The following is a 72,089-nucleotide window of genomic DNA, read 5'->3' on the forward strand; positions in this document are numbered from 1 at the left end:
ATCTAATGATGGGTCATGATCTTAAGGCTTGAAGTGAAGTATCTTTATGTTCTTTTTGATCATTTATCTGAAATAACTGACACATGTTGTAGTCTGTAAATATGATGATCTGGGTATAAATGAAGTCTGAAATTGTTGTAAAGTTTAAATCATCATTTACAGATCTGTACGTGGGTTCTCCTTGAGAAAAGAGCATATGCACACAGGATCGACACATTGAAGTAGCGTATACCTCATAAAATATGTTTTAGCTACTTCTGTTTGCTGTTGCAGTGTTCTGAGTTCTAGTTACTGTGCTCTGGTTACAACATTCTGAAAAGTGATTGTTTGATTCAGTTTTGATTGGTGCAAAGGAGATTGGTTGATGCAGATATATTTGATGTTTGATTGATGTTATTGATGGATCCAATCTGAAAATTTATGAAACATGGTCCCTAGAAGAAAAGAGAAGGTTGTAGCCTTCTGTAGGCTAGCACCTACATACTAGTACACATATCAACTAGTACAAGAGCTAGGGGGTTATATCTCCCTTCCAGGAGAAGCTGGAGAATTAGAGAAGGTTGTAGCCTTTTGTAGGTAGAAGCCTACGTACTGGTATAAGACTACACCAGTACAAAAATTGTAAAAAGAAGGTTCTAATTTAAAAAGAAGATAGAGACGATTGCAGCAGGTGGTTTTCACCCACATTGGGTTTCCACCTTATATCTTGTGTTCTTGTGTGTGATTGTCTATTTTTTTTTACTACACCTAGTTACTGTTTATATGGTTCTGATGCACTAATTAAAGATCAACATATGATGAATTAACTGAATCATAAGTTTGCAGGATATATGCTAGTTGCCTTAAACACAATTGCGTATGCACGCGAGTTCCATTAACTGAAGTAGCGTATATGAATCTGATTATGGAAATGAAAAATTATTGACTTTCTAATACTGATTCTGCTGCCCCCCCCCCCCCTCAGTATTATTTCCAACAATTGGTATTACAGCAGGTCCTTCAGAAGAAGCTTGATCGCTTGAAGGAAGATCTATCATCATGAGTAACTACAAAAGAGATGGATCCATTAGACCACCTGTCTTTGATGGGAGCAACTTCGTTTATTGGAAGGTAAGAACCACAGCCTATCTTCAATCGCTTGGAACAAATGTCTGGGAAATCGTGGAAGAAGGATATACATTTCCATCAACAATTCCTACAGATACGGAAGGTAAAAATCAATATGAAACCAATGCCAAGGCTGTCAATACATTATTGGGGAGTCTGTCACAATCATAATTTGTCAAAGTTATGCAGTTGAAAACTGCCAAAGAAATATGGGACAAGACCGTTCTAAGCTATGAAGGAGACAATCAGGTAAAACATGCAAAACTGCAAACTCTCAGAATTCAATATGAAACTCTCAAAATGCATAATGATGAAAGTATAGCTAGTTACTTCTTATGTATAGATGAGATTGTTAATTGCATGAAGAAATTGGGTGAAGAGATAAAAGAAGTTACTTTAGTTGAAAAGGTTTTAAGATACGTGTCTACTAAGTTTGAATCAAAAGTATCTGACATAGAAGAAAAGCATGATCTTCAGACTATTACTATGACACAGTTGTATAGAATCTTAACTGTTTTCGAAATGAGAAAAGGAGGTCCATCAGATATGAGAGAAGCCGCATTCAAAGCTTCAGGAAGAGAAGAACTCAATGAACCAGGACATATTTCAGAAGGAGAGGAAGAAGAAAACTTTGTCAAGAACCTTCAACGGGGTTCCAGAAGATTTAGAGGTAAACTACCCTTCAAATTTTTTGCTTGTGGAAGAGTCGGTCATTATGCTACCAAATGTCCTCATAGAGATAAGCTTGATAAAGGTAAGGAATCAGGAAAATGGAATAGAAAACAAAGTGTAAGTAAGAAGAGCTACTATATGCATGAAGATGGTGATGGTTTATCAAATAGTGATGAAAATGAAAATAGTAATGACTATATACTTTTGATGGCTTTTGAAGATGATGATTTCCTGGATGATTTAGATGAAGATGACCTTTATGAAGAAATATCTAAACTCAAAATCTGTTTAGAAGAAAAGAATATGATTATAGATACTCTGACATTCCACCTTGCTGAAAGAAAAAAACACAATGAAAAACTAGAATGTGAAGTTGTGGATCTAAGAAAGGATATTGAGAAAACAAGAGCTCTCCATCTTAGATTTGCTAAAGGATCAGAAACCTTAAATGAAATTATCAAAGTGCGATGTTCTCCTCTGATAAAGACAAGTCTTGAATATATTGAAGAAGCATCCCAAGCATAGAAGTCGTCAACCTCCACTAAAAGCTATCTTGATGCAGCAAAGAGTAGTGAACAATTTGACAATCAATAGCAAAGGCATAAAGTAGATCACCAAGTAAATCAAGCTCAATTTACTTCAAGGATGAACAGAAGCTACAAACAACCTCAGGTAAATCATACTCAATCTGTTTCAAGAATGAATATCAATAGCAACTACAATCACCAAGTCAGTAGATTCAATAATCGTAGGAACTTCTTTAATGGCCAATGTTTTTCATGTCATAAAATTAGACACAAAGCTGCTCAATGTGTTGCTTACAAGACCATCATGACTAGAGAAGCATGAAATCAAAGGAATGTCATGGGGGTCATGAAATGGACCTACAATAACTTTTATCTTCTTGAAAATGAAATAGAATGCTCTATTTGCAACAACTTCGGTCATGAAGAATCTGAATGTAGGAGTAAATTTCAGCAAACATCTCAGAAGAAGCAAACTTCATTAAATCCCAAAATATGGAGAAAGAAAGAACTGCAAATAAAAATATGTGGTGTAGCCTTGTATACATAAGGACAAGAAAATCAGTGGTACATTGACAGTGGATGCTCGAAACACATGACAGGTGATAAAGAAAAACTTCACTCATATAATGCCTTAGAAAAGGAAAATAAGGTCTCTTTTGGAAATGACACTCTTGTTGTCATAAAAGGCAAAGGTTATGTTCTCTTAAAGAAAAAGTTAAAGTTGGGAATGTTATGTATGTTGATGGTCTAAAGCATAACCTGTTGAGTGTCAGTCAAATGTGTGATCAAGGAAATGAAGTAGTATTTCGATCAAATGGATGTGTTGTTAGTGAGCTTGATACAAGAGAAACTGTGACGAAAGGTATAAGAACTCCAAACAACTTATACATACTCAAGGGATGACAACAACAGTGCTATCTAAGCAAAAATGATGAACACTGGCAATGGCACAGAATATTGGGGCATCTAAGCTTCTCTCAAATAAGAAAAGCATCCAGATTCCAGGTTGTTCGTGATCTTCCTAATATCAGCATCCCAGAAAATACAATATGAAAATCATGTCAATTTGGTAAGAAAACCAGAGCGCACTTCCCTGAAAAGGAAGGATCAGCTAGTAAGCCTCTTGAACTTGTTCATACTGATTTATGTGGACCATCAAGGAAAAAGTCACCTCGTGGAGAGGAATACTTTATATTGTTCATTGATGATTTTTCCAGAATGTGTTGGATAGGGCTTCTAAAGCATAAAGATGAAGCATTTGAAAAATTCAAAGCCTTGGTTGAAAATGAATCAGATCACAAAATCAAATGCCTCAGATCTGAGTGAGGAGGGGAATTTACCTCGGATGAATTCTTTGACTTTTGTGAAGAACATGGAAATAAAAGGCAATTCTCCACTGCAAGGAATCCTCAGCAAAATGGAGTGGTAAAAAGGATGAATAGAACTATTCAACAAATGGCTCATGTTATGCTAGAAGAGTCTGGAACTCCTACAACCTTCTGGGGTGAAGCTGCATTTGATGCCATCACCATTCTCAACCAAGCAAATGTTTGGGTAAACAACACCCAAACTCCACATGAACTTTGGTATGGTAAGACTCCTACTGTAAAATACTTGAAAGTTTTTGGAAGCAAATGTTACATTAAAAGGATTGATTAAAAACTTGGCAAGTTTGAACCTAGAGCAGATGAAGGCATTCTCCTTGGTTACTCTTCCCGAAGTAAAGGATATAAGTGTTATAATAAAATACTTGGGAAAATTATTGAAAGTATTGATGTTGTGGTTAATGAAGCATGCAAAAACTCAAAGCAGGTAAAAACCGAAGATTGTGGAGAAGATGAGGATTATCCTCCCACATCAAATCAAACTAGTTCTGAAGAAGAAACCAATGAAGCACCAAAAGAACAGATAATGGCAGAAGAAAAGACTCCATCCAGGTATGTTCAGAAAAATCATCCAGAGACTCAAATTTTGTGACAGAAAGAGGCGGGTGTGTAGACAAGAAGAACTATTATAGAAGCTTCAAGATATCTAGCATTGCTTTCCTCCATTAAACCTCAAAATGTAAATGAAGCATGCAAAGATGAATGTTGGGTCAAGGCCATGAATGAAGAACTTGAGCAAATTGAAAATAATAATACTTGGGAATTAGTTCCTATACCTCATGATAAGAATATCATAGGAACCAAATGGATATTCAAAAACAAGTTGATTGAAAATGGAGAAGTTTTTAGAAACAAGGCCAGACTTGTTTGTAAAGGATATGCTCAACAAGAAGGTATAGATTTTGAAGAAACTTTTGCACCTGTTTCTAGACTTGAAGCCACAAGAATGTTCCTTTCTCTTTCTAGTTTTCAGAAATTCAATGTATACCAAATGGATGTAAAATATGCCTTTCTTAATGGAGACTTAGAAGAAGAAGTATATATTGAGAAACTAGACGGATTCATTCTTGGAAATGATGCAAAACTTGTATGCAAACTTAGAAAGGCTCTCTATGGTCTAAAACAAGCTCCAAGGGCCTGGTACTACCATCTTGACAAATACCTCCATCAACAAGGTTTTTCAAAAGGATCAGCTTATAGCAATATATATACAAAGATTGAAAATAATAAATTGCTAATACTTGTTGTGTATGTTGATGATATCATTTTTGGTAGCAATGAAGAAGCCATGAGTCAGAATTTTTCTTCGGTAATGCAACAAGAATTTGAAATGTCCCTGCTTGGTGAGCTTACATATTTTCTTGGTCTACAAGTTCAACAAAATAAAGATGGTATTTTTCTGTCACAAACCAAATATCTCAAGAAGATCTTGAAAAAATATGGCATGGAAGATTCGAAACTAGTATGTACCCTAATGATAACATGATGCAGTCTCAGCTCAAATGATGAATAAGCAGCAGTACATCAACCAACCTACAGATCCATGATTGGTAGTCTGCTTTATCTAACATTTACCCGACCAGACATCATGCATGCAGTGGGAATAGTTGGAAGATTCCAAAAAAATCCAAAGGAATCACACCTTCATGCAGTCAAAAGGATTTTCAAATATCTTCATGGAACACAGAATTTTGGTTTATGGTATCCTAGAGATACATATCTTACACTTCATGCATATACAGATGTAGATTGGGCAGGAAGCGTTGATGACAAAAGAAGCACTACTGGTGGTGCATTCTATATGGGTTCCAGATTAGTGTCTTGGTTCAACAAGAAAGAAAGTTCAATTGCATTATCTACAGTTGAATTAGAATATGTGGCTATTGCAACTTGTTGCACACAACTCCTTTGGATGATGCAAACATTGTAAGACATTCAGATCACATGTACTCCACCCATATCCATTCTATGTGATAATACAAGTGCCATCAGTATTTCAAAGAATCCATTCATGCATTCCAAGACCAATCTACCCATCAAATACCATTTTCTACGTGAACAAGTGCTTGAACAAAAGGTAAAATTGGAGTATGTTCCCTCCAAAGAACAGGTTGCTGATATATTCACAAAACCACTGCCCATAGAGACATTTGAATATCTCAGACAGAATCTGGGAGTAGTTGATGCATCATCCTGCTGTTAAAACTTATCTGTTTCAGAGAAAAGTGGTTATACGAGATTTTCATGAAGCGTAGCCGCATACATACGCAGGTTTCTGTAGATACAGTTGCATATATGTTGGTTTGAAGAAAAGCAATGGGCTAGACTCAGGATAAAAGGAGTCTGATATGGGTCTGACAGTGATCATTTGGCGCAGGCTCAAGGGGAGCATATACTTCTAATAATGCATTGTTGGCATTATCTTAGAAGATCTTGGTACAAATTCACAGTTTTTTTTATTCAGGTGGAACAGGTTCAGGGGGAGATCATGGTTGCTGGTCTGGATGTTGATTAAAAAATGTTGCTGATGATAGTTGCTGATGACTATCATGGTCTTGTTTCAGATATTTGGTCTCTATGTCATATATTTTTTTTTTAATGTCAAGGTCATGAAACGCCTTATTTTTTTACCCCACTATGCATGGGATGGATGATGTAATGTTCTTGTTTTGACATGTATAGACAATTGGTATATCCCCACTTGGTTGGGTGGATGAGTCAAACTTGGTGTATCCCCACTTGGTTGGGAGATGGATGTATGTATGAGTCATTGGTGATAGGAAGGTCATTTATGATGTATGTATAGAGTCATGTTCTTCTTTTAGAACATATTTTTGCAGATATTCAGGGGGAACATGGAGCTCAATCAGCACACTTTAGCATATCAAAGAAATCTGCATGAACTCAAAGGGAGCATAACCCTTTTCCCTTGATGAAAAAGGGGGAGAGTGACTTGGGGTTGCCATCAAGTCCAAAGGGGGAGATTGTTGGCATTATGACATAGATTTGGCACTATGACACAGGTGTTGTCCTTGAAGGCAACTCACTCTGATGACAGATCATAGTTCAGACTCACAGAGTGAAGAAAAAAGGTATACGTAGGTTCCCTATTGACCAAGATGTGTGTACACACAGGTTAGCAGACCAAAAGGATCGTATAATGTACACATGCTCTTTCACAGAAGGAAAGGCACGTACATGATGAAAAACTAAGTTTTGCTCCATGGTATTTGGTCCATGGTATTTTGATCCATGGTATTGGTCCAAGGTATCCGGTCTAGAGTGTTGACCCCAGGTATTTGGTCCAAGGTATTGGTCCTAAGTGGTTTTGGTCCATGTTATTGAGTAAGGCCTAAGACTATAAAAGGAGGAGAAGTTCATTAGGCAAAGGCACGCAAGTATTGAATATCTGATGAACAACAAGATCTAGCATATAGGTTATTGGGTTATGGTGCATAGCTGGATCTAAACCAAGGATGAACCTTAGCGCTTGAAGAAGCATAAGATCTAATGATGGGTCATGATCTTAAGGCTTGAAGTGAAGTATATTTATGTGGTTTTTGATCATTTATCTGAATAAATGGTGCTTTTTGTAGTATGTAAATATGATGATATGGGTATAACTGAAGTCTGAAATTGTTGTAAAGTTTAAATCATCATTTACGGATCTATATGCAGGTTTGCCTTGAGAAAAGAGCATATGCACACAGGTTCGACACATTGAAGTAGTGTATACCTCATAAAATATGTTTTAGCTACTTCTATTTGTTGTTGCAGTGTTATGAGTTCTGGTCACTGTGCTCTGGTTATTGTATTCTGGTTACTGTATTCTGGTTATAACATTCTGAAAAGTGATTGATTGATTCAATTATGATTGATGCAAAGGAGATTGGTTGATGCAGATATATTTGATGTTTTATTGATGTTATTGATGGATCCAGTCTGAAAATTTATGAAACGTGGTCCCTAGAAGAAAAGAGAAGGTTGTAGCCTTTTGTAGGCTAGCACCTACGTACTAGTACACATATCAGCTAGTACAAGAGCTAGGGGGTTGTAGCTCCCTTCCAAGAGAAGCTGGAGAATGAGAGAAGGTTGTAGCCTTCTACAAGTAGAAGCCTGTGTACTGGTATAAGACTGCACCAGGACAAAAATTGTAAAAAGAAGTTCATAATTTAAAAAGAAGATAGAGACGATTGCAGCAGGTGGTTTTCACCCACATTGAGTTTCCACCTTATATCTTGTGTTCTTGTGTGTGATTGTCTGTTCTGTTTTCACTACACCTGGTTACTATTTATATGGTTCTAATGCACTGATTAGATATCAACATATGATTAATTAATTGAAACATAAGTCTGTAGGATATACGCTAGTTTCCTTAAACACAGTTGCGTATACACGCGAGTTCCATTAACTGAAGTAGCGTATATGAATCTAATTATGGAAATGAAAAATTATTAACTTGCTAATATTTATTCACCCCCACCCCCCCCCCCCCCCTCTTAGTATTATTTCCAACACCAAGTTGTGCCAATACCACTCCTAAAGATATGCATGAAGCATCCACATGAACATGAAATTCCTTCTTATAATATGGGAATACCATTATAGGATTAGTTACCATATTGTCTTTTAATGTGTCGGGACTCTTTTGACATTCTCCATTCCATAGGAATGTTACATCTTTCTTCAACAGTTTTCCCATAGGCATAGTGATGTAGGTTTTAACCCCATACATAAATTACTTGCATACAAATGCTAAAAATAGAAAATAAACAATGACAAGAACATAAAACATAAAACAAATATACATAGAGGTTTTCCCCTGGATCCCAAAATCGGGACTACTAGATTGATTTTTCATTATATTCCTTTCAATGTTACAATACATATATATACATGCCGAAGCATCCATAAACTCCAATCCATTAACCCTGGATTAGAACATAACCATAGTTCCCTTAACAAAATCTACAAAAATACCATGGAAAGAAAACCATTGTGCCCAAAACCATGTGTGACAACTATGCACAAAACCATAGGTAGGTTCTCCCACCTAATATAGGGTCCAAATTGTTTTTCTTGTGGGGCTAGTTGTGGAAAGAATATAAAACACATCCAACATTCTCCCACTTGTTGTTTTATTTCCACAAGGGGCCACAGGAGAGCTTATTCATTCATCCAACCATGCAACACCCATTGTTTCTCTACACCAAGATAACTTCTCAGTGCTCACTGACTTTTTCAATGCATCTGCATTATTATTCAAAGTGTCCACCTTTTCCAGCAACACATTGTTGTCCTCAACCATATCCCTTACAAAGTGATACTGAACATCAATATGCTTCTTCTTTGAATAATAAGTAGGTTTCTTTGCCAAGAAAATTGAACTTTGGCTGTCACAGCCTATCCTTATAGCTCCCTGTACTAACTTCATACTTGAACATAATCTCTCCAACCAAACGACTTCCTTGCTTTCATGAGTGGCTACCATGTATTCTTCCTCTGTAGTTGAAAGTGCCACTACAAACTGTCTCTTGCTCATCCAAATGACTTCACCTCCAAATAGGTTAAACACATACCCACTTGTAGATCTTCTCTGATCCATATCTCCAGCCCAATCTGCATCAACAAAGCCATGGATGTCCAAAAAGTTGTCCAATCCTGGTCTTCCTTGGTAGCTCAGACCAAAATCACTAGTGCCATGAAAATATCTTAAAACCTGCTTCACTGTTGTCCAATGCTCCTTCCTTTGTTTTGACATAAAACTACTCAATTCTCTCACTACATGTGCAATGTCTAGTCTAGCACAAACCATTGCATACATCAGGATACTTACTACACTTGCATATGGAACACGAGACATGTCCTTTTCCTCTTCTTGTGTCTTGGGACACTATTCAGCAGATAACTTTACACTGACAAGGATAGGAACCTTCATTGGTTTACTATCCTGAATATTAAACCTTTACAATTTTGTCTCGACATACTTCCTCTAGTTTAACCAGATCTTCCTTTTTTCCCAATATCATTTAATTTCCATGCCCAAAATATAGTTTGCAGCACCAAGATCTTTCATGTCGAATTTGGAGGATAATTGGGTCTTTAATTCCTGGATAATTTCATTGTTATTTCCAACCACCAACATATCATCCACATACAAGACCAAATAAATAACATGGTCACCAATTAATTTAAAATACACACAATGATCTACTTTGCTTCTGGTGAAAACAAGTCCCTGAATATATGTATCAAATTTCTGATACCACATCCTTGGTGATTATTTTAACCCATAAAAATAATTTTTCAACCTACATACCAGTTCTTTATTTCCCTTCACCACAAAGCCTTCAAGTTACTTCATGTAAATCTCTTCTTCCAAATCCCCGTGAAGAAATGTTCTCTTCACATCCATCTATTCTTCCTCAAAATCAAAATCAGCAACAACAGATAAAGGTAATCTAATAGAATATACCTTCGTAATAGTAGAAAACATATCACCAAAATCAATTCCCGACACTTGAGAATAACCTTTTGCTACCAACCAAGATTTGTATTTCTCCACCTTTCCTTCTGCATTCATCTTCTTCTTAAACACCCATTTGATGTCAATGGGTTTCCTTCTAGCTGACAACTCCACCAGATCCCAAGCCCCATTTTTGTGCAAAGATGCCATTTCATCAACCATGGCCTCTTTCCATAGTTTTCAATCCTCTGAATCTATTTCTTCCATGACAATTCTGTTATCATCATTAGTAATAGACAAAGAAAAAATTGAACAAAAAGTAGTTGGAATATACCTTTCTATATGCTTTATTTTATGAACTAGTCTTCTCATAACTAGATTTTGTGGCTCTTCATCTTCTGATTTCTCTTCTTCTGTAGAGACCGATTCATCCTCCTTTAGCTCAACCTCTATCTTCTCAGGTTCCTTTGGTAGGAATTCATGTTTAATAACATCTTTCACCTCTCTAAACACCACATCATGGTTGTACACAACCTTCCTTGTTTCTGGGTTCCAAATCTTATAACCTTTAGAACCATCCTTATACCCAATAAATATGCACCTTTAAGATTTACTATCCAACTTGGTTCTTTTATACTTTGTAACATGTACATATGCATCACATCCAAATACCCTCGTATGTGAAAGAGAGGGTTTCTTACGAGTCCATGCCTCTTAAGGAGTCTTATTCTCCAATGGTGATGAAGGTGATATGTTGACTAGGTAACATGCAGTCTCCACTGCCTCTACCCAAAATTCATCTCCTAACCCGACACCATTGAGCAAGCTTCTTACCCTTTCCATCGACGTTCTGTTCATTCTTTCTACAACTCCATTTTGCTAAGGTGTGCATGGAGTAGTCTTTTTCCGTGCTATACCTCACTTCTTACAAAACTCTTCAAATTACTTCTTGCAAAAATATCCATCATTATCTATCCTCAACACCTTTATCTTCTTCTCTGTCTGGTTGCCCATCAGAGCCTTAAATTCTTTAAACTTGTCAAAGGATTCATATTTCTTCTTGAGGAAATATATCCATGTATTCCTTCAGAAGTCATCTAGAAATGATACATAGCACACAAAATTACCCATTGATGGAAATGACATAGGTCCAAACACATCATTGTGCATAAGCTCTAATATTCGTATCGCCCTCTTAGCACCAGAGGGGAAACTCACCCAATTCTGCTTCTCATATACACAATTTTCAAAGAAATCAAATCCAAAGAGAAATTAAACATAAATTCTACAATACCATTACCATGAAGTATTCGAAGGCCATTCTCTCCAATAATTCCAAGCCTTTGGTGCCATAACATGGTCTTTTCTCAAGAGACCACTATATTTTCTGCTCCACTTTCAAGAACCATAAATTTGTTGCACCCATCAATAACAGTGCTACCCTAAATCTTGTACAAAGTTCCAATCCAAACCCCCCGCATCAATACCAATGCTCCCCGAACCATCTTGTAAGTATCTTTCTCAAAAACTATTTTTACAACTACATCATCTAGCTTGATTACAGAAATCAGATTTCTAGCCAATGCAGGAATATGTAGAACACCCAGAAGTTTTAAAATCCTTCCACCTTGTAACTTCAACTTGAATTTTCTGTGACCAATGATTCTATCCTTCCTATCATCCCCTAATAAGACATCACCACCATCATATTTATCATACTCGTAGAACCACACCCTGTGGGGAATGAAGTGAAATAATGCACCTGAGTCAATCAACCATGCCTCATGATTTGCATGTGTACTTGAAGAAGAAGTCAAGTACACATCCCCACCTTCATCTGAGGTGGTTTTTTCCTTTGCAGAAGGAGCATAATTAGATCCCTTTCTGTTATAGACATTTTTGGGCACTGCAACCCCAATCAAACATGTCCATAAACCAAGGGCTCCTAAGTCCCTAAAAGTGTTGTTTCATGCCCTAAAGGAACAAGGTCAGCGGATTACATCATCTCCCAGAAGTTCTCCACAAGAAACTGCTCAGAACTGGTCAAAACTAGACCATACAAGTTGCTCAGTGCTAAGGGTGCGATGCATCCCACCTGCCCAGTGAAAAGGGTTCGATGCATACTGAAAAGCCCTTCTATAGGGTGCGATGGGCGAGAGTGGACAAATGGCAGAGACAGTTTGTGAGGTGGATGATCATGGAATCTTCCAGAAACTTCTCATGTGACACTTGCCTCTCTGAATTCGCCCAGGGATGAGTAAGAGATCATCAATCTCCAAGTGGAATCAAGAACTATCAGAGAGAGGACACTAATCAAAATCCCAGAAGCTGACTCACCCCCCTGCAATCATCTATATATGGATCCCTCATCCTAGAGATCCAGAGGCTGAAATTTTGTATCTTGTAAGGAAGTGTTGTTGGTTTCTTGTTGGAATATCATAGCGTTTGGTGATCTAAGCTTTTCATGAGGTGAAATAAGGCTTTCATGCTGGAGGATGATGCTGGGTCAGAACAATTGGTTGTAATCCTCTTTGCTATTCTTGATTATTAATAAAGCTATTCAAGTTTTCCTCTACATTCTTGTATGTTTGATGATATATGCATTTGTGTGGTCAATATATATCTGGTCCTATATTATTTATGATTGTAGATCTCTGTTCTTCGATAGTATTATGCTACTTTGATTCCACAGGTGATCTTTGAAGCTGGGTAAACGAAGGAGAAGTGGCAAGGATATGTCAGAAGGGAGAGGAACCGAGCAAGGAACCAAGCGCAAGACTGAGGTTGGTGTCCTTCATTCCACTCTTATCTACTTCTCATAAAGGAAAACGAAAGTAGTTTTAGTTTGTTTGTTTCTAAGATAGCTACCAGTCTTAATGGGACTAGCAGCTCCGAGTGGACACTAGATTTCCCGATAACAAAATGGCGACTCCACTGGGGAACATTTAGATTGTTTGTTTGTCTATATTTGTTTGTTTTATAAACTTACAGACTGAGCCTGAATTCAAGCCAGCTAGCCTTCAAACTGCATTTGCTATGCAAGTGCAAAGTAGATCAATGCTGCTTCAGTCTATCTCCGGGTTTTGTTTATAAACTGAACAATCGATTTGCAAACTTTCTAATTGCCCTAGTGGTGGCTCTAGTAACCTCATTAGATCAGCCCCTGTGATTTCTATTTACTGTACATCACTTGCCCGGCCTAAATCCCTGAACTGAGCTGCAAACTGTGACCCGAAACCCAGTTGAAGTCTCGTCCCTGGACCATCGCACCTTTTACTCTTGGGAATCTGGATGCATCGCACTTCCCGTGTGCAGTAGGTGCACTGCATCGCACTTTCCCTGTGTTACAGGTGCGCTGATCAGACAAGACCTCTTCTGCTCTCAGATTTTGGTTTCTGTGTTCACTCTCTTCAGCTCTATTCAGGAGTTTTGTTGTCTATGATCAGTATACCACTGTCGAAACCCCCTTCCTTTCCATCTTTCCACCTCCATTGTGCAAATAACTGTGAATGTTTTTATGTATTTTCTGCCATTTTCAATTCTCTTTTACAAAGAAGTAGCATAATCAAACTGTCGTCTTTTGATTTGAAAGTGTCGCAAGTGTTGTTTTTAGTCAAAGAAAAGAATTCTATTGTTCTTGATGGTCGATTATACAGTTACTCTTGTATTTGATTTTAATTAGTAGTTTTTCAAGTGTCGAAAACAGTTTTCAATTCAAAATAGTAGTGTCGTCATTATCTTCCTTTCGTTTTTGAAGAGAAATTTGCTAGTACTGTCGCTTTGAAAAGATAATTTAGATTCGTACTTAGCATTCTTCTTGTCATTCACACAGTAAGAAAGCTGAAAACAAATACATGCATGTGCATTTTCATTTAGACTGCTTGTTGGTTTGATTTAGGACAGTGCATCTAGTGTGTGCTCTCTGCTCTATGTTGAAAGAATATCATCTCTCTTTCTTTAGTAGCTAGGATTTTCATTGCAAAAAGAAGATTAAACGATTGTTTATCATCTTAGATTGCATTTTAGGAATTGTACATCTGCATCACGCGGTGAACCTGAAAGGAAAATTTCTTAAGAAAGATCAACTGTAAAATAAATTTAATGAACCTAAAAACACTTTGGAACCTAACGCACAACATCTAGAAGTCTAGGCTAGAGACATATTCCGGCGTCGTAATGCCTGGTAATTGTCGCTTTCATTGTTGGTTGGGTGATTCCTCCTCTTTGAGATAACAAGTGCCAGTATGGACTTGTGCTCCCATGTACCGTCGAGTATATATTGGGATACCACAATAGGCTATATCCTTTATCCATAGGAAGCCGTGTCTGCTGCCCTATCGATCGCAATGCACTGAACACAGCATTCGGGAAGATTGACTGCCACACCGTAAAAAGTATTCTGCAGTTTTGGATTGGTTTGGTAATCCCTCTGTCTAGATTTCCAGAGTAGTCTATTTCATTCCTTTTCTGACTCCTTAAAGGAAAAGGTCCATCTTAGCACTTGTCACTTCAGGCTCATTAAAAATCGAAGGTGACTAGAGTCATCTTTTGTTTTTTTTCTCGACTCTTAAAAATTGAAAAAACAAGTTGTGTCAAAGCATCTAAAATTCATTTAATTCAAAAACATTTTCCCATTTATTTTTAGTTGATCAAGTAATCCGCAATCGTGGAAGAAAGTCAATTGAAACCCCATCGTTCGCGAAGACTTACGAGTCAACCGTCTTTGTCCCCAGAATCAAAACTATTCCGGACAAAGCGAACTTGTTTAACCAGCTCAAAGTCCCCTGGTCGGGTTGGAACAAGTGTTCTGACACCCTCGGAGACTCCGGTTACTCCAAACATTTCTAGTACCCCTGCCTTTACAGAAGAAGTTCCGCAGCCACAAGAGGATAGTAGAACTGATCCTAGTGTGAGGGTAAACACTTCTATACTTGAACCGGCTCCATCCATAGCTAATTCGGAAGGTGTTGTTCCCCAAACATCAGTCGCTGCAGAATCTATACCTTCTTCGGCACCAGAAATATTTTACGGACCTGACGATCTACCTCTTCCACCCGGTTTGATTGCTATAGAAGAGATTGTGGAGGATCCACCATCTAGTACTCCATCGCAATTTGGAGTAGGGGTCACTCTATATCCTTCTTCATCAGAAATTATTCTACCATTATTGGAATTTCCTGTAGAATCGCTAGGAAACCTTTTGGATAGACTAGATATGTCTGAACAACCGTCGACATCTAGAACTATGTCATCTGACACAGCAGCGGCAGAGCTTCCTGCTGCTACTCCGACAATGTTCGTCGACGTACCATCTGTTGCAACTAGCTCTCAATCACTGGATGGGATCCATCCAGGGGCTGTTTCGACGGTATGGTCTATTCCCGTTTGTTCATCCGAAATAATATCTGGAATCTCTTATGTTGAGTCTCAGCAAATTGATCCTTCGCAATGTCAATTTTGGCAGTCCGGTCCTCAAAGGAAAATAATTCCCTTAAGCACTGGATTACCGCCGTATGGAGGGCAATATGCCCTTTCATTGTCGCCTCTGGGAGGTCAAACATATGAGAGTTCGCAACAGAATTTAGGTTATGCTAGAATTACATCCAGTGGTTGGATACCAATACTGCCTCAACAACCAAGAGTTGTATACTCAATGCAACAAAGTATGCCTATGTCAAATATCCCCACTACACCGGCTATTGTGACGGTGTCGCAAGTACAAGCGTTACCTATTGTATGCCAACCTCAAGTCTCTCAGGTCGCAATCCAACAACCCCTTGTCCCTGCGACGCCACCACAATCATCGGTTAGTGGCTCCTTAACTGGAGTGACCCAGGCTCAAACGGGTACCATTACCCCTCATCTCGGTCAAACAGCCAGTATTGGGCAACAGCACATGGTCTCACAACCATGGCTGGTGCAATATCAACAACCACAATTCCAACAAGTTTACCAAGGATCTGAGCACCAAGTCTTTGCAAGTAATGGGTAGCCATATATTCAAAATGGTCAACATCAACCATTTCATAATAGTTATGCCCATCAACCTTACCAAAGTTATCAGCATCAAATGCACTATGCTGGTATGCAAAGACCCACTGCTCAGGCAATCCCATCTTATCCTGGGTATGCTTCGCCAAACCTGAATCAACAGTTGCCCTTCGTGGCAACTTTAGAGTTACCAGATCTAAACCAGCTAACAAACGATCCAATCGCTTACGCCCCTTGGTGGCCAGCGATTCCTCATAAACTTCCGTCAGATATTCCTAAACTTAATGGAAATCCAGGTGAAGACCCGTCGAATCATGTGAAGACCTTTCACCTGTAGTTTTCATCTAACACTCTAAATGCTGATTCAATCAAGCTTCGCCTTTTTCAGCGAACGTTAACTGGTCTGACAGAAAAATGGTATATCGAATTACCTAGAGATTCGTTTGATAACTTCAGTGCCCTAGCCACAACCTTTTTAACCTATTTTCAGTTACCCATAAGGTACGAAATGGGAACAGAGCTTCTTACCAATTTCAAGCAAACGATGGCCACTCACATATCCGATCATATTCATGAGTGGCGACGTCGTCGTAGAATGGTAAAAACATATGTTCTTGATCAGCTGTTGGCTGAATGGTTTATTAAGTCATTGTTACCTTCTATTACGGAAGATGTCGCAAAGGGAGGAGTCGTCGCTGAAGAGCAAGTAATTGCTCGTGCGCAATATTTAGACATGATCTATACTCAGTCTAGCACACTCTACGATAAAATCCCTGATGCTCCTAGACCGGAATTTTCCGTACCTCCCTCTCCTAAATCAAACAAAGACTCTCATGCCAGAGATGCCGTGATAGGAATGACTAGCACAAAAACCGTAAAGGCTAAGTCGAAAAAGGCCCGTACGGTTATAGGTCAAAATGCAAATGAAGAACTTCTCACCTCGGAAGTAAATTCCGTATCGACTGACAAAGGCAAAGAAACCAAGCAACCAGGAGGCAAGAAGAAAAAGAAAGGGAAGAAGAAGAAACAGGAAGAGTCATCCCCTGAAAAATCTTCTGCAAACCCTTCTGGAGATAGGAAGCCAAATCTTCCATGCTTAATATGTGATGAGGATCATTGGACAAGAGAGTGTCCGTATAAAGTTGAGCTTAGAAAATTCTTCAAAAATTCAAAAATCTCGACAGTATTGACTCATCCGTTTCCAAATCCAGGAACAAATCTGGTTGCTAGTGACAATGCTTCCCCGTCCCAAGTGCTAATGTTGTCGGTTTCAAAGCAGCAAAACGATGCTTTGATATCGACAAGGAATAAATATTATGGGAATCCACAGCTTTCGGACAACAAGGCCAATGATCAACCCAGTAGTTCGACAACAACTTCGACTGAAGTTGTGCCACCCATCATTCCTGAACTAACGATAAAGCCACCAAAGGGAGTAGTACACAAATCGACATTTAATCCTCGTGCCAGAGCAACACAACATTATAATATAGTGGAGGATCTCGCCCAATCACCATCTGCTATGTCGAAAATTGAAGTACTGCAAAATTGCCCCTCTCAAAAGCAGGCTTTATTATCAGCGATAGGTGGGATTGACCTAACGGATTCCAATCTTGTGTCCTTTAATCACAAAGGATATGACCCTCAGTCTCCATCTCAACTAGCTTTCCTTATTCAAGTGAAAGCCCTCAACAAAACTGTTCATCGAACAATTATTGATGAGGGGGCATCTACATGTATTATGTCGATGAGTTGCTGGAAAACTTTAGGATCTCCACCCTTGTCGCGATCTTCGACAACATTAAAAGCATTTGATGGATGAACATACACCCCATACGAGATTTTAAGTAACTTGCAAGTCGAACTGGGGGGCAAAACAGTAGAAATAGATGTTGAAGTAATTGACGGAAACCTCGATTACAACATCCTACTGGGAAGGCCCTAGATATATGCTATGGCAGCCGTTGTGTCGACCTATTTCAGGAAGATTGCATTTCCCTTTCAAGGAGGAATTACAATCGTCGACCAACAGACATTTCTCCCCAACAGTTCACAAGTTACGGGAAGCATTCTGATGATCCACGGAAGCCCTCACTCGCTTCAAAATATCGGAGTAGGCCTACTAAAAGACCCTATATTAATGGGGACTTTTTCCCTACCACCTCCAATCAATCTGGCGGAAGTGGCAACAGTGGGAACCTGCAATATGATATCTTCTATTCAAAAGATCTCTGAAAACGATATTAAAATGGATCATCTGCAGGTATTGCCTCCAAGCCCAATAGAAATCTTGTAGCAATCAATGTTTTCGGCATGGGAGGCAAACCCAATGCAATTCTCATCAAGCATTTGGATAGATAGGTCTAAGGAATATGGTACCCCTTCAGATCCTTGGTCGCAAGTACATTATACAGACGAAGGAATTTTTCAGTCAATGATGATTGACGGGGCACCATGGGAAGATTACCACCATCGTTCCCATCTTCTGGATTACAAAGAAGATACTCCTAGTGACCTTCATCATCCCTCGGTTTTTATTTTCTATCAAATACTGTAAACACGGTGGATTCTGAGTGAAACTTGTCCAATATTGAAGAGACTATCGCCATAAATATCTCGACCAAACACTACAACAAAACCAGCGATTAGCGTCCCTTTTTACTTCTTTTTTTGCATCTAGAGCCAATTTTTGGTGCTATTTGCATCCATTTATCAAATATGGTGCAAAACTTGACACAAAATTTGCATCAAGTTTTGCACCAAATCTTACACCAAGTTTAGCACCAGTTATTGCAATAGGTTTTGCACCAAATTTTATGCCAAGTTTTGTGTCATCCTTTACACCAGGTTTTGTTCCAGGTTTTGCATCAAGTTTGGCACCTAATTTTGTTTGACATACTTTTGCATCCTCATTTGCATCCACTTTTTGCACCTACACTTGCATCAACTTTTGCATCGACTTTTGCATCCTTTTTTGCATCCTTTTTTAAATCATTTTTTGCATCCATTTTTGCATCCATTTGTGCATCCCTTTTGTGCCAAGTTTTACATCGAGTTTTGTGTCTAGTTTTGCATAAAATTTTGCATCTACTTTTGTTGCATCCACTTTTCCCTCTTGTTTGGCATCCATATTTACATCCTCTTTTGCATCTATTATTGTACCCACTATTGCATCTAATATTTTTGTGCCACAATTAGCGCCTAGTTTGGCACCTCCTTTTGCACCCACTTTTGATTATAATTTTGCATCCACGTTTGCATCCTCATTTGCGTCTAGGTTTTCATCAACTACTACATCTATTTTTTCATCCCTTTTTGTATCCAATTTTGGACCGGGATTTGCATCAGGTTTTGTGTCTCGTTTTGCATCTACTTTTGCATCGACTTCTATTGCATCCACTTTTGCACACAATTTTGCATCCACTGTTGCACCCATTTTAAATTTCACTTTTTGCATCCCTTTTTACATCTTCATTTGCATCATACTTTGATTCTTTTTTTTGCATCTATCATTACATCCACTTTTGTTATGCTACAATTTGCACCATGTTTTGCACTTACTGTTGTATCCACGTTTGCTTCCAATTTTGCATCCATGTTCACATCCTCTTTTGCATCAAATATTGCATCTATTTTTGCATCCACTTTTATGTCAGGTTTATGCATTAGGTTTTGCATCTCGTTTTGTATCTACTTTTGCATCTACTTACATTATATCCATTTTTGCATCCAATTTTGTTTTGCCTGTTGCATCAATGTTTGCTTCCACTTTTACATCCATTTTTGCATCTTATTTTGCATATTTTTTGTCTAATGTTACATCCACTTTTGTTGCACCATATCTTACGCCTACCATTGCAACCACATTTGCTTCCACGTTTGCATCCCCTATTGCATCCACTTTTGTTTCATCCATTTTTTCATCTACTTTTGTTTCCGTTGTTGCATCCACATTTGTTTCACCACAATTTGTGCCAAGTTTTACACCTACCATTGGACCCATGTTTGCTTCCACTTTTGCCTTCATGGTTGCATCCAAGTTTGCATTGACAACTGCATCTACTTTTGCATCCACTTTTGTGTCAGGTTTTTCATGTTGTTGTGCATCTACTTATGTTGTATCCACTTTTCATCCAATTTTACTTCTATTGTTGCCCCCATTTCTATGTTCGCTTTTGCATCCCTTTTCCAACACTCATCATATTTTCTGCATTGATGATATTCCTTATGGCATTGACAATTATGAACAATTGATGACAATGTCAATAATATTGACAATGATGAAAATGAAGATGATGGCGATGACATGAATTGTGATTATGATGATAAAGACGATAGTGGTTACAATGACAATGATGATGATGGCAATGATTATGATGATGACGATGCTAATGACGTTGGCGAATCTTCCCAATTTTAGATGTTGTCATTGTCATAATCATAAGCATTATCTTTGGTGTCATGATCATCATTTTCATCTAGGTCATCATCAAAAACAATAATGGCATGAATGATGATGATGCATGATTACAACAATGTCGATAGAAATTACATTAATGATGATGATGGGGATGATAAAAATGACAATGACGATGATAATGGTGGTGATGATCATCATCATCGATCATCTGTCAAAAATAGAGTTGTTATTTCTCTTACGTATATCAATGTGTCCTAAACAACCCTTTTCTAGCACTGATCACATTTTTTGGGTTGATGATATTTCTTACAACATCTACAATTATGAACAATTGCAAACAATGTCCATAATGATGATGATGATGGCATGAATGGTGATTATGATGATAATGTAATGATGGCAATAACAATGACAAGGATGATGGTGATGATGATGACAATGATTATGATAATGAGAATGACCTTACAATCTTATGGATTCGTGAACAATTACTAGTTTCAATACCATCTTCTGGATACGTATTACTATCATTCTTCATGCATTACATTTCCATCGACATCTCTACTCTGAGTAGTGGATGGCATGTCATCAATGTATGCTAATTTCATCAATTCCTCAAATTTTTCACGTGGTAGTGCTTTCTTCAATGCTTCTCTTCTTCTCCTAGTATGGTTTAAAGGATGAATTGGATCATCTCGTTGAATTCTTAATGGTCTAGTTGGATCTTGATCATTAATAGGTGTATCATCAACATCGTTTACCTATAATTAAATGCAACCATTATTTAATGTTAGATAGCAATTACTGTATAGAACATGGATCCATCAAAGATATACACAATAAATTACTCAACAAAACAACATTATACATGTATACAATAAATTAAAAATATTATTTTTGAACACATTATTTTAAAAACAAGCCACATTAATTTCATATTCTTAGATTTTCTACCTTAGGAACATCCAAAAACAACAATTGTCTCAAATTATTCATCTATGCATGTAGTATCATCATGACCAACCTCTTGTTCATTGTGTTGATTTTCTATTTCATTTACAAACTCCATTGTCATATCCTCTTCCACCCATTTCTTTTTGCGTGATTTAATTGTACGGCGTAGGCCACATCCATATGCAGGTATTTGTATTGGTCTATCAAAATGATTAAACTCCTCATTTGTTCTGATTCCATTGCCAACCTAAAATAATTGATACATGCATTATTTTTTCCAAGGTTAGAGATTAGACTATATGATGTACTTATATCGTCCATTAATTTATAACTGAACTTATTTATAACACCCACAAAGTATAACAATTGTATCAAAGTATTCATTCCATGTATTATCATCATGACTAACCTCTTGTTCATTCCCAACTTTGGTTGAAGATTAAGATGTCATCTAAATACACCACCACAAATGCATTGGTGAAGGGTCACAAGATGTCATCCATCAACTTCATGAAGGTTGCAGTAACATTCGTCAACTTGAAAGGCATGACCAACCATTCGAAAAGTCCCTCCTTGGATTTGAAGGCAATCTTCCACACATCAGAATTAACCAAACTTCAAGTTAATATTGCTGGAATATTTGCCCCCCTTGAGCTGGTCCAGAAGGCCATCAATCCATGGGATTGGGTACCTATTATAGACAATAATTTTGTTTGGCACCCGATAGTCAATATAGAGTCTCCAGGTCCCATCCTTCTTATGTACCAATACAATCAGACTCCCACAAGGTGATGAGCTTTTCCTAATGTGCCCTTTCTGCAACAACTCCTGAATTTTCCTCTTGATCTCATTCTTCTCCAGAACACAACGTCGATATATTGATCCATTGGGAATGATGCGCTTGGGGTCAGATCAATGGAGTGCTTGACCTGACAATGGAGAGGTACCCCCGCAGGTGAGGTGAAAATGTCCTTGTACTCCTCCATGACCTTGTCCATCTGCTACTACTGTGCGGAGGAGCCATGTTTGGAATTTGTGGCCACAATCTTCTTCTTGTCCTGAGGGTGAATCATAAGGAAAACAAATTTCCTAGTCTGTGAAATGATCTTACTACATTTCTTTGCAGAGATCAAATAGATGGTGGTAGGCGGGGCTACTCGAGCTAAAGGAGTTGGAGACTTTTGGCTAGTCTAGAGAATATCACAAAACAACTCCTAAACTTCAATGCACTCGCTTTCCAACACATACTAAGAAAGGGCAACAAGTTGGTAAACATGCTTGCCAATGAAGGGCTCAACTTCACTTTAGAGGTCATGGAATCTCTATGGGAACAAATTTTTGTTGCTCAATGGAAGCATGAATGTCAGGACATTGTTGAACAAGACAAAGTTCCCTACGGTGGGTGCACAACATTAATTTTCCTGATTGACCATGATCTGTAGTAATCATATGAGAGGGAGGCAAGATGCCCACACCTAGCGACCTGCATGGCATATCTGCCACCACCATCACATTTCTCAGTAGAGGATGATATTTATGGTATTAGAGGCATTTGTACGAAAGGAGGTGGGCTACTATCATTTTGTAGATCTCACACTCTTCGAATCGAGCACACATTCATGGTTTTGTGTAGGTGAGTACACCATTGTCATTTAAAGAAGCAAAGCATATCATGTTGGATCATTAAGAGAAAAATACAACCAATTCTCGAAGCCTTTAAAATAGGGCATATGGTCATGGGGTCCTGCAACACTCTATCAATGACTCTAGCTTGCAAGCGCCATGTAATCCCCGACGTTTGCACTTGCAATCAACCCCTTAGGATCTCCACTTTCGGTTATCATCCATGCCTCTCCTTTACAAGGATCTCTATCAATCAAGTTTGGTCTTCTCCTTTACTCCCCTTGCAACTCACTTCAGGATTGGTTCTTTTCCACAACCTCTCTTCTTGCTCCGATTTGGAATTTCAGATCTTGTCTCTCTGTCCCCATGCTTGGCTTTATTTTTGTTGCAGGTTTCCTCACCTGAGCCTCTTCACAATTTTAACCCCCCCCCACTTTCAGTTAGAAAGGTTAACCTCTATCTAGTTTATTTTTACCCACCATCGACTTGTTCCTCCTTTCAATTGACTTTCTGCCGCCCCTACCTCTCACTCAGTCATGGTTCGATGTTGCACCACCATCTCCACAGAGGCAGAACATAGGGGCAGATCGAGTCAACCCCCCTCTCCTACTCCTCCCTCCCTGCATGCCTCCCATGCTCAGGATTCCACCGGAGCCATCGTGGACCATTAGCAACGTCTCGTTCTTGAGGTCATGTAGTGAGCTATCGCTTACATCAAAGGGCAAGTTCGCTAGGCTAGAAGATACGTGCCAAATCATCACGTGGAGCGAGAAACACAAGATTATATTCATGATAACAGAAACTCCACCAGGGCGAGGGCCTCTGCTTAAGAATATTAACCTGTAATGGCATACTGAGACACTCATGGGCCGGGTACTTACTGACAGGGTTGACACCTAACAAGAGCTCCTTATTTGATGTTAGAACTCCTGGACAGAATTAACAACATGGAGAACATGCTGAATGACATGGATGACAACCTCAACCAAATTCTATCTACTACCCAGCCTCCATCAACCACAGGAGATGACTCTCACCCTCGAGCTCATACTTAACACCCTGTTATTGAATGACAACTCAAGTGCAACTCTAGGAAAAATGATAACTCTCTCTATACCGTCTCTATTCTTCTACTTGTTTCAGAATGTATTTTGGTCTCTTAGTTTATGTAATTTTGTCTATGTATATCCTTGTTTTTGGTTTAAATTCCCAGACTCTCAGGTCAGAAAGAATGCGAGCAATATGAAAATTTTGTTTATGTGCTATTGCTTTGACCTCCCTAACGATAGACCAAACCAATCCATCTATGTTATAATCACGTTTTTTCTCGCAGTAATATAATCTAAATCCTCTAATCTTACAAAAATATGTCATTATTAGCTCAAGGCTGAACTCTTATGGGATTAATACCCTTACTTACCGGATTTTATTTTAAAATACTCGTTTATCTAACTTACTTGCTACATTAACCCAACTACCTTGTTATTTACTGCGCTAAGCGCATGAAATAACTCCATTCTTTCAAACAATTATATCTCTTTATTTATCCTGTAAACTATTTATAACAACATTCTTTAACCCTACCTTATACCTTTATAAAAAGATTTAATTATCATTATAAATCTCCATCAACAATTATATTTTTATAATATCTTTCCTCAATGATCTTATTACCTTGAAATAAAAATTAAAAACTATCCTAATCCCTAAATATAAACCTTTCCCTAGAATGGAAAATGGTCCTTCACACTCTTATAACCCCTAAAAACATATTCTTTTAAAATATATAGCTATCTCAATTATCACTCCCTTTTAAAAAACACCCTAACATCATATTCACCACTTTTAAAGATTCTCTGCAAAGATTCACCACTTTTGAGGATTCCTTGGGATTGGACTATTCCACATACATAACAAACAACTAAAATGGTCCAATATCAATCAAAATATCCACAATATGACATATTCCATAAATAACTAACACCCCTGAAAAAAAAAAAACACTTTCCTTTTAAACACATCGAGATTTGCAATGTTTAAATACATTGTAAACCAGTCTGACCCCTAACCAGAGTTTGATAAAAATCTCCTAATATTATTAAATTTATTTAAAAAAATAAAATAAAAAATATCTCTATTTTATAATAACTTAATTTTGACCAACTGAAAATTTCGATCACATGATGTTCCATTCCCGAACCTCGTCCCCCCAAAAGAGGGATTTCTATCACGAGCTGTCTGATTGTCAATAACTAAGAATTTCGCAATAAAATAGATTAAACCAAAGCCCTGCATAGTACCGTGAGGCTTTAAAATCCCTTTTAACAAAGTCGTATCCACACATCTCCATTGATTCGGCCTTTAAGCTCTGGAATCTCCCCCTTCTTCTTCATCTGCCTTCAGCTTGCATTCTTTCAGTGTTACCAGCGGCAAAAATGAGTTCTGCAATGCGACGATTGGTGGGATCTGCACTGAAGAATGCATCATCTTCTTCTTTCAAAACTAATGTTATGCGGAGAAGGTTTTATTTGAGTGGTGGAAGTCCGCCACGCAAGGTTGTTGTGTTGGGAGCTGCTGGGGGTATCGGGCAGCCATTGGCTCTTCTGATGAAACTCAATCCTCTGGTGTCAAAGTTGGCGCTCTATGATATCGCTGGCACTCCAGGTGTGGCTGCAGATGTCGGCCACATCAACAGCCATGCTGAGGTGGGTTCCTGTTTTCCTACCGCGTTTTTTTTGTTCTCTGTATGCTGGATCTGTTCTCTCTGCGAACGACAGAGATGTTTTGATTTTAGTTTCAAGGGATCTCCATTGGGATCGATCGTACGACGACCCACTTGGTAGGATCTACTTTTCGTTAGTGTTTTACCTGTTATTAGTTCTTTGATTTTACGTTTCTGATATTATCCATGGTCAGATAATTTATTTATTTTGGTAAGCGCCTATTTTTTTAAAGGAACCAGGCCTTATGCCAGGCTTAGACTCCACTGCTATAACCTGTCAAGGTCTCTGGGATTCTCCGAATGTGGAATTTATTCTTTTGGCCACATTTTTGCAGGAAATATGCCTTCAGGGGCTTTTGAACGTGGGTTTGAGCCCTGAAAGCGCAATGATTTAATTTCTTAAACACAACCCAATTCACGTTAATGGTCAACTCAATTCACTTTCATGGTCAGTTTGTAAATGTGTTTGTGCATATTTTGATTGATGAAAAAAAGCACCTAGATATTTGTTTCGTGGAAATCCATGGCTGCATCATGTGCACCTACTCGATTAGGGTTTTTAATTTTATGGATCTAGGTGAAATTTGGCCCAACAATCCATTGAAGCAACGCCCATCGCATTGTCATTCTAAAATGATTGTATTGTACACCGTGAATATTGGATTTGACTATACCTGACATTCTTTGGGCCATTTCAAAAGAGGCAGATATTGAGGGCTACATTATTATTATTTTTGATTGTTTTCTTGTTGGCAAATGTCTTTCTGTTAACATAGTGGGTTTTGCCCTCATTGTAGATGCTACAAACATAGAATCTCTATTCCACCAATTTCATGCAGGATTTGCACCTGATCTTCTCTGTTGAATCTCAATATGGTAGTTAACTCCGATGGTGAGATAATGCCGCAACATACTTCTAAGAGGGCACTGAAAGTGCTATGATTTAACTACTTGACTACAATCTGCCTGACATTTATGGCTAGATTGAAATTTGGGCTGTGCTTATTATTATTATTAGCAGTAGTAGTATTTGCTATTGATAGGAGAAGGTTGAAATTGAGGTTGGGCTCACTATTATTGTTTTTGTTTGGTCAAGGCCTTTTGACTGGCGTGGGTGAAACACCTTAATTGCATCTATTCATCAAAGTCACGCATGACCTGCAGATGGGCTCATCTGTGCAAACCTCAATAGCACAGGGGTCATCATTAACAGCAACTCTGCATTATCATTGAACTGGTGTTTATCACGTTAACCCGACTTCATATTTTGGAATGACATGGGCAGCTACATTATCATGGAAATATGCCTCCTGGGTTTTGAACCTGGGTCATCCTCATGACGAGCACCCTACAACTTGCCACTAAACCACAGCCCAATGGACGAGGTAGTTCATATTTTTTTGATGAAAAGTGCATCTATATTTTTAGCAGAATCCACGGCTGGATCATATGCCTCTGCTTAATAGTACTTTTTGATTTGATGGATCTAAGTCATACTTGACCTAATGACTACTTAGAAGTTAGAATAGTCTCATTGCATTGTCAATTTGTTATTTTGTGAGGATTGAATTGATGACCCTCTGCATATTGGATTTGCCTCTATATCCAACCTTTTTGGGGTCGTTTAGATTTGCCTCTTTATCCATGAGTAGATTAAATCAAAATAGTCTTCGCGGCGTAAATTAAACTAAGGTTGAATAAATTCCCTAAAGTGGCTTGTGAGATGCTAATTATTTATCACAGCATCACTTTTATACCTGGATTGGATAAGACTATACCCTGATTGAAATGTCGTATACCTGGATTGGACAAGATTATACCCTGATTGAAACGTGGGTTGGTATAGGTCTTCAATCTCCTACGAGCATAATCATTGCTTTTGGTGCTCTATCTCCTCGGTAAAAGCCAAAAGGTGGATTTTACTATAGAATACAAATAATCCTATTCTTGTTCACTATGAGGTGGACATACCATTGCTTGGGTCATGGAACAAGGATAACAAGTTTTACTTCTTTTGGAACTTTGCGATAATAATTTCTTTTCTTATTTTTTGGTCTACATATTTATCATTTAATTTGGTACTGCCATATTGATTTTATCATGCTTGTGTCACGACCTTGTCAGTAATTCACAGCAGTGTGACCTGGGTGCGGGTTGCAGGATATATGGGAGAGGAACAACTTGGCACGGCATTGGAGAATACAGATGTTGTGATCATTCCTGCTGGTGTGCCTCGAAAACCTGGCATGACCCGTGATGATCTCTTCAACATCAATGCAGGGATTGTTAAATCTCTTTGCTCTGCAATTGCAAAATATTGCCCAGAGGTAAGTTGTCATGATTTATGATCTTCTTTGAAGTTTTTGTTTTCATGCGATTTTCTTATTGACTATTTCATAGGAATAAGCATGACGTTCGGGGATACAAAATCTGTTTCATCTTTTGTGTTTCTCTAAGTAATATTTGACCCAATGAGTGATTTGGTGATGACTTGACTCAGTTACTGCCAGTACATGTTACCTGTCTGACCTTATTTTGCATATTTTTTCGGTAAAAGACTTGCTAATGTATGAATTGACCATGGCTTTAAATTCCAAACTGGCCATGGCATTTTGGTGGAAAAGTGAGGACAGTGTTTGATATAAATGTGAAGAATCAGCCATATTTTAAGAGATTGCCAGTCTGTAACAGTAAACCCTAACCCTACTGTAAAACAAGAATTGACCATTGCTTGAAATTCCAAAGTGGCCATGTCATTGAAACAGAGTTGGGAGAGAATCAGGCAACTTGGAATTATGAGAAACAGAGTCGGGGGATGTCAAGTTCCCTATGGCCATAACCCATCCGGGCAAAGTGCATTTTCTCTGAGTGTACAAAACTGCAAAAATCTGAGATGAACAACAGTAATTGAAACATTGTATTCCTTGGATAAAAGGTTTGTAAGTTTATCTGAAGGACTTTTTTGATTAGATTACATCAATTTGTTTTAGCAGGGTTTCATTGGAGTATGGCCACTTTGTTTAAGATAGTACAAGTATCCAGATCATAGAATTGAAGTTGTTTGAATGACCATGGATAATTTTTGGTTCAGTTTGTTAGACCGTTTTTGCCCCATAAACCTGTTCACTGGCAATAAGGGCATTCACGTGCACACTACTGAAGCAGACTTCAACTTTTTCCAGAACTCAAATGATGCTGCATCACTGCATCTTTTTTTTCAAAGTAGGGTTTTATTGAAGTACAGTCACCTTATTTAAGTGAGTGCAAGTATCTAGATTATAGAATTCAAGTAGGTAGGTAGATAATACAAACGTTTTTGGGCCAGAGAGGCACTCGTTGTGTATGATATTAGGGATTCATTCTCTGATTTTCCTTATATATAGTCTTAGCAATTTAATAAGAGCTCTTGTCAGATTCTATTTGGGGCCAATACATTACCAAATAGCACATGCAAAAGCCTCACAATTTCATATAAATTGACCCCGCAATTTGTAACAAGAACATGACTCCCTGAACTGTTATTATTATTATTTAAAAAATAAATATTTAATTATTATTTTTTATTTAACTCTTATAATTAATAAGAAACTTAAAAATTTAAACATATTATGTAGCTAACTTATAATAAAGTGGGTTGATTATATGAATCAGATCAATAAAATTTGTTTTGGAACTCAATTTTTGCATGAACTCAATTTTTCCATCTCATGCTTTCTTATAATATAGTGAATTAAAAAAATCAGGCACAAGGGTTTGCAATGACAAATCTTGGAGTGCCCTTGTTATATAGCATCATTGATTCAAATGAGGTTATCTTATTCACAATTTTTAAATTTATGGGTTTATCCTTAGACTAAGATTTCATATATATTCCCTAAATGATTTCAAACAAAATGAAGATCAATTTGACTAAAACATGCTTAAAAAAATCAATTTGACTAAAAAAAGATTGCTTTGCATGTACAGGGAATCAGAATAATAGTGATGTATTAAGTAATACATGCAAAGAAATCTTTTTCTAGAATGTTTTAGTCAAATTGATCTTCATTTTGTTTGAAATCGTTTAGGGAATCTGGATTCCTGGATGGAGGTTAATGGACATTTTGCAGATGCCCAGATCTATTGTCTGGCTCAATGTTGTAAACATTATTGCTACAGAATTCTAGGAATTCCTTCTCTGATTGTTTGAAGCAAGTTTATGTATATGGTATTAGCAATTTAACGAAAGCTCTTGTCAGATTTTCTTCTATGATTGTCCTTGAAGCAAGTTTATGCATATAGTGATAGCAATTTAATGAGAGCTCTTGCCAGATTTTGTTTGGGGGCAATATATTACCAAACCTAACATGCAAAAGCCTCACGATTTCATATAAATTGGTGCTGCAATTTGTAACATGAACTTGACTTCCCAGATCATGCCTGGGAAGTAGGTAAGAGATCTCATCCTTTAATGTAATAGAAATTCCATTTCTGAACAGTATAGTAGATGATTGTACAGGTTGCATAATGTAGAATTGTAAGCAGTACAGGTGACAACATAAATGAGCTATGTTCAGCTATCACATAAAAGAAAAATTCTTGAACCTCAGTAATTCTGACATATACAAAGATCCTCATGTCTTTCATAAACATTTATCATTTATCACCCAAAGATAGCTGCAGAGTCTACCCTAGATTGGTGGAGTGCTATTACTCTACCCTTTGTCTCCAATATATATACCAAGGGTACCTAGTCTCAGGGCCATCATATCTTGTATTTTATTTATTGTAAAAGGAGTTTCTAACCTCGAAGTCGATTGTATGCATTGACTTCTTATAAGATGAGGCCTGGTGCAGTTCCTAGGTGACTTTGGCAGACTAGATTTTGGCATCTAAGTCAAAGAAACTCTAGCAGGGCCTTGATTCACTGGTGTGGTTGACAATATTGAGCCATCCACCAAGCTCCATTGTTTTTGTGGTCTGCCCCATTCTAATGACATGTCAAAAGGAATGAGGCCAGATGCCTTCCTTTTCAATTTTAATGTCTTCCTTTTCAATTAGTAATGCATAAAGAAAACTAGGACAACAGACAAAGTAGAAAGATTGAAGACTTCTGGTATTAGGTCTGAACTGTTTGAGAGAAAGTGAAAGTTATGACTTCCAAAGAAACTTTTAATTGAGTCCAAAAGCTGGGAACTAAGTTGAGAGAGGAGTATCTGCCAATCAACACTTGGGGCATTGATTATTTCTTGATTGAACTAGGGGGAAGTAATGGTGTCCTCATGATACAGTCACCTTTCCAACGGCTACAATGGGATTTGAAATTTTTAGAATTTGAAAGAAACAATTGTGATTCATCAGTTTCTTGCCTGTACTAGGGATTTAGAAAGCGATTTAGAATCAAACAACAAAAATTTGTATCTGAGTACCTTGTTGGACCTCCACTTTACATTGTTGTAGACATCTACAATCCAAATTTATTGTATTGTCCTCTCATGTCCAAAGTTATTGCAGTAACATATCTCAGTAGCTTGTTGGACCTCCATTTTACATTGTTGTAGACATCTACAATCAAGATTTAGAATCAAAAACAAAAATTACCTTGTTGGACCTCCACTTCACATTGTTGTAGACATCTACAATCAAAATTTAGGATCAAACAACAAAATTTTATATCGAAGTACCTTGTTGGACCACCACTTCACATTGTCGTAGACATCTTAATCAAAATTTAGAATCAAACAACAAAAAATTATATTTGATTACCTTTTTGGAACTCCACTTTACATTGTTGTAGACATCTACAATCAAAATTTAGAATCAACAACAAAAATTCATTGTGTTGTACTATTCAACCTGAATCAAACTCTTTACTGAATGAAATATCAAGGGCTGCTTTCACACCAAAGTTCAGGGACATTGTAATTCCAGCTGCATCTTGGCTGGATACCAATCTTTTTGGTTATCAGCACACCCAGAAGCATCAGGGTGCTTCTGAAATTTTTTCCCAGTGAGGCATACCACCCCCTGATGATCAGGGACCTCGCTGTATATCTGACGATGGCTACTGTGGAGTAAGTGAGACTTGCCAGCACTACACAACGTGTCATCCACATTCAGATCTGATTTGGAATGTCCATCTACAGACAGTCAGAGAGGAACTACCATGGTTTCTTAATGCAATGTGTAATCTTCAGTTTGTTGAAAAGTGGGTCATGGTGATTACACACCAAGAGTGTTGACCTCAAAGGATATGGGAATGGAGTAATTCAAGCACCACACCAAGAGTGTTGACCTCAAAGGATATGAGAATGGAGTAATTCAAGCACCACAACTGAGTACATACGAGACACACCTTAAACAAACAGAGATTTTAATATTTTCCTAAACGCAATGAAAGCTGCAATGGAGTTGGCTCTGGAGCTTGAGACTCTTTAAAGGTTTCAGATTTCTCATATTCTGTGTTCTATATATTCTTTGAGCAATACTTGTACAGTTGGGTTTCAGTGCCATGTTTATTGTGCGTTGTTAAATTACTTGGAGTTTATGGATTTAACCAATAACAGTTTTGCTTATACTGAGCAATGATTTTACTGAATATCATGGATTCGATGGCCCTGCTAGGTATTAAATTAAATGTGAAACTCTAATGTCATTGCTCTGGCAGTCAAGTTGTGTGTCCACATCACCCCATACTGCATACATTCTCTGTGAGTGAAGGCAACAAGGCACCATTCTCAAAAAAAAAAAAATACAACCATGGTGACTTCTCCCTTCAATGGATTGAGTGCTACTTATAAAATAATTTGTTGTGCTTGTACTGTGCTTTGCACGGTCAGCAATATTCGAGGTCTACTACTTTCGAATGTACCTTGCCCTTGTGTTGCTATGAACACACTTTTCTACCAGCGTTGTTGAGTTTCTATGGTCTCCCATCTATCAAGTCTATGATAAGTAGAATAGTTCTATAACGGTTCCAGATCAGCATGATAAGATATTGTATAAAATGCAAAATGAATCACCAGTTTCATAATATACTATCCATAATTACACTCAGTTGTTAGAGTACATGGTATGTAGTCAGAATACTGTGTAATTTTATTTCTAAATACATGGTATTATTCGTTTGGAATTGTTCACACTTCATTTATAGTTAATTATTATAATGATTACTATGACTTTGAACCAGTTAATTATTATAATGATTACTATGACTTGGGGTCCTGTATAAAATTCTGGGAAGTGACAATGCTAGAGCTGTAGTGATCTATGGTTCTATACTTTTAATCTGCAAAAGCTTCTGCAATGATGCTTCCAAACACTTTTTGTGTGTTAAAAACATTTACATTGATGAACCAGAAAGATGCCTTCAAACCATGCCACCATCGACCTAGAACACTAGAAAATATATTGAAGAAATTCCAACTCCTTTACCATTTAAAACAATAGAAAATACATTGAAGAAATTCCAACTCCTTTACCATTAACATTTGGAAAAGTTTGTACATAAGCCGGAAGACAAAGGATAAATTTTAAAAGGGGCTATACCTAAAGACAAAGGATAAAGCTTAAAACGCCATGTGCTCGTGGATAGTATTGAATTCCTTGAAAAGGAATACAAATTAGAAGCTGTATACGAAGGATAGTTAAAGTTTAGAACAATAGAAATTACACTGAAGAAATTCTGACTTTTTTAATGTTACAAATTGCAGGGTCAATTTATATGAAATTGTGAGGCTTTTGCATGTGCTATTTGGTAATGTATTGGCCCCAAACAGAATCTGACAAGACCTCTTATTAAATTGCTAAGACTATATACAAGGACAATCAGAGAATGAATCCCTAATATCATACACAATGAGTGCCTCTCTCGCCCAAAAACGTTCGGATTATCTACCTACCTACTTGAATTCTATGATCTAGATACTTGCACTCACTTAAATAAGGTGACGGTACTTCAATAAAACCCTGCTTTGAAAAAAAGGATGCAGTGATGCAGCATCATTTGAGTTATGGAAAGAGTTGAAGTCTGCTTCAGTAGTGTGCACAGGAATGCCCTTATTGCCAGTGAACAGATTTATGGGGAAAAAATTGTCTAACAAACTGAACTAAAAATTTTCCATGGTCATTCAAACAACTTCAATTCCATGATTTGGATACTTGTACTATCTTAAACAATGTGGCCATGCTCCAATGAAACCCTGCTAAAACAAATTGATGTAATCTAAGCAGAAAAGTCCTTTAGATAAACTTACAAACCTTTTATCCAAGGAATAAAATGTTTCAATTATTGTTGTTCACCTCAGATTTTTGCAGTTCGTTTAGACCAAACCAGTCCCGGTTAGACCGGTTCCGGTCGGTAAACCGGTTCATTAGGTGGACCGGTCGAGTCACCGGTTCCGGTTTTAAAAACACTGTGTATAGTATATTGTTACATATTATATAGATAGAGATATGGAGAGGGGGGAGAGTGTACTGGATAATGTTTTCCTTCTATCAGGAATGGTATATTTGGATTCAAGAAATCATCTAGAATTGGTTTTTATGGCATTGCTGAGGACTTGATATCCATGGCAGGAAATTGTAAATATCATCAGCAATCCTGTAAATTCTACTGTACCAATAGCTGCTGAGATTTTTAAGAAAGCAGGGACCTATAATGAAAAGAAACTCTTTGGTGTTACTACTCTTGATGTTGTCCGTGCAAAGACATTCTATGCTTCAAAAGCAGGAGTTCCTGTTGAAGGTATTTAAAATTCTGGCTTGTTATGCTTAGCTACTCTCAAATATTTAGTATTCTGTAAAATATTTTTATTTTTTATAATTTAATCATGAAATATGCATCCTGGGCAAACATGCTAGGCACTTCTCCTCATTTCAAGGATGGTATCATAGGGCTCAAGGCCATCAAAAATATAGTCAGCTCAAGATGTCACTTGAGGGAATTGAACCCGGGTGGGAAGGATAACAATCTTTGCACACAACCATCTGGGCTAGACACAATACATGATATGCTGCAGGATCTTACCAACATCATGCTTTTTTTAACATTAGATACAATTCTCAGTTTTATGTTTGTTGTTGATGTCATCCTATGCTGTCTGCAGAAGTTGATGTTCCTGTTTTAGGTGGATATGCGGGTGTTACAATTCTTCCACTTTTTTCACATGTATATGACTTTGTTGGATCCTCATCTTGAGTTTGTTCTTTACTCTTGGATATTAGAAGATTAATTTATCAAAGATAAAATGTGATCATAATTACCTACCCTTCAATACAGTTAAAAAGGGAAATAACACTTTTTTGTTTTGATAATTTTTTTTAGGCAACACCAAAGCCAAACTCTGTATTGTCTGAGGAGGACATTAAAGCCTTGACAAAGCGCACACAGGATGGAGGAACTGAAGTTGTTGAAGCAAAAGCAGGGAAAGGTTCAGCCACACTGTCTATGGCGTAAGTTTATGTTTTGGTCCTCTATAGTGGCTAATATGCATTCATATCTTTTTGAATGTTTTTTTATTCTTATGTGACTTTCTAGAGTGCTGAATTTTTCATCTTGATGCAGTAGTTGGAGTCAGATAATCTTATCATGGTGTGTGCTTCATGATTTCATGCTTGGCATGCAACATGATTTCATGCTTGATAAGTACCTAATCTGAGATTCACTGTCAGTGAGAATATGGCATGAAGGAGCTTCTTTCTCTTTATCTGAATCTTGTACTTCATACATTTGCATGTCTCAAATCTTTTGTCTTAAGCTTAGGTACTTATCCTACATGAAATCATGTAGCATGCATGTCTCAAATCTTTACCCTTAGGCTTTCTCATTTGTGTGAAACTCAGCGGGTGCTTTTAACCTGTGAGGTTTGGCCGATGGATTGTTGCCTTTCATTTACCTTAGTTTGATTGAAATGTTCAGAGTTAATCTAGATTCTGCATGCAAAGATCCTTCCCTAAGAAAAGCCATGAGTCTCTTCAAGGATGTTATTCCTTCTTAAACATAAGATATGTCAAATGGATCCCGCAAAAGTTGTGTGCTTGATGATGGGTAAATCTGGGTATGAGATTTACAAATTTGCACTTACATGTATGCCTGTGGTTGCAATTCACAGATAGGCGCATAGCATCCATTCATTACCTCATCTTGAGCATTTGAGCATGTTTCATGCAAAAAACATTGCTGGTCAGTTAAATCCATTAGTTGAAAACTTGGAAGTGAAGAGTAGTGTTGTAGTCTTGTCTATGTTGATGAATGCTTTTTGAGACTTCAAAATGTTTAGACATGCAATTCCTTTTTCATCTTGCTCCTGTGTTCTCAAATTTTTTTTTTCTACTGTTTTTTAAGGCCAAATATAAACCATGGGATATATATTTTTCCTACCGCGTTTTTTTCGTTCTCTGTATGCTGGATCTGTTCTCTCTGCGAACAATAGAGATGTTTTGATTTTAGTTTCAAGGGATCTCCATTGGGATCGATCGTACGACGACCCACTTGGTAGGATCTACTTTTTCGTTAGTGTTTTACCTGTTAATAGTTCTTTGATTTTACATTTCTGATATTGTCCATGGTCAGATAATTTATTTATTTTGGTAAGCGCCTATTTTTTTAAAGGAACCAGGCCTTATACCAGGCTTAGACTCCACTACTATAACCTGTCAAGGTCTCTAGGGTTCTTCGAATGTGGAATTTATTCTTTTGGCCACATTTTTGCAGGAAATATGCCTTCCGGGGCTTTTGAACGTGGGTTTGAGCCCTGAAAGCGCAATGATTTAATTTCTTAAACACAACCCAATTCACGTTAATGGTCAACTCAATTCACTTTCATGGTTAGTTTGTAAATGTGTTTTTGCATATTTTGATTGATGAAAAAAAGCACCTAGAAATTTATTTCGTGGAAATCCATGGCTGCATCATGTGCACCTACTCGATTAGGGTTTTTAATTTTATGGATCTAGGTGACATTTGGCCCAACAATCCATTGAAGCAATGCCCATCGCATTGTCATTCTAAAACGATTGTATTGTACACCGTGAATATTGGATTTGACTATACCTGACATTCTTTGGGCCATTTCAAAAGAGGCAGATATTGAGGGCTACATTATTATTATTTTTGATTTTTTTCTTGTTGGCAAATGTCTTTCTGTTAACATAGTGGGTTTTGCCCTCATTGTAGATGCTACAAACATAGAATCTCTATTCCACCAATTTCATGCAGGATTTGCACCTGATCTTCTCTGTTGAATCTCAATATGGTAGTTAACTCCGATGGTGAGATAATGCCGCAACATACTTCTAAGAGGGCACTGAAAGTGCTATGATTTAACTACTTGACTACAATCTGCCTGACATTTATGGCTAGATTGAAATTTGGGTTGTGCTTATTATTATTATTAGCAGTAGTAGTATTTGCTATTGATAGGAGAAGGTTGAAATTGAGGTTGGGCTCACTATTATTGTTTTTGTTTGGTCAAGGCCTTTTGACTGGCGTGGGTGAAACACCTTAATTGCATCTATTCATCAAAGTCACGCATGACTTGCAGGTGGGCTCATCTGTGCAAACCTCAATAGCACAGGGGTCATCATTAACAGCACCTCTGCATTATCATCGAACTGGTGTTTATCACATTAACCCGACTTCATATTTTGGAATGACATGGGCAGCCGCATTATCATGGGAATATGCCTCCTGGGTTTTGAACCTGGGTCATCCTCATGACAAGCACCCTACAACTTGCCACTAAACCACAGCCTAATGGACGAGGTAGTTCATATTTTTTTGATGAAAAGTGCATCTATATTTTTAGCAGAATCCACGGCTGGATCATATGCCTCTGCTTAATAGGACTTTTTGATCTGATGGATCTAAGTCATACTTGGCCTAATGACTACTTAGAAGTTAGAATAGTCTCATTGCATTGTCAATTTGTTATTTTGTGAGGATTGAATTGATGACCCTCTGCATATTGGATTTGCCTCTATATCCAACCTTTTTGGGGTCGTTTAGATTTGCCTCTTTATCCATGAGTAGATTAAATCAAAATAGTCTTCGCAGCGTAAATTAAACTAAGGTTGAATAAACTCCCTAAAGTGGGTTGTGAGATGCTAATTATTTATCACAGCATCACTTTTATACCTGGATTGGATAAGACTAGACCCTGATTGAAATGTCGTATACCTAGATTGGACAAGATTATACCCTGATTGAAACGTGGGTTGGTATAGGTCTTCAATCTCCTACGAGCATAATCATTGCTTTTGGTGCTCTATCTCCTCGGTAAAAGCCAAAAGGTGGATTTTACTATAGAATACAAATAATCCTATTCTTGTTCACTATGAGGAGGACATACCATTGCTTGGGTCATGGAACAAGGATAACAAGTTTTACTTCTTTTGGAACTTTGCGATAATAATTTCTTTTCTTATTTTTTGGTCTACATATTTATCATTTAATTTGGTACTGCCATATTGATTTTATCATGCTTGTGTCACGACCTTGTCAGTAATTCATAGCAGTGTGACCTGGGTGCAGGTTGCAGGATATATGGGAGAGGAACAACTTGGCACGGCATTGGAGAATGCAGATGTTGTGATCATTCCTGCTGGTGTGCCTCGAAAACCTGGCATGACCCGTGATGATCTCTTCAACATCAATGCAGGGATTGTTAAATCTCTTTGCTCTGCAATTGCAAAATATTTCCCAGAGGTAAGTTGTCATGATTTATGATCTTCTTTGAAGTTTTTGTTTTCATGCGATTTTCTTATTGACTATTTCATAGGAATAAGCATGACGTTCATTGTAAGTTGCTTTGTCGAAGGCTTTGTATGCTTGAGATCTATAGAGATGGCAATATATACAAATACATATTTGCAAGAATCTTTAAGCAAGTTGTTGATCTAGATTTACATACTGTTCTTGTATATAATCAATTCTACTGGAGAGGTTAACGAAGCTTGAAGACTTCTTTGAGTCAAATGAATAGGTGATTGACTCATTATTGAATCTTTATTTAGACAAATTGCAGCTAACTTTTGCCCATAAGAAGGAAATACTAATTGAAATGAACTTAAGAGTAATTAGCTGTGTAGTCCAATGCAAGTTTGCAGCCACTGTTAAAGCCCTGTTATTCTTGTTTCTCCTCTTGTAGTTAGTAACTTAGCTTTTGGACTTTTGAGAAAATTGGCATATGAATATCAATATAAAAAATATCCTTGGTCTTCTATTTAACTGTGCACAAATCCACTTGATCACGAGGTATCCTCTATAACATTATATATTACATACAATCAGTATGTACTACCATTAGTGTGGCAAGTTAATAGATAAAGAAGTATGTTTCACAATTATTTGTTTTGTTCATGTACTGGTGTGTGTGTACAGTATGTATAGTATATTGTTACATATTATATAGATAGAGATATGGAGAGGGGGGAGAGTGTACTGGATAATGTTTTCTTTCTATCAGGAATGGTATATTTGGATTCAAGAAATCATCTAGAATTGGTTTTTATGGCATTGCTGAGGACTTGATATCCATGGCAGGCAATTGTAAATATCATCAGCAATCCTGTAAATTCTACTGTACCAATAGCTGCTGAGGTTTTTAAGAAGGCAGGGACCTATAATGAAAAGAAACTCTTTGGTGTTACTACTCTTGATGTTGTCCGCGCAAAGATGTTATATGCTTCAAAAGCAGGAGTTCCTGTTGAAGGTATTTAATATTCTGGCTTGTTATGCTTAGCTACTCTCAAATATTTAGTATTCTGTAAAATATTTTTATTTTTTATAATTTAATCATGAAATATGCATCCTGGGCAAACATGCCAGGCACTTCTCCTCATTTCAAGGATGGTATCATAGGGCTCAAGGCCATCAGAAATATAGTCAGCGCAAGATGTCACTTGAGGGAATTGAACCCGTGTGGGAAGGATAACAGTCTTTGCACACAACCATCTGGGCTAGACCCAATACATGATATGCTGCAGGATCTTACCAACATCATGCTTTTTTTAACATTAGATACAATTCTCAGTTTTATGTTTGTTGTTGATGTCATCCTATGCTGTCTGCAGAAGTTGATGTTCCTGTTGTAGGTGGACATGCGGGTGTTACAATTCTTCCACTTTTTTCACATGTATATGACTTTGTTGGATCCTCATCTTGAGTTTGTTCTTTACTCTTGGATATTAGAAGATTAATTTATCAAAGATAAAATGAGATCATAATTACCTACCCTTCAATACAGTTAAAAAGGGAACTAACACTTTTTTGTTTTGATAATTTTTTTTAGGCAACACCAAAGCCAAACTCTGTATTGTCTGAGGAGGACATTAAAGCCTTGACAAAGAGCACATAGGATGGAGGAACTGAAGTTGTTGAAGCAAAAGCAGGGAAAGGTTCAGCCACACTGTCTATGGCGTAAGTTTATGTTTTGGTCCTCTATAGTGGCTAATATGCATTCATATCTTTTGAATGTTTTTTTATTCTTATGTGACTATCTAGAGTGCTGAATTTTTCATCTTGATGCAGTAGTTGGAGTCAGATAATCTTATCATGGTGTGTGCTTCATGATTTCATGCTTGGCATGCAACATGATTTCATGCTTGATAAGTACCTAATCTGAGATTCACTGTCAATGAGAATATGGCATGAAGGAGCTTCTTTCTCTTTATCTGAATCTTGTACTTCATACATTTGCATGTCTCAAATCTTTTGCCTTAAGCTTAGGTACTTATCCTACATGAAATCATGTAGCATGCATGTCTCAAATCTTTTCCCTTAGGCTTTCTCATTTGTGTGAAACTCAGCGGGTGCTTTTAACCTGTGAGGTTTGACCGATGGATTGTTGCCTTTCATTTACCTTAGTTTGATTGAAATGTTCAGAGTTAATCTAGATTCTGCATGCAAAGATCCTTCCCTAAGAAAAGCCATGAGTCTCTTCAAGGATGTTATTCCTTCTTAAACATAATATATGTCAAATGGATCCCGCAAAATTTGTGTGCTTGATGATGGGTAAATCTGGGTATGAGATTTACAAATTTGCACTTACATGTATGCCTGTGGTTGCAATTCACAGATAGGCGCATAGCATCCATTCATTACCTCATCTTGAGAATTTGAGCATGGTTCATGCAAAAAACATTGCTGGTCAGTTAAATCCATTAGTTGAAAACTTGGAAGTGAAGAGTAGTGTTGTAGTCTTCTCTATGTTGATGAATGCTTTTTGAGACTTCAAAATGTTTAGACATGCAATTCCTTTTTCATCTTGCTCCTGTGTTCTCAATTTTTTTTTTTTCTACTGTTTTTTAAGGCCAAATATAAACCATGGGATATATATTTTTACCCTGAAGACCTCCAAATCATTTGGAAAAGGAGGTGCTACAGCAAAAGAGATGGGTTGAATTTGTTGTTTGGATGGACTATATGGTATGTAATCTTAGTTGGATTTCCAATATACTTTTAAACCATATTTTCATTTTATTTTTTAGTACTATTAGATATTATATCTTACCTCATTTTATGGTTAACATTGTATAACAAAAACATGCATTGTGTTATGTAATTAATACTAACATGTAATATTGAATTTTTTTGTCAGAATGCTATAGGTAATGATTGCCAAGACGATGATCCAAATTATGTTCAACATATACCAGGAGATGATGAGGATGAGGATGAGGATGATGGTGGTGAAGGAGGAGATGATGATGATAGTTGCGGTGTTGGTGATGATGTGGATCAGAGTAATGAGGATGGTCAAGATGATCATGAAGATGATCTTGGTGGTGGTAGCTAGGCATGCACATGCATTGTTTTTTATGAAGAAATTATTGTGTAGAATGACATTGTTATGTTTAGATGGGTGTTGTGAATTTACCCTATATCAATGAGACATTTTGATTTTGTAATCATACGATGAGTTTGATTTATGTATGTTGTTAATTTATCATAGAATAACGATATTCATGAAATATTTTGATTTGTTAATCATATTTGAATTTTAGTTGTTTTGATTAAAAATAATACTGATTTTATTAGTATTATGTTGCTATTTTATACATGTTTTGAAAATTGTTAATGACACATTGTTATTTTTTTGGATGGATGTTGTCAATTTCTCTTAAATTTCTTTACAAATGATTTTGAATTGTGATATCTGCTTTAATGATATTTAGAAACTATCATATATTTCACTATGAATCTATAAAGGGGGTCATATATGTAAAGAAAAATATACTCTATATAAGAAGTCGAATGCGGATGTAACCATGGATGCAAAATTGAAAGTAAAATTGGATGTTAAACTAGGAATTAATACAAAATGCAAACAATTGACATACAAAGTGTTTTAAATTAGAAGTGAAAAATTGTGCAATAGTTGACACAAATAAGGGAACAAAACATGGCATACAAAAGGATATCAAATTGGGAAAAAACAAGGACACATAAATGGGCACCAAATTAGATGCAAAAAAAGACAACAACTAGATGTAAAATAAGATGCAAAGTTGAGCGTTAAAAAGAAACAAAAAACGTTACAAATTAATATGCCAAATGATGATGCAAATAATGGTGTAAATTTGGGATGCAAACTTGGGTGCAAAAAAGGAAAAAAAAAAATGTAAGAAAAGAAATAAAACAAGATGCAAAATGGGGCTGAAAAAAGGTGAAACCAAGGATGCCATATTGGATGTAAAAAATGATTCCTAATCACATGCAAATTTAGGCTCGAACTCAGACACAAAATTATATGCAAATGTGGACACAAATGAGGCAAAAAAAGATGCAAATTTGGATGGTGAAAATGATGTAAAACTAGACACCAAAAAAATGCAAAATTGGATGAAAAAGTCGGTGTAAATAATGGTGCAACATTGGACACAAGTAGACACAAAAAAATGGTGCAAAAAGGGGCATAAAATAGCTTAAAATTGGATGCAAAACTTGGTGCAAAAACAAATACAAAAGTAGACGTAAAAAATGGCTCTAAATTGAATGTACCATTAGACACAAAATAAGATGCAAAGGTGGACACAACACATGACTCAACATAAGATGCAAATATAAATGCAAATTTCGATGCTCAAAATGATGTAACATTAGATGCAAGAGATGGTGTTAAAAATGATGCAAAATTGGATGAAACAAATGACGCAAAATATGGTGCAAAATGAGATGGGAAAAATGGAGACAAATCAAACGTAAATGTGGATGTAAAAAATGGTCCAAAAAAAGATGCAAAAATGGGCACAAAAATGGATGCAAAATTTGGTACTAAATCAAATTCAACACATGGTGCAAAGATAGGCACCAAAGCTGGTGCAAAAATAGAAGCAAAAACTAGTGTAAGACTAGATACAAAACCTGGCGTAAGACTAGATGCAAAAACTGACACAAAATGGATGCATAAAAAGACGTTAAATTGGATTCAAAATACAGTGTAAACTTGATGCAAATGATGGTGCAAAAATGGAAGCAAAGAATGAGACAAAATAAGAAGCAAAAGAGAATGAAAAATAGATGCAAAAAATGACACAAAACTAGAAGCAAAACCTGTCATAAAATAAGATGCAAATCTTGGTTCAAAATTTGACTCAAAAAATGATGCATAGTTTGGTGTAAAAAATGATGCAAAATCTAGCGTGAAAAAGGATGCAAAATCAGGTGCAAAAAAGGACGCTTTAAAAATTGTACAATAGAGCCAGATTTAGCGCCAGGTTGCTCATCACAATTACAAAAAAATGCACTAAAATCTGGCGCTAAATCTGGCGCAAATCGTTGGTTTTGTTGTAGTGAAAACAGATGTTCTAGAGAATATTCATGTCAGCAAATCTTGTTCTCCTTCAGAACTGGAAATATATAATGCTCTTTTTCACGAATTCAGAGATGTCTTTGCTTGGTCGTATGATAAAACGCCAGGCATTGACTCGAGCATAGTTGAACAAGAAATTAAGATGTATCCAGATGTCAAACCGGTATGACAACGGCTACGGCAGGTGCACCCCAAGAAAGCTGTTGCCATTAAGGCAGAAGTTGAAAAACTTCTCCATGCTGGTTTTATTTACCCGGTTCCTCTAACCGATTGGGTATCGAATATTGTTCCTGTAATGAAAAAACAAGGAACGATTAGAGTGTGCGTCAATTATAGGGATGTAAATCAAGCTTGTCCAAAAGACAACTACCATACACCTTTCATTGACAAGATAATTGATGAATGCGCCGGATGTGAAATCTTCTCATTTATGGATGGATTTTCCGGGTATAATCAAATAAATATCCGCCCACAGGACCAGTCAAAGACTGCATTTATTTGTCCGTGGGGCACATTTGCATATCGCAATCTACCCTTTGGTTTAAAGAACGGAGGGGCAACATTTCAGAGGGCAATGAATTATGCCTTCCATGACATCAAAAACATCGTTCAACCATATCTCAACGATCTTTCGGCTCATTCGCAAAAGCGGACCGATCATCCGCAGCATTTGAGAGCGATATTTCTATGTTGCTGACACTACAAGATACGGCTCAATCCACACAAATGTGTGTTCTGTGTCAGTTCTGGTCATTTACTTGGCTTTGTGGTCTCAAAGGACGAGATTCGTCTCGACCCATGTAAGGTTCATGCAATCATTAATTTGCCTCCACCTTCAAATTTTCTTCAGATTCAGAAACTCCAAGGGAAAGCAAACTTTCTGAGGAGGTTCATTCCAAATTATGCCGAAATTGCTAAAGGTTATACTCGTCTATTGAAAAAAGAAGTACCTTTCGTCTGGGATCAAGTCGCGCAAGCTTCCTTTGATGCTTTAAAAGAATCCCTAATAAAAGCATCATTAATGTACACTCCTGATTATTGAAAAGACTTTAACCTATATCTAGCTGCAGCGGATACAACCATCGCAATGGTTTTAGTTCAAGAAGACAATGGAATTGAACATCGTATATATTATTTAAGTAGAAACTTAAATGATACACAAAGCAAGTACTCCTACGTTGAAAAGCTAGCTCTCGTAGTTGTTCAAGCGATACATAGATTTCGACACTATATCCTCTTTCAAAAAACTACCATTCTGTCAGATTTCAACCCCATGACTTATATATTGTCGCGACAGTTGCTGGGGGGGAAATATTCAAAATGGATAGCAATTCTACAAGAGTTTGATCTAGAATTTATAAAATCCAAATCGAAGAAATCCTTGGTTTTTGTGGAGTTACTATGCGATCTCCCATCATCGTCCAATGATGTAACATCAGAAGAAGCAATCGTGGACGAATCTTTGTTTCAGAAATCTTCAAGCAATCTGTGGTATGGCGACATAATAATCTATCTCCAAACCCAAACATATAGGTCTAATACCTCCCGCTCGGAACAACGACGCATTAGATACCAAGCAAAAGACTACATGATCGTCAGTGATACACTTTACCGTCGTGGTGTCGATACAGTTCTGAGGAGGTGCCTCACCCACGAGGAGGCCGAAAAAGTCTTGAATGATTGCCATTCAGGCACGTGTGGGGGGCATCAATCTGGTTACGCTACAGCGCAAAATATTTTACGAGCAGGATACTTCTGGCCAACAATGTTTAAAGATTGCATAACTGTTATAGCTCCAAATCTCACTCTTATGGTTTGTGATGTTGTACTCATGGCCTAGGGCAACCCCTCCTTCCAGACTTGGTCCTAAAATTTAAAAAACAGTGTTTTATCCCTTATACACGACATTGCCCTGAGTTAAACGCATGTATACGCAGGTTTGTGTATATCCAACCCGCGTGTATGTATTAAAACACTTTAAAAAATATAAAACTCCTTATTTTTGGGCGGAGATCGTGAGTTTTACCTGCTGATCACCTGTTACTGCCCGTGGCCCAACTGTTCCCAACCAACTTTTAACTAAAAAACTACTTTGGAGATGGTATAAAAAGAACTCAAAGGGAAGGCCTAAGGGAGGAGAGAAGAGAGAGAAAGGTTATGCTGAGATTTTTCCCTTGACCAGGTCTGAAGTCCCTTGTGCCTTCTGCACTTCCCCCATTTTGTACAGGAAACCTTTGTTTTCTTGTGTGTTGATGTTCATCCACCATTTATGACATCATGGAGAGAGTCATGGAAGGAGTTTGTTAGAGGCTTGAGGCTGGAACGGATCCGGAAGGAAGCTTTGCTTGGAGCCTGCTGAAGGTGACTCAGGTGAAAATATTCCTTTTTATGTACTTTATTTGTCTATAATAAAAGAAACACATGTCTTGGTTCTCGAAATGAATCTTCTTTATGTAAATGGTATTCATGTTTAGAATTCATATGTAAAAGGTTATTTGGATTTCATAACTAACTACCTTTCTTTATAACATAAAGATGGTTTCTTTATAAAGTTTTTGTCCATGTACTGCTGTGTTCTTTGAATTGTTTGTTTTGCAGGACAAAAGAGAAGAAGGGAACTCCAAGAAGGGTTTGTACCCTAAGGGCCTTCTCAAACGTAGGACCAAAGGTACGTACCCTTATCATAGAATTTGCTTACAATAGCATAATGGCTATGTGAATGCATGTTTCTTTGAATAGATAACTTTCAGTCTGCTAGGGTTTCAACCCAAAAAGCCCTAGGGGAACATTTCCCTCTATCAGAATTGGCGACTCCGCTGGGTACAACACTCTTGTTGTTCCTAGTTTGGGTGTTTTTCAAGCCAATCAGGGCTCAGCTGCCTTGTCTGCTTGCTGTTACTATCTGGCCTGTTCTTGAACTTTAAGCTTTGCCAGTTTCTTCAGTTTTTTTTTTTTTTTCTTGAAGCTTTTCATATACGTTGTTTTTATTAGATATAGAGGCATATATACGCTTGTTTCTTTGAGTGAACCCACGTATACGCAGGTTTCCTCAGATACAGTCGCGTATACACGCAATATGTAGTTCAGTACAGTCGCGTATATATTGTAATTTTCAAGATTTACAAATCCTTTTAGTCTCTGAAGGTTTGTCTGGTGGTTTGAGTCTGTCTGAAACAATCATTTTCCAGTATCAGTTATTTGTTTTACAACGAGCATCTTGTTCCGAATTCTCTCTGATTATAAGGAGTATTGGTCTTGTTTTGTGTTGATTGCAAGCGTCATCGTTTTTTGCTAAAGCACGCAAGATTTCTTGCTAGGAATCTTGGCTGCTTTGTTTCATCAGGGTAGGAAGATTGATCACAATTTTTGTGTTAATCTTGCTTTTGGTGACTTTTTGTTTTCTTGATGTTATCACTTAGAACTAAAAATTTGATGCATATAATTGTCTGTCCTAGTCCGATGACAAAGGTCTGTGTTAAGTTGATTTTATTTTATTTTTCCTCACTTAGGATTTGGAGTTTTAAAAGTTTTTAACTCAAACCATACTCGACTCCCATTGGTTCTCCTCCACCTATCATTGTTCCATAGTCATATCTTGTCTTATCCGAGTCACCGTGTCTTTTAGTGATTTCGCAGCGTAATCCCATTTGCCAGTTTCGCAGCGCAATTATGGTTAAGCAATTTCGCAGCGCGTCATGATTAGGTCGTTTCGCAGCGCATCATTAGAATTTAAAACTAATAGCGCTACGAAATCATGGATTCGTGCATTCCACAGCGAATCTTTCCCGAAATGTCAAGTCCGTTAGGTGAGTCACCAGTTGTGTCCACTCATGTCAGTTTATGTACCTCTCGTATCACGTTTGAACGCTCATTTGCCACTACCCCACCACTAGATCTGTTGATATGCACAGAAATATCATTCCCAAGGGATTTTACCATGCATAGACCTTAATGATAGTCGTAAGTGCTGCATGAGTGACAAATCTGCCTGATTATGTATTGAAGCGTTTTAAATGAAAGAATTTGAATTTCAAGCGAGGCTGATTTCAAGCGAGGCTGAATTAAAAAGGAGCTGAATCACCATTTCAACCAGAGCTGTTAGACTTTGTGTGTGAAGATCTCGAAGAAAAAATGGAGAAAAAAGAGCACAGATCCGGTAAATGCCAGAGGACTGAACCTGAGGGCTTGGACATAACACTGAGGGATGAAGGTGTGAAGAAAGCGTTCAAAGATGTCGGGTGCTGGAACTTTTGTAAAAAGCTACAAGGAGGACATGCGCAGGTAACTAAAGAATTTGCGCTAAACTTCACTGGTTTAAATTCAAAGGTAGCCATGTTAGAAGTATAGGTTTCTCCAGAAGCAATATCTGCTGTGACAGAGATCCCAAGAGGACGAGAAGAATGGTTTAAAAATTTTAAGTTTGACATGAATCCTTGTAAGGAGTTTTTAAAGGAGGCATATGTAAACGAAGATTTAACAAAAGCAGTGCCCAGGAATTATGTCAAGGAACATTATGCTCTTCTTCTCACCTGCATACAGAAATATTTGACCTGTGAAGGAAGGTACAATAAGGTTTATTCTTACCATTTCAAACTGCTTTTGCATTTCACGGGGAAAGTCTCCATAGACATTCATTTTTATTTGTTTCGCAGTTTGAGTAAGATGTGTGATAAGGTGCAGCTGAGGAAAGAGGACTGTGAAACCTCTTTGTTTCATCATGGTTTGATCAAGTTGCTAGTTTTAGATGGCCTCCAAAAGATAGGCAGAGACTGGAATTCGTTTATTTTCATGGCTGGATTCCAAAGCAAGACTGGCCTTACTCCACAACCAGCCAGAGAGTTCACAATAGCTGAGCTCCAAAAAGAAGCAAGAGCTAAAAAGCAAACCAAGTCACAGCTAAGAAAACCAGTGAAGCCACTAATCATTCAAGATCAACCTCAGCAATCAACAAAGGAAAAAACTCATGATAAGAAGACTATACCTAAAACAAGCAGATCTGAAGCAGTCTCAAGGGTAAGGACAAGAAGCCAGATAAATAAGGAAAAAGGTAAAGCCATAGCAGTTGAAGAGAGCCCAGTGTCTAAGGCAAGTTTGAATGATTTATTACAGGCCATTGAATTCGAGCAGTCTGAACCAGTCCATATTGATTTGACACAGTCACCGCAAGAAGGTACCAAGAAGTCTAAGGCCTCAAAAAGGCTTAAATTCGATGAGCGAGGTGAAGAATTTATTTTTACACCCAGAAGACCTATTACAAGGAAGCAAGTAAAGGAAGCGCTGCCAAGAATAGAGGAAACCGGGAAAGTTAGGCAAAAAGATACAAGCAGAACAGTCATCACATCTCAAGGAGATAATATAGCAGCCATAAAGAGCCAATTAGAAGCAGCTAAATATGAGATTGCCAAATTGAAGAAAGCCGCTAGAGAACATGCAGTCGTGTATGCAAATTATCGTAAAGCTCTGTGGAAAGGGAGTGAAACCCTAGAAAACCAGTTGAATTCAGTAGTTGATGGCCATGCACAATTTCACACATGGACAGTACCAGCAATCAGAGAGGCCAGGTACATTAGAAGGATAAATATGCAACTAAGAGCTGGGAATAAAGCTATGAAGAAGAAAATTGAAGACCTAAAGGCACAGCTAGGCCAGTTACCTGCTAAATAAATTTTCTTTTCAAGAAAGGTTTTGCTCCAAATTTTGTCAAATTTGCTTAGTCTTATTGTTCTGAAAAAATGTACATCCCTGTTATACATATGAAAAGTTGAAGGGAGTTTTTGGCAATCAAATGTTTGGGTGATAAAGATCTCGGGTCAAAGGCAAGCTGTTTCAAATAATTCAGCAGTTTCGTAGCGCGCTACAAAACTGCTGTAGGTGATGATTTTAACACAGACAGGCAGTTTTGTATTATGAGCGGGAATTTTGAAAGGGAAACGCCAAAAAGGTATGCAAGACATCAGCTGGAACAACAATAGTCAATCAGATCAAGACAGGTGGATGCTTTAAAAAGGTGGAATATTTCGACCCAATTTTAAATTTCTGTTGTAAAGTCCCTTTATCACCGTTCAAGAGGTATCAAACGATTTGCATACAAGGAACTTTTGCCTACACACATGTCCATCGATGCAGCTTACAACACATCAAGAACGTGGTAGTGTTCCATATTTTGGGTTATTAAAGGCTAGAAAACATGCTTCTGTACATTCGAGCATTTTGAGGAAAACTGGAGTCGAGAAGCAAGGGAAATCTCCTAATACTTCTGAGCAGTTAAAAGATTCAGCGTTCAAGGTCAATATGGAGTATTAAACATCCAGCTCAGCCAAATCGAAAGAGGACCAGGTGTCAAAGAACAAGGAGAAGCCATTATGCATGGAAAATGGAGTTAGAGTCATAGTTAATTTAGAACTCTTAAAAAACTCCAGTCAGTACTTTATTGTATTTATTAGTTAATTAAATAGCTGATAGGTGTCATTAGAGGTAGTTATCGAATTCCCCTCATGCTGGAGGAGGAAGCTCGAATTAGTTAGAATAAGGACTCTATATATAGCTGAAACAACAAGGTAATGAGGGTTGGAAATTTTATAACAGAGTACTGTTTTGGCTTATGTAAAGACAGAGTTTCAGTAATATAATTTGGCTGCTTTTCTTCTCAGGATTCATGAAGGATTTCCATGTTCAGAATGTGTGATTTTATTCTTTCCTTAATGTCTTTTGCAGTTGCATAGATGTGTAATCACTCAGAATTCACTGATTGTGCTCTGATTTCCTGTATGCATTTATGAACTGTGGTTTTATATGAGTTGTGTTCTGAACATCCAAATGCTAAATGCCCTGACTTCTATGTAAAGGCAGTATCATTGTTTATTGAGGTGTTATTGACTCCATAGGCCCAATGGAAACTTGTTTAATTATTTCCAGCATTCATTTTTATCACTGTTATTTCACAAGAGTTAGCCATCTTGTTCCTAATCAAAATCAATAACCCTATGAGAGAGCCCTCTCAGGCTAAGGAGGCTAAACCTTAGTCAAAAGATTGGTTTGAAACAGTTACTTGAAGTCTTCCTGGTCTGCAGCCTTCCAGGGTCTGATTTTGAGATAACACTTGACAAAATCATTTTTTGTGACCATCCACTTCTTTGTTTCATGAAAGTTGTTGATTGACACTTTCTTGGAATTTGTCTTTTTTATCTTTTTGGTTTTCATTGCCAAAGCTTTCATTGCTGCTTTTGATTGTTAAGAGCGATTGCAAACACATTTATTTTTGTTGAGTTTTCATCCATTGTGTGGTGTCGATTTGCAAAAGTGTTTAATTGCCTATTCTTCAATCACAAGTTTCAGTGTTGTTGAGAGCATTTTTTTTTTTTGAAAAGACTCTTTTGTTTGTTGCTTTGAAGAAAATCTTTTGAAAATCTTAGTTTTGCTTTCTTGAACTGGCTTTTCATTTGGTTTCCTTTTATGAAGTGAAAGTGCTTTATGTTCATCTTAGAACTTGTTTTTAGTGTTTAGACGAAATGAATGGTAGCATCTCATGTTCCATCTAGACATTGTAAGTGGCAAGATAAAAAATTGATAAGCAAGCAACTTTCATTTTTGTTTTTAGAGTAGTTTTAAATCTTGCATCCACATATAGTTGTTGCATTAGGATAGATTTGCATCCCCTTTTAGGTATACATAGCTTTGTTAGCTTTTGTGAGTGCGAAGTGTGAATTAACGAAAAGAAAAGAAAAAATTGTTTTATTAGAAGTACCTCTGAACCCTATAGAAATTGCTCTTCATCGAAAAACGAAAAAGTGCATGTGCATGTAGTTAAGTTTTTATTAATTTCTTTTGCGTCAAAAAACACCACTAGTTTCACTTCCGTTACCTTGTGACTTAAAGAACAACCTAATAAAATCAAGCGCTAACTAAAATTCACTAGAACTTTTTGTTTTAGTCAGTTACATCAACAAGATTAGGATTTTAGGGCCTTGGATTAGGCGAGTGGAGAGTTAACTCTCCAAGGCCATATAAACGTTAAACATAGGAGTCTGAATAACGAGAGAAAATCCAATAGTGTTAGGAAGACCAGGAAAGCTCTGGATCTGGGATTTAAGCACGAGGGTCTGTGAAGACAGGGAAGAGAGATACCCCCTCTCCTACTTGTCTGAACTTACCTCACGACTGTTCCGCCTAGCTTCTGCGACGAGTTGGTATCCATAGTTGCTACTCCTAGGGAACTACACAGGTGGCTGCGGAGGGGAATCCCGTGGCACCTGAGGTTGACGTTGCATCACTCTCGACAGTACTACTGGAGGGCACCCTTGGGAAGCTTGGGGGCTTGCACCGGCGTAGGCTGTTGTTAGGAGGTCAGCGTAACTTCCTCTGATACCTTCGCTGATAGGACTGGGCCCTCATCATCCCAGACTATCTTCGGAACGCCCCTTATTTCACTTTCTCGTATTTTGGTGTTCGGTCTTAATCACCCGAAGCGGAAATACTTGGAAGTTATTTGACTGGCTGTATCTTTAGGGACTTTATAGTGTGTGCTCTGTGCTCCTAGTTGGCCTAGCTTTCAGTTTTTTGAGTCTTTAGTTAGATCATAACAAAAAATTCAAAGTGGCTGACCGATCTCCTAGACGGTCTCGAAGACTTCGTGGTATTTCGCCACCAAGTTTAGAGCCTTCTCCTAGAAGGCGCAGAGGCAATACTACCGGTGGGTTTCGTCCCACGCCGGTTGATGCATCGGGGATTGATCCTCCTCTCGGGGGCATTAGCGGCCAAGCAAGGCCTGGCACTTCTGAACAAGAGAGGGACACTCCATTCCTTTCTCGAGTTCTCTTTCAAACGGAGAATAACATAGAGGTAGAAGAACTCTCAGAGTTGTTAGCGGCTCCGAATTCTCCCCTACCATCTAGTCATCAAGACGTATTGCAATACGTTGGGACTCCGACGCATAGATCGTCAAGTCCAGGTTACGCTACGCGCTTACCATCGATGACCACTACTGGAAGCATGGCTTCTACAAGTGCTACGACTATGCAAACCCCAACATCGGTGCAAGGGGGAGGAACCATTTCCATCTCCTCTACTTCCTTGTTTGGATCTTTTGCTAGCACATCTTTAGTTGGGTCTACCTCCATTCCGTCCACGAGTGGAAATGCCCAAACCAATGCTTTTGGTACTGGATTCTTCCCATTCGGCACCCACTCACAGGGTATTCCATCGGTTCCGTTTAGTGCTGCTACGTCCATGATGGGCGGATCGGCTTCATTCCAGGGTTTTCCTTTCGGAAGTGGTCATATACCACACTCCAACCCGACGGTAGGATCCATGCCTTTTTCTTCTGTAGGAAAAAGCAGAAACCCTTTCCAAGGTTGGAATAACCCTGGGGTTAGTAGCGCGGGAACTGGGAATCCGTTTATCGGCCAACAAGGGAATAGGCCGTACTCCACGGTTAGTTCATTTCAAAGTATTCCTCCCCTTTCTTTGGATTGGAATCCGTATCAGGGGTTATCAACTCCTTGCAATCCTTTAGGAGGAAACTTTGCTGGTTATGGAGGCTATACGGTCGGAGTTGGTCAAACTCTGAATTTTGCTAGATCACAAGGCTTGCCTTTTGGTTCAGCTGGTTCTATTGGTTACTTCAGACAGCCTGGTGCCCCCCAAATTCCAGGACAATATTTTCAGAACTTTGGGAGTTCTACCCAGTCTGGGTGGAATCCCCAAGGTCCTCCTAGGCTTCCATTTCTGGCAACGTTGAACTTGCCAAACCTCACTAAGTTAACAAATGACCCAATCAAGTACAATCCGGCCTAGCCTGCGGTCCCAACCAAACTCCCTTCGGACATTCCAAAATTCGAAGGGAAGAGTGGTGAAGACCCAGGCGACCATGTAACCACATTCCATTTGTGGTGCTCATCTAACTCCCTTATCAATGACTCGATTAGGTTGAGACTCTTTCAGCGCACCTTGATGCGGCCAAATGGTATATAGAGTTGCCAGGGGGCAGCTTTACATCTTTCGCTGACTTAGCCAATATTTTCTTAAATCACTTCCAGTTGCCTGTCCGCTATGATGCCGGAACTGAACTTCTGGCCACCTTTCGTCAGGATAAGGCAACTCACATTTCTGACCATATTCAGGAATGGAGACAGAGAAAGAGGCTCATTAAAGCCGAAATCCCTTCGGAGTACCGTCTCGAGTGGTTTTTGAAATCTTTACAACCCGAGATCTCCAAGGATGTCTCCATGTCTGGGGTCTATTCTGAGGAGCAAGCCATTTTTAGGGCCCAGCAATTAGAATTGATCTACTCTCAGTCTGGGATCCTACAAAAATACTTGCCAGATGCTCCCAGATCTAAGGTTGACGTAGCTAAGTCGAAGGCAGGTCCGCACACGGATGGTATCGTTGGGTCAGTAGACACAACTACAGTGAACTTGTTGAATCAATTGCAACAGTTGTCCTTGCAAACTGCTTCTAACAACCAAGTCACATCGTCTAATCCCCCCGCTTCCCAAACTTCTTCAATTAATGCCGTCCAATCTGATAACCCCAAAGGAAATCAAAATTCCAATGGGAAAAAGAAAGGACAAGGTAAGAAAAAGAACCAGGATGGGAAGCCTGATGCAAATAAATCTGGCAACAACGCTGGTGGTGGTAGAAATGAGTCGAGAAAGAAAGTCAAGTTTCCATGCAAGTTGTGCAGTGGAGACCATCTAACTCATCTCTGCCCTAAGATTGAAGATGCTCAGCGCTTGTTAGGACAGCAAGGGACTTCTAGTTCTCAAGCTGTGTTAACCAACCCGTTTCCCCAAGGGCAGCAACTTCTTGCTGGCACGAGTTCAAACCCTGGAACCTCCGCAGGGGGCAACCAGGAAGGGGAAAAATTGTCAAATGTTTTCATGATGGGTTCTACCGTCCATGTGGCTACTCAGTCACACGATTATGGTGAAGCCGAAACTTCCAAGGACAAGACTGTTCCCGGAAGTACTGACCTTCATATTGAGCGACCCCCTGTCGAGACTATACCACGGATACCGAAAGGTTCCGCTAAACGCGCGACTATTAATCCTAATGCTAGGGCCACCCAGAATTACTCCATTGTGGAGGATCTGGCTCAGAGTCCGTGCGCCATGTCCACTTTAGAGGTTCTCCAGTCATGTCCGTCTTAGAGAAGTGCTTTACTCTCCGCGATTGGAGCAGTCGATCCAGCTAACTCTTTAGTGCTCACTTTTGACATGTTAAATGTCAAAAAGTGACTCCCTCATCATATGGCTTTCCAAATAAAGTCTACATACCGGAGCCTCGATTCTACCTCTGCCTTGGATTGCTTAGATTCGGTTTTACCTTCTGAAGAAGCAATCCTCGAAGTAATGATGGGTATAGATCGACCTTGGGAAGACTTACACCATCGTTCATACTTTCTTCCTCCATTGCAGGAAGTAGAATCTAGATTCTCCGAGCTCCTCACTAGTGATGTTTGTACGGTGTCAAACCCTTTGGCTCCAACACACCTTCGTGCCGAAGGAAATATGTCGGAAATTTCAAAAACGATACCTATAAACATCTCTAGGGACCCTAACGTCATCAAGAATATCTTCATAGGAATTGAGTGTTCCCCTGAAGAAATTCAAATTTACACCGACCTATTTAAGGAATTTCGTGATGTATTTTCTTGGTCTTATGAAGAAATGCCTGGCATTGATCCTTCTATAGTTCAACATGAGATCAAGACGTATGAAAACGCGAAATTGGTTCGTCAAAGGCTTCGGCCGGTTAACCCTAGGAAAGCAGCATCTATCAAAGCTGAGGTTGAGAAGCTGCTAAGGGTGGGTTTTATATACCCTGTTCCTCTTACTGTTGGGTTTCTAATCCCGTCCCTGTGGATAAAAAGCAAGGAACAATCCGAGTATGCATCGATTTTAGGGACCTAAACAAGGCTTGTCCGAAAGATAATTACCCCACACCATTCATTGATCAGATTATTGATGAGTGTGCGGGTAATGAAATTTTTTCCTTCATGGATGGTTTTTCGGGTTATAATCAAATTTCTATCCGTCCTGAAGATCAACATAAGACATCTTTTATATGTCCCTGGGGTACCTTTGCATATAGAAAGATGCCTTTTGGTCTTAAAAATGCTGGAGCCACTTTTCAGCAGGCCATGTCATATGCTTTCCATGACATCAAACATGTCATCGAGGCATACTTGGATGATCACGCTGCTCGTTCTCGAAAGAGAACTGATCATCCTAGTCATCTTCGATTGGTTTTTGAACGATGTCGTTTTTATAAAATCCGGTTGAATCCCAACAAGTGCGTTTTCGCGGTTACGTCCGGTCGGTTGTTAAGGTTCATCGTGTCCAATGAAGGGATTCGGGTTGATCCCTTCAAGGTGGAGGCAATAGTTCAGTTGCCTCCCCCGTCCTCAATTTGACAACTTCAAAGTCTTCAAGGGAAGGCTAATTTCTTAAGACGGTTTATAGAAAACTATGTCGAGATCACTAAAGGGTTCATGCGTTTGCTACGGAAAGGAGTTCCATTTGTGTGGGACGACTTTGTGCAGCGGTCGTTTGATGCTTTGAAAAAGGCATTAGTCTCTGCCCCGCTTTTGAGTCCACCGGATTATGGTAGAGACTTCCTTTTATATCTCGCTGCAGCAGAATCAACCATTGGTATGGTTCTTGTTCAGGAAGACGATGCTCTCGCCAAGCATGTGATTTATTATTTGAGCCGAGGCTTAATAGGTCCTGAACTTCGCTATTCTCCGGTTGAGAAGTTGGCCTTGGCAGCTGTCCACGCTGTCCAGAGGCTCCGTCATTATATCCTGCTACGCAAAACTTTTGTCTTAGCGGCGGTCAATCCATTTCAATTTGTCCTCAGTAGGCGAGTGATTGGGGGCAAATATAATAGATGGATAGTCATTTTGCAAGAATTCGATCTTGAGTTCTTGTCTGCCAAGTCTAAGAAATCCATGGTTTTCGCGGAGCTGATTTCTGAGCTACCCTGTGGAGAGGATACTGTTTATGAGGAAAGTTTTCCCGACGAACATTTATTCCTCATCTCTTCACTCGACCCTTGGTATGGAGATATCATTGTCTATCTCCAGACTTCGAAGTTTCCCTCTACTTTCTCCAAGGATGAACGCCGAAAATTACGTCACCTGGCTAAAAACTATGTTATCATTGGTGACACATTATACCGTCGAGGGGTTGATTCAATCCTTCGGCGCTGTTTAACCTTAGAGGAAGCAGAGTCTGTGCTCAATGACTGCCACAGTGGAGCTTGTGGTGGTCATCTATCAAGTCTTGCTACAACCCAGCGCATCTTACGTGCCGGCTATTTTTGGCCTTCACTCTTTAAAGACTATGTGGAAGCGATCAAACACTGTCACCCTTGTCAAATTTTTACTCGCAAGATGTGCACGCATCCAGCTCCTCTTTTTCCCGTTGTCACCGTCGATCCCTTTACTAAGTGGGGTATTGATTTTACAACTTGTAATCCGCCTTCAGCGGCGAATAACAAGTACATTATCGTGGCTGTGGACTACTTTACGAAGTGGGCTGAGGCCATGCCTACTTATAAGAACGATAGTGACACGGCAGCATTGTTTCTTTTCAATCAGGTTATCTCAAGATTCGGTATCCCAAGAGAGATTGTCACTGACCATGGCAGTCATTTCCAGAATCAACTAATGTCCGAATTGGCTCTTAAATTAGGTTTCCGCCAAGAGCATTCGTCCCCTTATTATCCTCAGGCCAATGGACAGCTTGAGGCAGTCAATAAAACTCTTAAGACGATACTCCAACGGACGATCGATAAAAATCGGTCCAATTGACACATTATGTTGTATTCGGCTCTTTGGGCATACCGAACCTCCGTCAAAACAGCTACTGGTTTTACACCTTTTCAGTTGGTTTATGGGATGGAATCTATCTTTCCAGTTGAATGTGAAATTCCATCTCTTAAGTTAGCTATTGAGCTCCATCCTGAGACTTCGAGTCTCAAAGAGCGCCTAATTCATTTGGAACACCTCGATGAGCAGCGTTGAGATGCCGCCACGGTGAATGAGGCTCATAAGAAAAGGGTTAAAACACAGTATGATAAGTCTGTCCATCCTCGAGTCTTTGCTGAAGGTGATGGTCTATGACTAAGATAAAGACACCTTGGGGGCAGGCAAATTTAAGCCTATGTGGTACGGTCTTTTCATTATTAAACGAGTTTTAGAAAAAGGGTTGTATGAGTTAATCGACTTTGAAGGAAACAAGTTGGCGAAGCCCCGAAACGGGCTCTTGGGTACTTTATTATCCAACTGGTCAATTGATGGCATCAAGAGGCGTATGTATCGGTCCTGCTTCAAACAATATGGCCGAGTATACTGCTATTATTAATTTATTATCCGAGGCAATCTCTAATGGGATTGACTCATTGGTAGTATATCTTGATTCTCAATTGATAGTGTCTCAATTAAATAACATTTATCGGGTATGGGATCCATCTTTATATCGCCAGTATTTAAGGGTGAGGTTGTTGCAAAGATCATTTACTTATATTAATTATTTTCACATTCCAAGATCTCATAATTGGTTAGCTGATTCTATCGCTAATCAGGCATTAGACTGGCACATCAATCATTCATCATAATAAAATCAAGCATCAAAAAGTCAAACTGTATATATATATATATATATATATATATATATATATATATTGTAAAGCATCTCGAGTGTACATATGTGTGTCCAAAAAATATATAAAATTGGGACTCAAATGCCCATAATCATGTCTGGCACATTTAATGCCTCGGCTCAGGATGAGCGTCTAAGTATGTAACTATAGCATTGGCCACACGCCGAAAAATGCGAACCCAGTCACGTGGCATGCCAACCACATGACACTGCATATCCTCAGGAAGGTCCTCTATGACGGCCATCGATACTCGGTAGCTCAGTCTCGCCAAGTGTCGTTGGACGTTGTTTAGAGTCCGTTTTGTATCAGCAGCCGCCTCTTCGGCTCCTCAGCCACGCCGTCCATGCCGCGGGAATCCATCTGGTCGTACCGGCCCGATGTCTCGAACATGATCATCATATCATTCATTTGAATCTCATCAAAAATATTTTTCAAAATTCATCATTATATTTGAAAAATCTAAAAAAATCATAAAATCAAAAAATCTTACCAATCTCGCCCCATGTTGCATTCGGTGGTAACGCTAGATCAGGATCTCCTCGGAAATCCAGCCCAGCATAGGGGTAGTCATCCACGGCGATGATCTGTTGATCCCACCAGGTGAAGAAGTCATCGTCGAAGGCAGTCCTTGCTTTCCATTTGACCCTATTGGTGGATACCTCGCCTCTGTGTCAGCTTTCATTATTGGTTGGTTCAGAGGGTTTCTGTCGTGCGCTAGCCACATCTTGTGTACGCCAGAAACGTACTTCGGTTGGGTTACTACATCTTTTTCATCCGATTCCTTCCACATTATTGGCCTACGGGTTACACTCGCGCTAGATTGATGAAGGATGCCTTAATGCCTTCCTTCTAGCGGATCTTTCCCTATCGACTCCGACTCATTTCTCTGGGGCAAAGATCTAGAGTCCATTTGGAAGTACCTTGGGGTTTGCAGTCATTAGTGGCAAATCCTTCGCTATCGACAGTGGGAAACCATCATTTTCTCCTGATCGATATATTCTTACAGGTGTTCAACTCCAGCTCATCTATTCACACTTGTTAGATTGTATTGGGTACCTTGACGCTCATTATCATTATCAGTGAGTAGTCTCGCGTTTGTTAACGGTATACATCAATGACCGGTAATCAAACGATTTCTCACATGGTCGACTTCAGATCATTTATTCCCATGGTGTAGAAATGTACCACGGCGGTCGGTGAAGACCTCAGGTTGTATCAGCATTCATTGGTTCACTTGACAGTTGCTCTTGTTGCTGCTAGTTGATACCACTCCACTTTATATGTTGCAGTCAGTCATGGTGACATTCTATATGCTGGCACCTGAGTTTGCAGTGTAGTACCATCCTATTCCATCATGTTCAGTTGGTACCTTTTTGGGATCAGTCTTTGATATCAGTGATCTGTTGCATCTTTCAGCATCATTGACAGTCTTGTATGTGACATTCAGATATGTACTTGTTCATTATGATCAGATGATCCATTATGTATCTTTCAGTCATTTATACTTGTATACTTAGTGGATCTGCTTGTACTTGATATGCGGACATGCTTTACTTTTTCTGAGCATGGGTATGCCCGCCTCAGACAGTGTTTCTTTCTGATCTCCTTTGGTGGCTTGGCAGGCTGAATTCTGGTGAAGTCCTCCTCGGTTTTTGACAGACTTCCTTTCCATGTACTCGCATAATATATTTCAGCCATCATGTACCCCTTCTGACCTCATATATATGGCGGCATCTATTATAGCTCCAAATCTCACTCTTATGGTTTGTGATGCTGTACTCATGGCCTAGGTCAACCCCTCCTTCCAGACCTGGTCCTAAAATTTAAAAAACAGTGTTTTATCCCTTATACGCGACATTGCCCTCAGTTAAACGCGTGTATACGCAGGTTTGTGTATATCCAACCCGCGTGTATGTATTAAAACACTTAAAAAAATATAAAACTCCTTATTTTTGGGCAGAGATCGCGGGTTTTACCTGCTGATCACCTGTTACTGCCCGTGGCCCAACTGTTCCCAACCAACTCCTAACTAAAAAACTACTTTGGAGATGGTATAAAAAGACCTCAAAGGGAAGGCCTAAGGGAGGAGAGAAGAGAGAGAAAGGTTATGCTGAGATTTTTCCCTTGACCAAGTCTGAAGTCCCTTGTGCCTTCTGCACTTCCCCCATTTTGTACTGGAAACCTTTGTTTTCTTGTGTGTTGATGTTCATCCACCATTTATGACATCATGGAGAGAGTCATGGAAGGAGTTTGTTAGAGGCTTGAGGCTAGAACGGATCCGGAAGGAAGCTTTGCTTGGAGCCTACTGAAGGTGACTCAGGTGAAAATATTCCTTTTTATGTACTTTATTTGTCTATAATAAAAGAAACATATGTCTTGGTTCCCGAAATGAATCTTCTTTATGTTAATCATATTCATGTTTAGAATTCATATGTAAAAGGTTGTTTGGATTTCATAACTAACTACCTTTCTTTATAACATAAAGATGGTTTCTTTATAAAGTTTTTGTCCATGTACTGCTGTGTTCTTTGAATTGTTTGTTTTGCAGGACAAAAGAGAAGAAGGGAACTCCAAGAAGGGTTTGGACCCTAAGGGCCTTCTCAAACGTAGGACCAAAGGTACATACCCTTATCATAGAATTTGCTTACAATAGCATAATGGCTGTGTGAATGCATGTTTCTTTGAATAGATAACTTTCAGTCTGCTAGGGTTTCAACCCCAAAATCCCTAGGGGAACATTTCCCTCTATCAATAACTGCAGTCAGAAGTTGCCATGCATGTCAAATATTTGATCGAAAAACCAGAATACCACCCGCACCTCTGCAACCAGTAGTTGTTGTTCAGCCATTTGCCAAATGGGGCATAGATTTCATGACATGTAACCCCAACTTGGCCGGGGGGCATGGGTATATCATAGTCGCAGTGGACTATTTTACCAAATGGGCCGAGGCGATGCCTACATTAAACAACAGCGGCGAAACGGCTGCCCTCTTCTTTTTCAATCATGTAGTCTCCAGATTCGGCATTCCACAGGCCATAGTCACAGATCATGGATCGCATTTTCACAATCACATGATGGTTGAGTTGGCTGCCAAGTTAGGGCTGTCCCACGACAGCTCTACTCCGTATTATCCGCAAGCTAACGGACAAGTTGAGGCAATCAACAAGGTCCTGAAGTGGATGCTGCAAAGGATGATTGGAGTCCACAAAAGGAGTTGGCACCTGATCCTATACTCAGATTTGTGGGCATATCGAACATCAGTGAGGAATGCAACCGGGTTTACACCCTTTCAATTGGTGTATGGCCTGGAAGTAATCTTACCGGTTCAGTGTGAAATATCGTCCCTGAAACTCGCAGTCGACCTTCTCCCCAGAACCTCAAAAGAAGAGGCTCGTTTCTTGGAACTAATCCAATTGGATGAAACCCATCGTGATGCCACTTTGGCTAACGAAGCCCATAAGAAACAAGTCAAGGCGCAGTTCAACAAGAATTTCAAACCCTGTGTCTTCTCAGAAGGTGACCTAGTCTTACTTTACGACCAGGAATCCGACAAATTGGGAGCAGGTAAGTTCAAATCCTTATGGATGGGCCCCTATATTGTTAAATGTGTATTAGAAAAAGGAGCCTACGAGTTAGTATATTATGATGGGATTCCACTGGCGCAACCTCGCAATGAGTTGTACCTTAAGCGTTACTATGCTTGACTCAAGATAGTAACCCCTATGCTTTTGTTACATTTTTGTTTTCGCTAAGGGTAATTGTTTTGGTTAAGTGATTTGCTTTTCCATTTGTTGCAGATGTCGGACATATTGGAATCATTTGTTGGATATGCCGACGGAGTGAGTCGTAGTTCGCGGAACCTATATTTTGCAGCTTGGGCCATCTTCGATCCAAGCGGCGAGTTAGTGAGTTTCAGAGGGGTATGTATTGGTCGGTCAACAAACAATATTGTTGAATACAGCGCGTTGATAGAGCTCCTCTCTGATGCCATTACACGTGGCATACGCTGACTAGTCGTCAGGCTAGACTCACAACTCGTCATCCTATAGCTCACTGGTATCTACTCCGTACGGAATCCAGCTATCTATCGCATGTTCCTAAGGGTCAATATTTTGGAAAGACAGTTTGATTCTATTCAATATCAACATATTTCCAGAAACTTAAACACATTAACAGACTCATTGGCAAATTATGTGTTAGATAGACATTTGCAACATTTATAAAAGAAGCATTTCATCAAATATTTGCATCAAGATCACGTAACTCAACCAAAATAAAGCTCCGAAAATCAAAAATATATATATAACTGTTTATGGTTCATACATAATGTTCTGTAACCAGGACAAAATCGGTCAAATGACCCAAAACTCAAAATGCTAGGGGGCACCCTAGTCTAATGATGCTGGTGATAACAAGTCACCGCCTATGCAATCATGCGTAAAAGCCTAGTCCATCGCCTTGGCATGCCAGTAGTATGTCACTGCAACCTTAGGGGTAGCTCGTCGGTCCTCACATCCGGAATACCAAGAGTGAGGCCCTCGACCTAATCCTGCAATGCTGAAAGAGTCTCGGCCACATCAAGGTCGCGAAGGATAGCCCTCCCCACAGCCTCTCCTACTGGAGTGGCAGCTGGTACTCTCAGACGTACTACTAGCCGAATTGATCCAATATCTGCATGAGCACATGAGTTTTGATTAGTCCTAATAGAAGAAAAGCACCTCCAGAGTTCCAACAAACCAAAGTTCAAATGAAATGGTAAAATGAGGGGTAAAAACCACTTTTAAATTACTTTTCACATAATTCGAGTAAAATATTAGTGTTTTAACTCATTTTGAAACATATATTGTTCATTTCTAATCGGTTTGATGAAGCAATTGAACAGGCGGTACAACCTTTGAAGGAACAAAGTGATTAACGATGAAATTAAATCGATGACCATTATCACGACCAGTTTTTATGTGGAGTTCAAGCTCATTAAAAATTAAACATAAGCAATGAGCAAACATTCCCCTAGAGTTTAAGCTCATTAAAAAATGAACCAATTTCCGGTAAATAACCATTGTCAATGCATTATCATCAACTTTTGAGCCCTGGTCATGTTCTCATCATCACCTCCACTCTGTTTTAGCCGATCATTCACCTCCATTTTATTGTTTGCCCCTTTTTGAGGAACAGTTGCGAAGAGTGATCCTGTTAGCCATCCTTGTGACACTGCCGTGACTGGAAAATTCCAAACCTTACCTAGAACCAGTTGCTACCTAAAATTATCACTCGTTCCTCAAAAACGAGTCTCCTTTAAGCTCTTTTCACCTGACTCGTAAAATATGAAAATATTTCCAAGCAATTGGCCTCTCCAGCTCGTTAAAGCGACCAGAAGTGTTATCCCTCCTCTAGATTTTAATCTTTTTGGACCTGAGGGATTATTACGCAAAAAGATCGAGCTCTTGTCTTGTTCGGCTCATTAAAATTACCGAAAATTCATCCCTTTCGTATTATTTTATACTTTTTTGGACTTAAGGGATTATATGACGAAAAAGGATTATTGAAGTTTTCTTTACGTCCCTTTCAGACTCTCTAAAATTGAAAAGGATCGAGATATCTTTGTCGTTAAACTCGTTAAAACCGAATAGCGACAAACTTGTCCATATAGACAAGAACGAGTTTCACTGTCGCTAGGCTCGTTAAAATACAGAAATGGGTTTGCCTGAAGGGAAAATTATAGAACAAGCATATGTTATCCTCCTCAAGCTTGACAAATATAAAGAGGTACTAGTCAGCAATGACTGGGGAAAAATTGGGAAGAAAACTTGAAGAAACTTTATTGGTACAAGTCACTCTTGAACATGACACTTTCACTCCACATCCGAGTCGGGTTGGGTTGTTTCGTTCACTAGTCATATCACCATTGGTCCATCACACCATCCATATTTAAGGTAAATGCTACCAATCCATGTCAGTGTCGTCGGTATGTTTAAGAGAAGTCGCTCAGAGAATTCACCTGTGTCTCACCCGCTGCAATACATTCACGCTCCATTCTTTCATGACCGCCACCCTGAACCCTATATCATCAGATCATTTTCACCTCCAAAATCATTTACTCCGTTCTGTATCATAGATGTGGGATTCATTAAGGCCCTCCTATGGCGGGTCACTTCTTGTCGACATCAACTCATTATCCAAGAAGTCGACTTAGGGACAACTCTTTCAGTACTTTGAAGCTTGCATGCCTCAATGGCAAGTTTCTCACTTCTGGCAACAGGTTTACATCAATGGCCTTCGACCAAAAGATTTTGCACGGTGTTCGACGCCAAGTCCCTTATTCACACCACGTGAATAGTACTGTAGTACCTTGAGGGTCATCATCATTATCGGTGATTCCTCTCGCGCCTGTTAACAGCTTACATCATTGGCTGGTAATCAAGCGATGTCTTTCCATGTTCGACTCCAGAACATCTTTCACATGGATCGACTTGTACTCCGAGTGAAGATTGAACGAGTTTGAAGACCCTGGATCTAGTTTCATCCATCCGTGTTGCGATATATTCAGGAAAATAAAGACATCAAATGTACATTGTTGCTACACAGGTGATCATCCGAATCAAAGGATGATGACTCTATTAGAATCATCAGTCTCCCGCACAGACAGTTGTCTGTCTTATATACATGAAAATGAATTTATAAAGCTGAGCATGGGAATGCCCGCCTCAGCTAGATCATGAAAAATATTATGAAGATAATGTATTGTATTATATCTTATTACAAGTCGCCTTCCAGCTCGAAAAAACTTCGAATCCTCATGATAAAGCATTTCACCCGACATCAAAAGATTAACAACCTCATGCTTTAGGGGGAAACTGTTCTAGACATTTTTGGGCACTGCAACCCCAATCAAACATGTCCATAAACCAAGGGCTCCTAAGTCCCTAAAAGTGTTTTTTCATGCCCTAAAGGAACAAGGTCAGCTGATTACATCATCTCCCAAAAGTTCTCCACGGGAAACTGCTCAGAACTGGTCAAAACTGGACCATACAGGTTGCTCAGTGCTAAGGGTGCGATGCATCCCACCTGCCCAGTGAAAAGGGTGCGATGCATCCTGAAAAACCCTTTTGTAGGGTGCGATGGGCGAGAGTGGACAAATGGTAGAGACAGTTTGCGAGGTGGATGATCATGGAATCTTCCAGAAACTTCTCCTGTGACACTTGCCTCTCTAAATTCACCCAGGGATGAGTAAGAGATCATCAATCTCCAAGTGGAATCAAGAACTATCAGAGAGAGGACACTAATCAAAATCCCAGAAGCTGACTCACCCCCCTGCAATCATCTATATATGGATCCCTCATCCCAGAGATCCAGATGCTGGAATTTTGTATCTTCTAAGGAGGTGTTGTTGGTTTCTTGTTGGAATATCATAGTGTTGGGTGATCTAAGCTTTTCATGAGGTGAAAGAAGGGCTTTCATGCTGGAGGATGACGTTGGGTCAAAACAATTGGTTGTAATCCTCTTTGCTATTCTTGATTATTAATAAAGCTATTCAAGTTTTCCTCTACATTCTTGTATGTTTGATGATATATGCATTTGTGTGGTCAATATATATCTGGTCCTATATTATTTATGATTGTAGATCTCTGTTCTTCGATAGTATTATGTTGCTTTGATTCCACAGGTGCTCTTTAAAGCTAGGTAGACAAAGGAGAAGCGGCAAGGATCTGTCAGAAGGGAGAGGAACTAAGCAAGGAACCAAGTGCAAGACTGAGGTTATTGTCCTTCATTCCACTCTTATATACTTCTCATAAAGGAAAACGAAAGTAGTTTTAGTTTGTTTGTTTCTAAGATAGCTACCAGTCTTAGTGGGACTAGCAGCTCCGAGTGGACACTAGATTTCCCGATAACACTTTCCTTTCTCAGGAGCTTTAGATCTACGGTCCTTTTTGAAGTGCCCTTCCTTTCCACATTTCCAGCACACCTTTACAGGTGTTCTTGGAGATTTAGGTTTCCCTCTAGATTTAGATCTCCACTCAATGATTTATTTTTGTTTCTGTTCTGGGACCATCCTCATACAGACAAGGCATCACCATTCTAGCCCTCCGTATTTTTCTGTCTCATCTCCTCTGATAGCAAGGATGATACTATTTCATCAAACTGCAAGTCACATTGCTACTTATTGCAACAACTAGACTATCCCACAAATCTGGTAGAGAACACAACAAATTGATGCACTTATCTCATCTGAAATTTTGATATCAACAGATAACAACTGGCTTACAACAATATTAAAGGAATTCAGATGCTCTGTCACCAAGTATCCATCCTTCATCCTCAGGTTATACAACTTTTTCTGTAGGAAGAATTTATTAACCAAAGACTTATATTGGTACAAATTCCCTAACTTGTACCACAAAGCCTTAGTCAAAGCTTCCCTTGATACATTCACCAATACTAATCTGAGATACACAACCACATTGTTCTCTTTTCCTTTTGATCCAAATTCTCCAATTCTTCATCGAACATTGTCATTGGTTTAGTACCCGGATCTATCATGATACATTGATATTTATCCACCAATAGATCCTCCATCTTAATTTTTCACAACTCAAAACTTTGACCTTCAAATTTCTCAATCTCTATCTTTCCACTACTTGTCGTCTTCTTTCACCACAAGAATCGATCCCGCAAATCTCCCATTGAATAGGGTCTACCACAGGCCCGAGAAAAACCCCTCAAAAGTGAATACATCCCCTTGAAGCCAAAAAAACTCGAAAACTAAATGTAGGTTTTAACCCTGTACATAAATTACCTGCATATGAATTCTAAAAACACAAAATAAACAGTGGTGAGGTCATAAAACATAAAACATATATACAGAGATATTTTCCCTTGGATCCCAAAACTAGGACTACCATATTGATTTTTCATTATATTCCATTCAATAATACAATACATATATATACATGTCGAACCATCCATAAACCCCAATCCATTAACCCTGGATTAGGACATAACTGTAGTTCCCTTGATCAAATCTACAAAAGTACTATGGATCGATGTTAGGATATTCTGACAGATAGGAAATAGTTAAGTATAACTTGGTCTAGTGTAGAGTTAGGTAAAATGTGTTTCTTTACTATGTGCCTTTGTAACTTACAATCCAATGGTCACGATATGTTCTAGACATGAAGCGATCCGACGGTTCATTCTCTTGTCGGTATTACCGACACTTAATCTGTGGCTTAACACTTGATTACTTCATGATCTCTATTTAAATAACATGGATGGTCATTTATAGGGTAACCATTCATGAGAGAAGCTTTTGTAAATTTTCATTCTTTTATTAATAAATTTCCTGAAGTGGCCACGTTGGGTCAGGCCATAGATTATCTCCATCTTTGAGGGTTTTAACCACGTCAAGAATATTGGTGTATTGATTTGTGATCTATTTGTGAGTGGTGTCCTTTGGTGTTCTATCTGAGGAAATTACCCTGTAAATTCCTACATGGTATCAAAACTATTTGAGGGCTACATCCGTTGGTGATCCAAATCTGAAGCCGGTACAACCGCATCCGACTGTCGTTTCCTCAATTTACTATTTCTGACTACTTTCGGGCCGAGAGGTCTGCTCTATTGTGTTAGGAGCATATGTTCCAGTGACGAACCCCTTTCATTTCATGTGGAAAGGTTTTTGGTAGCCCTAGCTACATCATTTTTAAGATCTGGAGGTATACAGTCTTTATTTGCAATTCTAGCTATTCATCTCTCTGTTTATTTCAGTTTATTTAGCTCTCTGTTTTTTATTACCAGATCTATACCTTTCATTTCTACGTATGCTCTTTGCCCCGTGACTTTGTGCGATCTGGGAAAATTAGAAACAAAAAGGAATGATTTTTCTCATGCGTATGCTCTTTTCCGCCGCGCCTTAGTGTGATCTCGGAAAATCAGAAACATTAAGGAAAATATTTAGTTTTCGGTTAAAGCTAACTTCAAGCCGTAAGATTTGTTTTTTTTTGTATGTACATGTTGAGTTTTGTGTTTTTTGTTTTGTAGGGAAAAAATGAGTTTTTTCAAGTAAGCATGCACCCCAAAGCTTCAATGACATTAAAAAAAAAAAAAACAACCTCCTTCTTTTCCAAAAATTACTAACCTTTTAAACTAGCTCACTTGCTCTAAAGTTACTTTATGAGAATAGAGGTTTTGAGTTCAAGTCTTTCTTTTTGTTAAGTTACTTTTTCAAAAATCACATGTAACTTATGTTTTAAAGTTGCTTTATGTAAAAGTGTTCTCACCCATTATAAAGAGTGAGTCACTTATAATTATAAAGCCTCTTTATCGTTTATTTAAGTTACAGTTTAGTGGGTAGCTCATAAAGTACCATTTTAAAAGTGACTTTCACTTATTTATAAAAGTGAGTCACATAATTTTTTTTTTTTTGAAAGTGAGCTAATTAGATTAAGTTTGGAAGGGAGCAGATGGGGGAGTTTAATATAACATTATCATTCATTTTTGCACATTCCGCACTTCATCGGCATCTTCAACAATTTTTCTTCAAAAAGTCGTAACTTCTTCATCCGAAAGCTGTTTTCAGAGCCGTTTTTTTTTTAATCAGCCTAATTTTTCGAGATCCTTCCATTGGAACACTTAGTTTCAGCATCTATAGCTTCATTTTCTATTAAAATGGAAATTCCATGCCAAGTTATTCTTGACAGCACCAACTACTTCCAATGGTGGTCCTACATTGTGGATTTACTTAGAAGAAAAGGTCTTTGCAAAATAGCCTCAGGCTAAGAAACCAAACCTCAAGATGAAGATAAGGTAGCCAAATGGGAAAATAGAAAAGATCAAGCACGTGGGTATATTGGGATGTCTATTTCTCCAAACCTTAGATTCCATATCACAGAATTTGATACTCCTAATGAAGCAACACTACAAGAAAAAAGGACATTGGTGAGGGGCAAAAAATGTCACCATAAAATCATTGGTGGCGGTCAAAAGAGCAATCGTCACCAAAAACTAAATGTCACCAAAGGTGGCGTCACAAAATGTATAGGTGTTGTAGTGACATACAAAGTCTGTCACCAATAATGATTTATAATAACGGATAGCGACCGTCACCATTTCATATGAGCAATGGTGACGGACCATAGCCTTCGTCACCAAAAACTGAACGTCATCAAAAGTGGCATCACCAAAAGTATAGGTGTTGTAGTGACATATAAAGTCTGTCACCAATAATGATTTATAATGACGGATAGCGACCGTCACCATTTCATATGAGCTATGGTGACGGATCATAGCCTCCGTCACCAAAAGTTGAACGTCACCAAAGGTGGCATCGCCAAAAGTATAGGTGTTGTAGTGAAATTCAAAGTTTTTCACCAATAATAATTTATAATGATGGATAGCGACCATCACCATTGCATATGAGAAATGGTGACGGACCATAGCCTTCGTCACCGAAAACTGAACATCACCGAAGGTGTTATGGTGACATTCAAGGTCCGTCACCAATATTGTTTATAATGGCAGATAGTGACCATCACCATATCATATAAACAACAATGATTTATTGTGATCGACCTTTAATGGCCATCACTATTGGTGCATATATATGGTGACATTCGTTGACTGTCACCAAAAGCCGCATTGCCAGAAGTATAGGTGTTGTGGTGACATTCAAGGTCCGTCACGAATAATGATTATAATGACAGACAACGACCGTCACCATTTCACATCAACAACAATGATTTATGGTTATGGACCTTTGAGGGTAGTCACTATTGATGTGTATATATGGTGGCGTTCATTGACAGACACCATTTCATATTTTTGGTGAGGATAGAAAAATGTCAACAAAGCTCATTGGTGATGGTCAAAAGTGCCTCTGTCACCAAAAATTGATCGTCATCATTCCATATGGATGTCAGGGCACGATGGAATCGAACCACCAACCTCCTGCTTGTAAAGCAAGTGCTCTTCCATTGAGCTAGCACCCTTTAAATAATTATACTTTTAAAAATTAGACCTTGAAACTTCATAAATTGTAAATTCTACAACTTTCAATAAATTAAAGTCTCAGCAATATTTTACTAAACAAGCAAAGTAACATCGAAGTTGCAGGTCCCTACCTAATGGTTATTGAAGTTATGAAAAGTGGGTGGAGGGAAAAATAGTTATGTATAAGAGAATCAATATGTTCAGTTGAATACTCAATTAGAAGTGAAACTCTAAAGACATTTATAACCTATAAATGACCTATAACTAAAAAATGCACCAAATATTGAAAAAGAAATGTCATAAGTGGATAGCATATGGAAGAAGAGGAGGCAGGGACTTGGAACCCTTGAACATCTTGGCATGCCTTAGCACTTGGCACATCTTAGCTTGTTTGACATGTCTTCATACTATCTGGAACATGTTAGCATGCCTTAGAATTCCCTAACACACCTTGGCAGTCATGACCTCACAACTAGAATTACATTTTTTCATGACTTGGGAACCTTATATTCACTAGAACACCCTGGAACTTCCTAGTTGTTATGCCCTCTGTTATCCTCCACAATGTCCCAGGCTGATGAGGAGATCGACGAAGGTAACCACAGACCAAGATTTTAGTTTGGTAGCTATCCATACCAAACTAGAGAGGGCTCTCTCTATGAAATCACAGTGAAGAGATGACTGGAATGTAAAGGATTTTAGGCTAGATAGCTAGGCTCGGGTGGGTTTTTGGAAAATTTAGGGACTTGGAACTTTGTCCACTAGTGTCTTGTCTGGCAGGGACTTTGTCAAGGAGGCAAGGACTTGGAACTCTATCTAGGATAAAGCACCTAACATGCATGATGAAATCTCCCTATAATAGAGTACCTCTTACCTAGAAGAGTGTCCCCTACTCAAAATATAGAACCCTTCTCTACTGTGCACTTTTCTTAAAGATAAATTTGTGCATAAAATGGTACTAAGGAAAACACCTAATTTAAGAAAAGTGAGCATCTAAGTCAAACTATAAAAGTATACTAAATATGGCTCTATATAAGTTTGGGAAACACTAGACAAGCATGCTTGCATACAACAACCATAAGATGCCTAAAATTGATGTGCTTCTTTCATCGTTTCTATACCCTCACAGAAAAACTAGAATCTGTAGCATGTACCCCAAGGCTTTATGCATTTTTTGAAGGTGTAGATTGAAAGGAACTACTGAGATTAAGTAATATTGAAGGAGAAACACCTTCAAAACAACAGATAAAGTCTACGAAGAATTCAACCCATTTGCACACAAACCAAGGTTGCTGCTGGGTAGACTTCTCCGTTGAATGGAAACTGCAATGTATTGTAGAATTGCTGAAGAAAAAACACCTTTAGTTCAACACGGATAAAACTCTAACATATATTGTCACTATGGCCTCGGTTGTAGATGATCTCATCAATATAGGTAACAACTTCGTGTAGAAAATGGCAACAAGAAATGCTAAAAATAGAAGTGCTAAAAGTAGCACTACTATAAATAGTAGTTTGGGTACTAGTGCTAGATTGAGCAACAGGGAATGAGAAATGGAAGTGCTAAAAATAGCATTCTATCTTTACAGTTTGGGATGGATTCTTATTTTAGTCAGTCCCTGGACTAAACATAGGAAGTAAAATTCGAATTTGATATTAACGATTGTTTGTAAATTAATTAATTAATTCATCTTGAGTTAATTAGTTGAGGAAATATGAACATGAAATCTATGTGAGGACATGCAAAAATTTCTCTATTAATTGAGGAATTTATCCTTCA

The 72,089-nt window shown here is 38.4% G+C and overlaps 2 protein-coding genes and 1 long non-coding RNA gene across 3 annotated transcripts; all 3 read left to right on the forward strand.

Moving 5' to 3' along the window:
- The first annotated feature begins 25,369 nt into the window (after positions 1 to 25,369).
- LOC149170457 (malate dehydrogenase, mitochondrial-like) lies at positions 25,370 to 40,141 on the forward strand. The gene is made up of 4 exons (XM_089429021.1): positions 25,370 to 25,850; positions 38,379 to 38,552; positions 39,390 to 39,558; positions 39,920 to 40,141. The coding sequence occupies exons 1-4, from the start codon at positions 25,581 to 25,583 to the stop codon at positions 40,009 to 40,011; spliced, it is 705 nt and encodes a 234-aa protein (XP_089285147.1). The 5' UTR covers positions 25,370 to 25,580; the 3' UTR covers positions 40,012 to 40,141.
- On the forward strand, positions 28,030 to 35,303 carry LOC149170458 (malate dehydrogenase, mitochondrial-like). The gene is made up of 4 exons (XM_089428076.1): positions 28,030 to 28,194; positions 34,424 to 34,592; positions 34,954 to 35,015; positions 35,172 to 35,303. The coding sequence occupies exons 1-4, from the start codon at positions 28,033 to 28,035 to the stop codon at positions 35,301 to 35,303; spliced, it is 525 nt and encodes a 174-aa protein (XP_089284202.1). The 5' UTR covers positions 28,030 to 28,032.
- Positions 40,142 to 40,269: 128 nt separating the features above from the next.
- On the forward strand, positions 40,270 to 41,835 carry LOC149170459 (uncharacterized). The gene is made up of 2 exons (XR_016259911.1): positions 40,270 to 41,273; positions 41,446 to 41,835. It is a non-coding gene; the product is annotated as an uncharacterized LOC149170459 (long non-coding RNA).
- Positions 41,836 to 72,089: the final 30,254 nt, after the last annotated feature.

The sequence above is a fragment of the Pinus tabuliformis genome, chromosome 4_2 (assembly GCF_031772625.1).
Source record: "Pinus tabuliformis cultivar Carrire ecotype Pingquan chromosome 4_2, CPIR1, whole genome shotgun sequence".
In the NCBI taxonomy this organism is placed as follows: domain Eukaryota; kingdom Viridiplantae; phylum Streptophyta; class Pinopsida; order Pinales; family Pinaceae; genus Pinus; species Pinus tabuliformis.

Bases quoted from the DNA above. Each gene is read 5' to 3' on its own strand.
- LOC149170457 (XM_089429021.1), top strand. From the start codon at position 25,581: ATGAGTTCTGCAATGCGACGATTGGTGGGATCTGCACTGAAGAATGCA. The intron at 38,553-39,389 runs GTAAGTTGTCAT...TATCCATGGCAG, and splicing joins TTGCAAAATATTTCCCAGAG to GCAATTGTAAATATCATCAG. The intron at 39,559-39,919 runs GTATTTAATATT...TGCTGTCTGCAG, and splicing joins AGCAGGAGTTCCTGTTGAAG to AAGTTGATGTTCCTGTTGTA.
- LOC149170458 (XM_089428076.1), top strand. From the start codon at position 28,033: ATGGGAGAGGAACAACTTGGCACGGCATTGGAGAATACAGATGTTGTG. The intron at 28,195-34,423 runs GTAAGTTGTCAT...TATCCATGGCAG, and splicing joins TTGCAAAATATTGCCCAGAG to GAAATTGTAAATATCATCAG. The intron at 34,593-34,953 runs GTATTTAAAATT...TGCTGTCTGCAG, and splicing joins AGCAGGAGTTCCTGTTGAAG to AAGTTGATGTTCCTGTTTTA.